Source organism: Carassius auratus, chromosome 50 (genome assembly GCF_003368295.1).
Source record: "Carassius auratus strain Wakin chromosome 50, ASM336829v1, whole genome shotgun sequence".
Lineage (NCBI taxonomy): Eukaryota > Metazoa > Chordata > Actinopteri > Cypriniformes > Cyprinidae > Carassius > Carassius auratus.
Genome location: NC_039292.1, coordinates 6,065,805 through 6,137,893, shown reverse-complemented (window position 1 = coordinate 6,137,893; position 72,089 = coordinate 6,065,805). Strand labels below are relative to the sequence as shown.

Genomic DNA, 72,089 nt, shown 5'->3' with positions numbered 1-72,089 from the left:
TTTTGTGCACAGTTGTATATCTACAAATTGGTGTTTTGCATTTGTGAAACGTATTTTATAAATATATAATTTTATTTTGCGCATGTGAATTGCTCTTTGTGAATATTTTTTTTTATTCACGCACGTGAATTGTTTTTGTGTGCACGTGAATTAAGTTTCATTTGTTTTTTGCGTGAATTATATTTGAGACTAGTCTGCTTCCATAATTAAGTGCATTTAAGTGCCATTCAGTTGTGGTTTTAAATAAAGCATTTTCTGAGATTCACATTAAACATTAAACACATAAAACATTAATTGAATTTATCTTTTAATTATTGAAAATTAACTTAACTTTTTGGTAAACAAAGGGGATTTACTATTAAAAATAAAACATGGAAGAAATGTTGTGTGATTTTTTTTTTTTTTTTTTTTGGAATAGGCTATGTACATTCTGCTGAACAATAGTCTTTGACCGGACTTTTATTTTGACGTGTTGACGTACCTTTACAGTTCTGTGTATGTGATGTGACCCTAGTTTTACTCAAATGCAAATTTCTATGGTTAACTGACTGGTCAGAGAACACGTTCTATCTGTACGCATTTGAGGTTGTTTTTACATAAATTTCGATAAGTATCGAACCTGTAATTATGTCCAGATAATGACACTGTAAATAAGTAAAGGCACATACGTATTGGACAGTTTTAAATTACGTCTAATGACGCCGCCCTGCTTCTTTACTCCTCAACTTGGTAGAAGAACACATTGTAAAATGTATTGTGGAAAAAAAACGATGAGAACAAAAGATGGGAATAGTAAATAAAATTTTATTGGACATAAAGAATGAATGAAACGTTAACAGTTGTGGTGTGCGTAACTAGGCAACCACGTTCTCGTTCACGTTGCATGTCGTCATCGAAGTATGTCCTAGAACATGCATACTCTTTTGCTACACACTCAAAAGTATGTACTTTTTCCTCACAAAAAAAGTACATACTTTTAGGTCGTAGTATAAGTAGGGCGAATTGGGACTCAGCGTGTGTGTACGTGCGCGCGTGTGTGTGTGTTCACTGCTGTGTGTGTGCACTTTGCATGGGTTAAATTCAGAGCAAGAATTCTGAGTATGGGTCACTTCACATCATTTATTTTTTTGTAATATCATATTCCAGGATCACTGGATTTTTTCAAATTCATTCATTTGTTGTATATTTTTATTATTTATTTTATATATTTTAGAGTGAAATAAAGTCAATGAATATGAAAAAAATCTAGTACAACACTGTTTTTGAGGTTTTTAAATGTTTATTTTATTACGCCTTAGTACATTAGCAAAACATTAACATAAAACCGTGTCTATGTATAAAACCAAAAACACTCAAACCAACAACACTGCTACTTCAGGAAACAGAACAGTATTTGGAAGTTCCTTCTTTTTTTTGTAGCACATCATGTCGCATATAACTTTATCTTCTGGTTGACTATTATATTGCACCACATGCGCAGTATGTCTCGTGTATTTGTTCTCCACTTTTCGATTAGAGTGATAATATTGACCGTTGAAACTTTAAATTGTGGTTATTACAAACAATACTTCATGTTGGTAATCATTTCTGAGAGTACAGACAGACACTTTCAGCTCTTCTGTCCACATTCACACATCTTAGTGTTAGATGGTTTCACATAGAGCAGCTGTTACTACACAGAGCCATTGTTAACTGAGAAGATGTGCCAAAAAAGGCTGTAAATGAAGTGGATTTGCGCATCTTCTCTATTAACAACGGCTCTGTGTAGTAACAGCTGCTCTATGTGAAATCACGCACCTGATGGAATTAACCGCTGATTAGAGAACCGGCTTTACTGACGAGATACGCATAACGATCGGCCGATCGTGATCGGAGCACCCCTAGTTTAAACCCATTTGTTGGCTATTGATAATTTGTCCAATAGATGGTGTTATACAAAATGGCACGATCGTCATTATTAATCACAATAGTCATTTTTTGATATGGATGGATATAAAAATAATTACAATAATATTATAGGATGTTCCTTTAGTTCCTCTGAGTTTTGAAAGTTCCTCAACTATTTTCTGAACCAGGACCATATTTGAAAACAGAACTCAAAAACTAGTTTAGATTCACGTCCTTTCTGGTTCTTTTATCTCGGATAAATGAGGAACAAAAACGCATTTAGAAAGGAAATTATTCTGGACAATAAACATTATTATTTTGGATACAACTGTTGCATTTTCACTGATAAAGCTCAAGTTTCTCTATTTCTCTGAGCAATGTGTACTTTCACACTAAATTTGCCTCTAGATATTGAAACCCTGAGGTAAAAATTTTATTTAATGTTTGGTTGAATTTCTGTGACAAAATATTTAAACATGTTGCTCACATTTAACATTGTTTTACACTAAATATGAGGGATTTCTCTGCAGAACAACTCTATTCTTGTGTTAAATTGTTCAGTAAATAATTTAGACTACAAGAGAACCTACTTTGAGTTTCAGAAGTGATCAGCAGGACCAGTCCAAACACCAGAACACAAGATGTTCTCATGGGTTCTGATCTGAAGTTGATCTGCAGGATTTGATAAATTTTTGGAAAAATCTGAATGAATTAGAAGCTGCTTCATGCTTTACATATTTTCAAAGTGTGATGTAACAGAAACTCAGATCTGAGGTTTGATAAGCACTGAGATGTTTCCTGGACCCACAACCACACACTGATCTTCTAGTATGTTGTTTTAATAAAATATATACATCAGTATATTATCTTAGGAATAGAATGGCATCTTTGTAATGATTTTGTGTGTGTGTGTGTGGCAACAAAGAGTACCTATATTCCTTATGCAATCAGAAACTATATCGTTTTCAGGTTTGCATTTATTTATTTTTATTTTTTTGGGGGAGGGGGGGTTGTACGTTAATTTCTGATTGTTTTATGTTATTTTTGTCCTTTTTTATTTCTGCCTAACTGTACATTATTAAACATAAAATGTTATCCTGATAAGAATTATACTATTGTTTCTATTTATGCTAATTTAATAGACCCACATGAATATGCACACATTCAAATGAGTCTGACACCAGGTAATCTCATCACATTTTAATATTTATTTGCAAAGATTAAGTGCTAAATGAAAAGGTAACACTTTACAAAGATGTTTCATAAATGTTGAAATTGACATTTATTAAGATTAATAAATGCTGTAGAGGTATTGTTCATTCTTAGTTCATGTTAACTAAAGTAGTTAACTAATGTTAACTAATGAACTTTATTGTAAATTTCAGCAAAAATGCATTTCTTAAGAAAGGACAGTTGTATAAAGCAATAACAGTATTATTTTGTGTTTTTATTTCTTAAGTAGGATGCTTCTCCATAATACACTTTATCCAAGCCTTTATCCATTCCTCTGCTGGATCCACACAAAATTTGGTTCTATGTGTCGTAACCCTGCGGGGAAATTTCACATTTTCATACATAACGCAAAATCCATTTTATCATTTGTCTACAATTTAAAAGGAGCGTTTACTAGTTTTTCTTAATTATATATTTTAGAGTTAAATACTTACACAATGCCAGGGACAGGGCAATGTGTACTTGTCTTCTCAGCACTCACAATGTTTGCGATTGGAATTTGAAAGTCGATAAAATTGAAGCAACACTCCTCAGGAATTGGAGCAGCACCCTGAACTGTTGGTGAGATAACATATATTGTCTAGTTTTAGGAGAGAACCATGAAATTAATCATATCCAACCAATTATTATTTTGATATTATTCATCCTTCACAATAAAGGTCCTTTCTAGAACTTTAGGTTCTGTGAAGGACCATATCTGGCTGGTTAATCAGCATCAGCAGTTTGTTTCTGGGTTCTTACAAGCTCTGTATGTTTTTAGCTCGCTGGAAAAATCACATTTCAATGAAAAACATACAAAGGTTCCACTATTAATTCTTTAGTTTCTAATTTGATACATTTTAATCACTTAATCTTTATGTACAACTTCATGTCTTAAATAATAAATAATAATTTAGAGAGAAGAAAAACTGTACTTCAGGAGAACTTACGACAAGCCTCAGAAGTCCAGGCCATCATCAGGACCAGCCCGAACACCAGAAACATAGAAGATGCCCTCATGGTTTCTGATCTGAAGCTGATCTTAAAGGTTTGATAACAAGCTGCTGCAGATGTCTGAGACAGTCCAAATCTGCACCACATCTTTTATCTTTTTTTCTTCCAGATGAGATGCTAATTAGAAACTCAGATCTGTGGTTTGATAAGGAAATATACTTCACCCCCCCTCCTCTTCTTCAAAGCCCACACAGAGAATCACATTTGCTATACTGGGTTTGCATGCTTTTTGCAAGCAGAGATTGTGAGAAGATAAAATACAGGAGTCATCACTGGAAACATTTCTTTTTTTTCATTTAACCAATTCAATAGAATTAGGATAATGATTCACATCTAGATTTTTTAACTTGATAAAATGAAAAATAAATAACTTGCACTAAATAATATTTTCTATGTCTATGAAAACTAGTTTATAAAACCTGGCAAAGTAAATTTTTCTTGTTGTAGAAATTCAGTTGATTTAAATTCTATTTTTGATCCAAACTAAAAATATATTTTAATAAAAACAAAACTTCTCATTTAAGAAATGTATTTTTATCGTTTTTTTTAGACAGAAAATATTGTTTAGGGAAAGTGATTTATTTTTCATTTGCTTAAATTATTTTGTGGGATAATTGATCTTTCTAGTAACTCTTCCCTCTCAGTCACAAACCTGACTGAAAGGCTCATTATGCAGCTCATTATGAGAATGAAACAATGTTGTTGTTCACATCAAGCATGTACATACATTTAAATTACTTTATGCACTAAAATGTGCTCTTATGTCACCTCACTGCAGAACTCCAGATCAGCTGTACTGTATGTCATGTGGGTTAACTGAGACCTGTTCTGAGGAGGATCACTTTAATGACTGGCACACTGCACTAAATGTAAACCCTTAAGTCAGATGCCCTTATAAAGACTGTAACTTTAATGTTTGCTCTTCGCTTAAAAGTTGTCAACGATAAGCCTGACATCACCCAAAGACCAGCTCTTTTACAGTAAGGCAGGCATGTATAAGTGCATTCATCGCATGGTGTATTTGCAATAATTATAAGATTCTAACTTGGAAAAAGAGTTAATGTCCTTGTAGAACTCATAATTACCATCTGTAATCTGGGTATTTTCTGTGATCTTCTACTTGTATCACGTGACTGTAGCTGACCACTGCAGATTCATTTAGGCGTCTATAGTGTTTCCATAGAAACACACCAAGAACATAAACAGCTCTAAGAAGACGACTGTGTGAACAACATATGACTGCAGTAAGGATCCTCAGTGTTGATCAAGCAAGTCCACATGTAAACTATCTAGAGTGGGAATCATCTTTGAAGAAAACTGTTGTAATAGATGAACCGACCGATCTCATGTCCATTTTTTCAGACTGATGCAGTACTGCCAATATTATGGAATAAAACCTTATAGTTTTAATGCTGTTTGTTGGGATTCTGAGATAAACTGTTTTATGTTAGTTTGTTGAACTAGTTTTTTCATGTTTTGGGGAAATTTTTTCAGATAAAAAAGACTGTTTTGTTGTTTTTAATTTAACATTTGAATTGAATTAAAATAAAACAGAAAATTGCATCAATGTTCCTTTATTTGTTTGCTTTTTTCTTAATTTTTTAGTTTAACAAACTGGAAAAATAAAACAACTGATATAGATTTAATTGGAAATTACACTGAAAATGTTTTCTTAATATTAATATTCACCGTTTATTAGGAACAATCAAAGCTGACTTTCAAAGCTGAATTTTTAGCATCATTGCTCCAGTCACACACTGATTTTCTACAAAAAAACAAAAAACATTTATTGTTATTAGTATCATCATCATTATTATTAATAATAATAATAATAATAATAATGTGGAAAAGAGCTGATAATATTTTTTTCAGTTTTTTTTTATAAATTCAAAGAACAGCATTGTTTGTTACATTTGTTTCATTTACATTTATTTGTTACATTAATATAATTTACATCAAGCTTTTTGTCCAGTTGTTACAAATATACAGTTAAAAGAGAAGACAGCTGTAATAATTAACTTTATTGTAGATGTTTTGATTATAGTGGGCTCTCCTTCACTCTATTAGCCTGCTTCTGTCTCATCTTCAATAGAGGTAGGGAGAGTGGGGTAAGTTGAGCCAATGGATAAGTTGACCCACCACTGCATCTTGGCATCTATACACTTTTACTGTCATGTGACCATGTATTTTGGAGCCACACATCCTTTCTGCCAGACTGTGAAAACAAGAAACACATTTAGGGAATGGAAGGCACCATTCACAAATCACATTGCAACATTCCTTTAGCTTAGGGGTTTTAATTAAATCAGTTGTTTATTATTCATTCAGCAATACATAGGCCTATTACTGTTATAGTTTTCATTAATAACCATTGCTATATGGATTATAATTTTGTCTAGTGCCCTTTACAATATGAAATAGCATGCAACATACTTGTTTTACAGATCTCTGCACTAGATCACTAGATAAAGTTTCTGGAAGATAATATCATGTTTTTTTTTTTTTTTTTTTTTTTGGGGGGGGGGGGGGTTGCTTTTGCGTTTGCCTTACCGTTTGTGGTATGTCAGCAATAACATGTCTGTGGGCTCTTTTGATTACTATCAGTGTAAGTTCTGGCAGTGTTGCCAGGTATTGCTATAAAAACAAATAAAAATAAATAAATAAAAATATATTTCCACCTATAATATAATAATAATAATAATAATAACCTTTATTTTCTATAGCGCCTTTAAATGTACATCTCAAAGCCCTGTACAGAAACAATTAAAACAACAAAGAAGAAAAAAAATTCAGCACACAAAAAGACGTAATACACTGTAAAATAAACATAAAAGACAATAGATCAATTAAAAGCAAACTTTTAAGCTGTGATTTGAAAATACTAAAAGATTTAGCTTGCCTAATCTCAATCGGTAGAGAATTCCAAAGTTTTGGAGCTAATGAAGAAAAAGCCCTGTCTCCCATTGATTTTAAACGAGTTGAAGGAACAGTTAAAAGACCAGATTCCGAAGAAGAAAGGTCACGTTTTGGAGTATATGGAGTTAAAAGCTCGGTCAAGTATTGAGGTGCTAAACCATGCAGTGCTTTGTAAGTAAGCATCAGAATTTTGAAGTCCACCCTAAACCTAATGGGAAGCCAGTGCAAAGTCTCCAAAATGGGAGTAATATGATCATGTATATTAGTAAGGATTCTGGCAGCTGAATTTTGTAAGACCTGCATTCTGTTTAAGGTAGCTTTTGACACGCAAGATAACAAGGCATTACAGTAATCAATACGGGAAAACACAAAAGTGTTTATCAATCTCTCAGCAACAGTAAACGATAGCATTGGACGCAATCTGACAATATTTCTAAGATGGAAGAATGAAATTTTAACAGTATTCAGAACATGTGGCTCAAACGTTAGGTTGGCATCGAAAATTACTCCTAGATTCCTCAATTTTGTTTGAAACTCCACATTTTTGCCATCAAGAGTTAGAACAACCAGCTCTGATTTGCGTAGATAGTAGGGTGAACCAACAAGCATAATCTCAGTCTTTTCACTGTTAAGACAAAGAAAATTATCCGTCATCCATTCCTTCATCTTAGAAATACACTCAGAAAGAAAATTAACAGGCACGATTTCATTAGGTCTAAAATGAATATAGATCTGGGTATCACCTGCATAGAAGTGGAATTTTAGACCAAGAGATCTCAAAAGCTGGCCAAGAGGATAAACATAAATATTAAAAAGAAGAGGGCCCAAAATTTACCCCTGTGGAACACCAGACTGCACAACATTAACCTCAGATCTAAATCCACCCATGGCAACGAACTGCTTCCGATCAAAAAGGTAGGACTTAAACCAATTAAGAGCAGTATTTGAAACCCCAAAAACAGTTTCAAGACGAGTAATTAAAATTGAGTGATCAACAGTGTCAAAAGCGGCACTGAGATCAAGTAGGATCAAAACTGAAAGACAGCCAGAATCTGAGGCGATTAGCAGGTCATTGGTGACCCTAACCAGAGCTGTTTCTATACTATGTAATTTACGAAAACCTGATTGCAGAGGCTCAAAGAGATTGTTCTGAGTTAAATGAGAAATCTACTGAGAAGCAACCACTCGTTCCAAAAGTTTAGCAAAAAAGGGAGATTAGATATGGGACGGAAATTAGTGAAGATCTCATAGTCAATATTTGACTTTTTAGGCACTGGGGTAATTGCAGCGGTTTTAAACGTTGTTGGTACAACCCCAGTACACAGAGAGTCATTTATAATGCTCAAAACAAAGGGACACAAAGAAGCAAAACATGATTTAAACAGATCAAATGGTATGGGATCTAGTAAAGAATTTGCTGCTTTCATTTTTAAAACCTCTGCTAAAAGAGAATATGAGTCTATTGCACAGAATTTAGTACCAGAATAAGAAGGAATATGAACAGCAGTAGAAGACAGTAAAGTAGAATTACAAAAATCTCTACGAACATTTTCAACTTTGGTGACCAAAAAATCCAGAAACTTATTACAGAGATGATCAGAAGCAGTAACATGAGAAACAGTTTTATGATTCAACAATTTGTTAATTGAATTAAAAAGTTGTCTAGAATTACCCTGATTGTCATCAATCATTTTAGAAAAATAGTCAGATCTGGCAGACACAATTCCAGCCTTATATGCTTGTAAGCAATCTTTCCACATTTGATAATGGACGGTCAGACCTGAGATACGCCACCTACGCTCCACTCTGCGACAAGATGTTTTCATCATACGCAAGTCCTCATTATACCAAGGAGCGGGACGTACGAATGAAACAGAGCGTGACTTCTGAGGAGCAAATAAATCCAGGCCAGATAGGAGAGCTGAATTTAACATAGAAACCCTTTTCTCCACAGGGTCAGATGGAGTAAAACAACTTAATGAAAAGTCAATAAAAACAGAGAAATCAGAAGGATCAACTGATCTCCACTTCCGATAAGTCAAGATACGTGAGGAGGCAGTGTTAGCAACAGGTATATGCATATCAAAAAAGATTGCCAGATGATCAGACAATCCTAAATCAGTAGCAGACATCCCAGACACAAAAGACCCATTTGATATCACTAGATCTAAAATATGACCTTTGTTATGTGTATATTAAAATCCCCCAAAAAAAGAGTTCTCTCAAATTTAAGGCACAGATGCGACAACAGATCCGCAAACTCAGATAGAAAGTCTCTGTTTGCTTTAGGAGGCCGGTAGACTGTAGTTCTGGCAGTTGAATAAATTAAAACAAGACATTCAAATGAAGAGAACAGTGGAACAGCAACGGGTCTTAAATTGAATTTCTGATTGTACAGAACAATAATGCCACCACCTCTGCCAGTTGATCGCGGGAGATCTAATAACCCATAACCAGCAGGAGTGAGTTCATTAAAAAGAAGATCGTCCGAATATTTGTGCCATGTTTCGACTATACCTAAAAAGTCAAGATTTTCTTCCAGAATGATGTCGGATAAAGCCACCACTTTATTGTTGACAGAGCGAGCATTAAAAATAGCAGATTTCAACAGGCACTGGGACTCCGAAACCTGCTCTTTGTATTAATGCTCTTTGTATGTTAGCACAGTCAAGTTGTTATTGTTAATCCCAACAGGTTTATACACCGACCTTTGATGTTTACGAAGAAATGTAGGATAGGAAACAGCATCAAATGAGGAACATATAACACTGCGCCGTGAAGAGCGTTGTAAGTAGCGTTGTAAGTTTGTTCCAGCAACAGACGTTTAAAATTAGGAACAATAGGCCAACAGGTGAAACTAAAACGCACATCGTGGTTCAGCAGTTCAAAAGGTTATACAGTCTTCAAACTTCTTCAAACTTCAAGTGCTCAAAAGCTCCAAAACCTTTGTCTAATATTTAGAAACAGACAATTAAACAAAACGGGAGAGAGAGGAGCGGCAGCCAAAACGCGCTAGCGTTCCCTCAGTCCTTCCTCGGTAGTCACTAATGGCCAACAAACTTTCTGTTTAGTCTGTTTTTGGAGTTCAACATATTGTTTCAGAGATGCAAACAATTACATACTGAAATTTAAACTTCATGAGGTTGGTTTAATGTTGTTAAATTTAACTTTAAGAAAATAAATAAAAATTTGTTTTTAAATTATTATTTCACATGGGTTTGAATCAGATTCCGTCAGATGGTCATTTTACACCCAAATGGTGCATCTTACCCACCGATTCGACTCAGGTCAACATACCCCAAACCTGGGGCAAAATGAGCCATGTGAACACTTTTTAATAAGGAGACATATTTTTAGAACCCCTTTGTCATAGATAGATTCTGATCATTTAAAATGATAGGAATACTTTCGTTTGAATAAGATAGACACTTTCATTTAACTTTTGTGTCATTTTCCCTTATCTTAAAGGTGGGGTGAAATGCTATTTCATGCATACTGAGTTTTTTACACTGTTAAAGAGTTGGATTCCCATGCTAAACATGGACAAAGTTTCAAAAATTAAGTTGTACATTTGAAGGAGTATTTCTGTTCCAAAAATACTCCTTCCGGTTTGTCACAAGTTTCGGAAAGTTTTTTTCGAGTATGGCTCTGTGTGACGTTAAATGGAGCGGAATTTCCTTATATGGGTCCTGAGGGCACGTCTGCCGGTAGAGCGCGTGCTCCCATATAGCAGAGCAGAGAGAGGCTGTGCACAGACAATCACTGATCAGAGCGAGAGCATCGCGAAATGTCACAAAAGGAGTGTGTTTTTGCTCGTTTTCACTCAATATCATGTTAATCTTGAGTACCTATAGAGTAGTACTGCATCCTTCATAACTCCAAAAAGTATTTAGTTTTATTATATTCATAAGAGAAAGATAGTCTGTACCGATTTTTCCCGGAAAAACACGAGCGCCTGGAGGCGTGACGTGTAGGCGGAGCTAAAGAATCACGAGCGCCAGTTGCGTTGAGAGTGTTTAGAAGCTGTGACAGCTGTGAAGGCTGAAACTGAACGAGAGCAGCAGCAGCAAGGACTCGCTCCGAGCGGGGCTCGAACCCGGGTCTCCGATGGGAGGCGGACGCACTAACAAGGAGGCAGAGATATTTTAAGCAGTTTTACTCACCGCCTGTGGTTCCAACACACAATCGTGACCCTTTTTCGTTGGGATTGCATCATCCTTAAGAAATAAACGATACGCAAATCCGTCATCAAACTGGGCTTTGTTTGTAAAACAAGCATTTTAGAAATGCAGGGAACAAACACAAACACTTGCACAACTCCGTTGATGCTCTGTAAAAATAAACTCCATCCACTGGTCCCTTAATGCTGTTTTTTCTTTGGTAATCTGTGCAGGGTTGTCTTGCCCTGGCAACCAAAAACACACTCCTTTTGTGACATTTCGCGACATTTTTAGCAGAACTTCACTTGCGTTAGCATTCCCATTGACTCCCATTAATTTTGGCGTCACTTTGACAGCGAATAACTTTACATCTGAGGCGTTTAAAGACTCCGTTTGTCCATTATTTATTTCTAAAGATACACGACAATGTATAAAGGGCTCCATTACCTTCTATGTTACATTATGGCCCCGTAGAAACAGTTTTTGTAAAAAATAGGCTAACGATTGCATCATAACCACTCATCTCTCTGTCGCATTACCGTACAGACAGGAGGAGAAGCTCGCAGGCAATTAACTTAATATGGCGTACTGGCGTTACATTTTAAAATACTATACAAAATAATTAATCAGAATACTTACTCCTGCTCACTCACGACAAAGAACTCCCCGCTCAAGCTCGCCGTCTCTGCAAGATTAACGATGGCAGTTTGCACGCACAGCTACTAGAAGATTTACATCTGTCAGACTGGTTGCTGACGTCGTCAAGCTTCGTTTGAGTCTGCGCGTCAGAAACGGAAGTGCTAAAAAATGCTAAAAATGGGCTTCACTTGTCTCAGTTGAGTTCCAATGGGGTCGCTGTGTCCATTTCTTTTACTGTCTATGGTGCACAGCCTCTCTCTGCTCTGCTATACGGGAGCGTGCACTCTTCCGGCAAACGTGCCCTCCAGACCCATATAAGGAAATTCCGCTCTATCTAACGTCACACAGAGCCATTAAAAAAACTTTCCGAAACTTGTGACAAACCGGAAAGAGTATTTTTGGAACAGAAATACTCCTTCAAACGTACAACTTAATTTTTGAAACTTTGTCGATGTTTAGCATGGGAATCCAACTCTTTAACAGTGTAAAAAACTCAGTATGCATGAAATAGCATTTCACCCCCCCTTTAAGTAAAAGCCAGAAGATTCTCTTATCATCTGATCGATGTTTTAAGCGGAATAATTGACTCCGTGCTGTTGAATTGTTAGAAAAATAATGCACACCGGAGGTGGTCATGCGGTCACGACGTGAAGCCTTGTCAATTATTCCTTACATAAACAATTAATTTAAAACATACAATCAGTGCCGCTGCTAGCCATTTTGGTGCCCTAAACATAATTCCTTTATGATGCCCCCCACCCCGACCCCGAGAAAGAAAAAAAAAACGTTTGTTTTTGCCAGTTTAACTTTTTATTACCAAACATAACTCAATACCAATAACACACAATAGCAGCATCACAGTATAAAAGTTAAGAACACTAAAAAGAGAAAGTAAAATCTTCACTGTTTTGCTGACTTTGTAAACAGTCAACAGAATAGCAAAATAAAAAAAAATATCAAAATAATCCACTTTTTTTTTTTTTTTTTTGCAAATTCAATGTCACTTTGAATAAATTAAATTAAATAATCATCAATAATTACTAGGGCTGTCACTTTTGTAAAAATAAATTTTTTATTTTTAAGACATAAGTGTTCATTGAATCGATTGTAAAATCGATTTTCCATGTCTAAAAAAAAGACTTTTCCTTTTTCAACGTCAAATAACAGAAGAACGTAAAGAGAGAGCTGGAAACAGCAATATGCATGAAGTTTCGTGCTGAATAACAAAAATATATATGCAGAGGGGACGGCAGCCATAACAAAAGAAAAACATCACTGCAGGCTTCAACCCGGCTGCATTTATAATTTAGGCAGTTCAAACATCTCCAAGATTATTTTAAATAGGCCTCATGATTTAATCCATTTCAAACAACGGTAAAAAAAAAAAAAAAGAAACTTCAAATGGACTTGAGAACAGGCCATGTGTGTGTGTTTTTTCTTTTTTTATTGAACATATTGACACTTAGGCTAGGCGGCACTAGGCAGGCATAATGAAATGCGCAAAAAACTAAGGCCATTACAAATTTATTGGACAGAAAAACAAGTCGATCAAAATTTTCGGGGTCCAGAGAAGATCGTTTTTTGTTCACTATATGTCCAGCTGTTGATTCAGAAGTTCACACTTACATATAATTAGCTGAAGTATTATAATGCATATTTGGCACGCTGTCCGGGGAAGGGTCTCTGAGCTCGGGAATGGCCTGAACCTAGAGTACCCCCAAAAAAGCAATAGCGGAAAGGACAGCCGCCAGAAGGATCCCCCCACAATAGCGTTGAGATCTGGCGGGGGCTGATATTTAGAATGTCAGCTGGTTGGCAGGTCGGAAGAGCCTATGTACTCCAGTGGGAGCAACTTTACCTATTTGGAGAGATAGGCCCTACCAGCTTCTTGTATCGAACTACGTTAGTTAGTTAGATCTGTAACTTAGTTAGTGAGGCTTGTTTAAAATATTGCGCATACCAGATTACTTGTTAAAGTGCAATGAAATACCTTGTATCTGCAGACGATGTACGGGAGCAGACACTGACACTGCTGCGGCAGTGAGGAGATACAGAAAAGGCTCCTGCGGGAGCAGACACTGCTGTGGTAGATACAGAAAAGGCTCCTGCAGGAGCAGACACTGCTGCGGCAGTGAGGAGATACAGAAAAGGCTCCTGCAGGAGCAGACACTGCTGTGGTAGATACAGAAAAGGCTCCTGCAGGAGCAGACACTGCTGTGGTAGATACAGAAAAGGCTCCTGCAGGAGCAGACATGCTGTGGTAGATACAGAAAAGGCTCCTGCAGGAGCAGACATGCTGTGGTAGATACAGAAAAGGCTCCTGCAGGAGCAGACATGCTGTGGCAATGAGGAGATACAGAAAAGGCTCCTGCAGGAGCAGACACTGCTGTGGTAGATACAGAAAAGGCTCCTGCAGGAGCAGACACTGCTGTGGTAGATACAGAAAAGGCTCCTGCAGGAGCAGACATGCTGTGGCAATGAGGAGATACAGAAAAGGCTCCTGCAGGAGCAGACACTGCTGTGGTAGATACAGAAAAGACTCCTGCAGGAGCAGACACTGCTGTGGTAGATACAGAAAAGGCTCCTGCAGGAGCAGACATGCTGTGGTAGATACAGAAAAGGCTCCTGCAGGAGCAGACATGCTGTGGCAATGAGGAGATACAGAAAAGGCTCCTGCAGGAGCAGACACTGCTGTGGTAGATACAGAAAAGACTCCTGCAGGAGCAGACACTGCTGTGGTAGATACAGAAAAGGCTCCTGCAGGAGCAGACATGCTGTGGCAATGAGGAGATACAGAAAAGGCTCCTGCAGGAGCAGACACTGCTGCGGCAGTGAGGAGATACGGAAAACAGATAAGTGAAGGGGAGCATGAGAAGAAGAGGAGAGATAGCTGCTTTGGCCGCCTGCGGAGCTTGCTTCAACTGCTGTAGTTGCTGAAAGTGAAAAAAAAGTGAAAGTGACATGACATTCAGCCAAGTATGGTGACCCACACTCATAACTCGTGCTCTGCATTTACCCCATCCAAAGTGTACACATACAGCAGTGGACACACACACACCATGAACACACCCCCGGAGCAGTGGGCAACCATTTATGCTAGGAGCGTCTCGCTGCAGCTTGCGGTGGACATCCAACCCCGCCCACATCCAAGTGTGACGTCAGACGCCACGCCTATGCCATACATAAAAATACGTCATCGGGTGATGCCAGGTGACCACCCATGTGTTGTGTGCATGTGCAAAAATGGCGGAAGTATGTTTTTTTTTTAATTAACATTTTGTCAAAGTACAATTTTAAGACGTAAACAAAATTGAATCAATATGCCGGAAGTATATTGTTTCGGGGATCAAATTAAATAATGTTAATCTTTCGTTTTACTAATACAGGTTAAATAACTTGTATTAAATAAATGTAAATAGTACAAATTAAACCTAGGTCACATCTCTAATGTATGGAAGTAAATTCATCCAAAAAACTGGTAAAACGCCTGCATTGGTTGATTATACTTAGGCAAATTAATAAAATATTTATACCTTTCGCTGTTCGATTATGTAATGACAAATTTATATATTTTATGATCGATTGTAACATACCTTAGACAATATCAAAGTTAAGTAGACAATTTTGTTTAAGGCATTTTTATTTATCTAATTCTCTAAAAATATGTTTCACTTATAAGGTGGGAACGTTAGTGATCATATCACTATTTTAAGGATTAATATGGGTGTTATGCAATAACTGGGATCCTCCCCTCTTCATTTATTTATTTTTTTAAATGTGTTTATTTTTCATATTTCTTTCATTTTAAATAAAAAAAAATGTTCCTGACTTTGGCAAATTTATATACTTATATAATTTTGTTTTAAGTATTTTTATTTTACTTTTAATTATATACAAGAACAATTATGATCTACACACTAATATTTTTTATATGTGCATGGAAAAAAAAGTTTATCACCTCGCAAAAAAGAGCAACTACATTTGCATGATAGGATTGACGGTTTTATATAGACTAAGCTACACATACATAGGCTTAAGTCATTGGTTGCTTTGATAGATTATGTAAGTAACATGGCATTGACTTTTGGGCCTTTTTCCATCAACACAAATATATATATAAATGTGTCCAAGTCCTACAGATGCATAAAGATCAATAAAAAGACATCCCTTGTTTCACTGGGTATTGTTATATTTATTTCACAAAACAATAATATTCAACAATGTAGAGTAAATAAATTATTATAAATTAAATAACTCCCAGAAACATGGTATTGAATTTCAGCCCCTGTTCATCAACAGATTTTAATAAGAATGTTTCCATATCCTCGCGATTGTCAAAGACAAACACAGGCATCCCTTGCTTTCTCAGTCTCTCCTTTCAGGTAGTCTTTGATTATATTAGACTGTTTTCCTTCGTCAATCTGGAGAAATTCAGGCTCTGTCACCTCTTCATCATGGAACAGCTCACAGTGGCTCTGAACCCAGCACCATGCTACACCAATGTCCCTTATGAACTTCCTCTTCAGTTCCTCTTCGATCTTCTGTTGAAAGTACAAAATAAACTGTGTTTGTGGGGTAAATCTAAAATTACGATAATTATTTTCAGAAAAAAAAAAGTTTTTACCTTATCACTGTCATCTTGACCCATCACAGTTTCCGTACTTGCTGGCTGTTTGGTGATGGTGGACTCTGACAACCTAAACACAGACTCAAAGGTTAGGTTAATGGACCATTTGTAGAGCATCTTTTTAGTATTTCCAACCACTCAAAGCATTCAACACATTTCTAAACATTCAACATTGTGGCCTCTCCAAAGTTTTGTTACTGCTTAACATTCTAGGAGGAAACATTTAGTGTGTCTGGGTAGTTTGAATGCAGAAGAATCCATTTCATTTCATTAACCAATGAGCATCAGCATGAACAGACCACAATCCAGTCCCTCTCTCTGGGGTGGAATATTCTATCAAATATTTAAATATATAATTCGTTTTTTGTTTTATACATAAAACTACAGAACAAGGACTGAAAAAAACTGATGATTGCATTCTTGTACCTTGGTTTTATTGATCTTCCATGGGCCATTCATTTTAAGATGAAGTAACCTGTAGGATTGTAGAAAAAAAATTAACAAAAGTGTAGTGTGTATACAGCAAGTTACAAAACACACATAGATAAATAACAACAATATTCTCATCACTTTAGTGGTTCCCAAGAAACTACAGTTCATCTTGTTGTTCTTTGAGATTCACATACATATTTAGATTAGACAACATACATATACATGCATATATGATTTAAAAACACAAAAAAACAATCAATATCTAAAGACATGCTCTCACTATACCTCCATGCTCCACTGCATGACTTATGTGGTTCTCTAGGTGAAGTGTAAGAGAGAACATTCAAACCCCCCATCACGGCAGAACTGTTCTGGATCAGGTTTGGACTGCAGATGTGTAGGATACTGTAAAAATGATAAATATTATGTGTATTAATATAGAAGGATACAAAGATTTGCCACGAACAGAGACATAGTAAGACATAGTGAATTGTGTGGTTGCTCAAACAAGTTATTGTGCAAGAGTTCTCAGTGTATATCATCAAATATATTCCATGTGTTTTGTGTGGGGCCAGTGGAGTACATGTATGTAAGAGAGGTGAAGTGTGAATGTGTGTGTGTGAGAGAGAGAGAAAGAGAGATCAGTATTATGTGTCAGGGATATAAAAAAAACATGAAGGATGAATCAATGCACATACGTTTTATCAGGATACAGTTAGGAGCATTATAGATATTATGAAAGTAAACACAGCAGTGTTGGTAGCCTTATAACGTGCCTGTGTGAGATCAGCATCGTCTTTGTAACTTTACTAAGGCTCATAACAAAACAGTTATCGTTGTGCTATCGTTTCACTTCATGTCTAACAAAATATTAATTGATAATTTAATGTGTACTTTTTACCATTTTAACTATTAACGTTAAGCAGAGACATACAGTGAGTGTGACTAACACTTTTGGGCTAAGAACTGAATTTTAAATTACTTACAGCCATGGCAGATAACTTCTTCCTCTTCTGGGAAACTGGTAAATACAGAAAACAACAACTTCTTCTTCTTTCTGGCGATCGCAAAACAATATTTCCTTCTTTTACCGATTAAAAACAACACAAACTTCTTCACTTCAGTCTCCTTGACACTTCTTCTTGTTTGAAATTTAATGAGAACGTGACGTAGACGGATATAGGCGCGGCTTATGATGGTACATCCGGGTGGGCAGGGTTGGATGTGTGACGTCTTTGGATGTGGGTGTGGTTTCTGACGTCACGCTTGGATGTGGGCGGGGTTGGATGTCAACCGCAGGCTGCAGCGAGCCCTACTTGATTTATGCTGCAGCGCCCGGGGAGCAGTTGGGGGTTTGGTGCCTTTCTCAAGGACACCACAGTCATGGTATTGCCAGCCCGAGATTCAAACCCACAATCCTAGGGTCAGGGGTCAAACTCTCTAACCACTAGGCCCATCTTCCCCCTCCTTGGCTGAGGGAAGAGTAGACAGGTTAGTAACATTTGATGGGGCAACCTAAAAAATTAATGCATTGCCTACTGTGTTGCCAACTTATCGATTGGTTGCCTAATTTGACAATTCCTTAAGCCTTTGTCCACATTAGTACGTTCCTGTTGGAAAAGCATCTTTCCTCTTGTTTTGGACTTCCGGCCTTTTTAAACAGTCTCCAAAACGGATACATTTGAAACACTGGTTTCATATTGTAGTATAGACTGTTTAAACAGAGGCTTCTGAAAACAATGAATATCATTTAGTCTTGTAAAACATACCAATAGACATGATTATGGCAATAACGTAAATTGCAGTTATGTGCTATTCACTTCCAAGCAGTTTCTAAAGATATTTACTTGCATGCTTCTCATATTATAGTCCTAGAAAGACAACAGAATTTTTACTCACACTTGCTGTCCTGCGGCAAAACAAGGGTAGTGGTGTATTAGATAAATTCTAAGCGATCACGGCAGTAAATGGTGAAATATGTTCCTAAATAAATTGGTCCTGACAGAATAATTGCATGAAACTTATGTCTGTGTGAGGTTTAAACATGCACGGTAAGGCAGATAATATCTTTGGACATTTCAGTGTGGATGACGACTCTGTAAAAAATGCCTTGGCTTCGTGGTAAAAAAAAAAAAAAATGGCATCGTCATCCAACAGAACTACGTCATAACCTAATTTAACAAACTTTAAGCCACCTTCCATGGCACACGATATTTGGACACAATTGTCACATTTCTCCCTCTAGGCAGTCGTGCAGACCTTTCAAACTGGTCGTGCAGCAACTGTTACCTTGGCATGTTCGCCATGGTAAAATTAATAATTTTAATGAATATAATGTATGAATACATCACATCCGGTTGGGCGTTCGCATACGGTCTATTTGCAGAAGTTCAAATATTTGAACGCATCCGAGGCTCAAATCGGATCTGAAATTTCCGTATACGTATGTGATCGGAACTCCACGCAGCTCTTCTAGCCACGAATCTGTATTTAGCGTCTTCACCTGAAAATGTATTGATTACGACGCGCGGTCTGCGCCGCTAGAGGAGGCAGCCTCAAACTGCGCCTCGGCTGGAAAAGCCACGGTGACAGGCTGAGCTGCGGTGGGTAAGAACTGAGGTGTGATTCCAGCGCTCGAGGAGAGCCCGGTCTTGATTGGATCAATCGTGGTGTCGAGCGAAGCGAGCTCAGGCTTTGCACGGTCTATTGGCCAAGGAAGAGCAGCTGTCGCGATGACGTTTGATGTTGCTCAGCGGCAGTGTTTAATGATCATGGGTATAAGCAAAAGTAGCAGGTCTGAAAAATGTTATTTTTTATGAAGGTGTTTTTTTTTTGTTTTGTTTTTTTGTGAAGTGTGCCAACATCAGCAATTTTGGTGTTATCTAGACATTCTAATTCTAAGAACATGGATATTTTGTACAAGTTGTTTCCAGCAAACACAGAACGTTCCCCTAACTTTAGTTTTTTGTTCCACTTTGGCCATGTTTTGGGGGAAACCAAATACTATAATGTTAGGGAAAGGTTCTTTTTTGATTCTATATTTTGTAACCATAAAATAAGAACGTTGCTGTCATGATTCTGCCCTCGTGTCATTGATTTTTCCTAGTCTTGAGGCAGGATCATGACAGACCCATGTTTTGTGTACAAGCGCATGGCCTTGTCTTTGGGCCATGTGCTTGTGTTGTCTCGTTCCCTTGCCCCGCCCCCCTTGTTAACCTAGTCGTGTCTTGATTGTCCTATCTGTAACACCTGTCGTGTCTTGATTAGTACCCCTATTTAGATCTCCTAGTGTGCTCTGTCTTGCGTCGGTTCATTGTCATTGAGATTTGTACCTGTGATTGTGATTGTGATTGTGATTGTGATTGTGATTGTGATTGTGATTGTTCCACTCTGTGATTGTTCCTTAAGAAGTGTTTGTATTACCGTGAGTGTTTGTTTATAGTTAGTATTTAGAGTCCTTGTTTATCTTGTCAGTCCAGTCCTGTTTTAGTTATTTAGTCCTTACCTTGCTCCGTGTTTTCCCCCTCGTGGGTTTTGTTTTCCCCTTTTTGTAATAAACCCTTTGTTTGAGAATCCCTGTCTGCACCTGAGTTCCTCCCTTACCAATACCTGACAGAATGAACCGACCACCAAGGAACTCAGCAGACAGGAGGCAATGCTGGATGGCATCAGCCAGCCAGCGAGATTGTTTTGAGGGCTCTCGCCTTGTGGTGTTCCGGGGGACCAGGGGAGGTCGTTCCGGAGTGAGCGGGCGAGAGGAGGAGCCCCAGAGGTCCCCACCTACCCAGCTGCCGGCGATCCCGGAGGGTCGTGTCCTGGCCGTGGCAACCCTGGGGGGGTCAGGCGAGCCCCTCCCAGAGTCCTGAGGTGCCCTCCTCAGCCAGCAGTCTCCCCATGAAACGAGGGAGACGGTTTTCATGGGAGTCGGCTTCAGAGTCTTCGGCGTCCGAGTCTGCCCTGTCCGAGACCAAACTCCCCCAACCCGCCTCTGACCCAGCTGTAGCCTCTGCACCGCGCCCGAGGAGGAAGAGGAAGAAGAAGGGGCCTGCCGGTCCTGTGACCCTGTCTCCTCCCGAGTCAGCAGCGGTGAGCGTGCCCGAGCCAGCAGCGGTGAGCGCTGGCGTGCCCGTGCCAGCAGCGGTGAGCGCTGGCGTGCCCGTGCCAGCAGCGGAGAGAGCTGGCGTGCCCGAGCCAGCAGCGGTGGGCGTGCCCGAGCCAGCAGCGGTGGGCGTGCCCGAGCCAGCAGCGGTGAGCGTGCCCGAGCCAGCAACAGTGAGCGTGCCCGAGCCGGCAAAGAAGAGAGCTGCAGTCGTGAGAGCGGAGGAGAGAGCCGCGGCCGACTCTGCAGCAAAGACTCTTGTACAGTCGGTCTCATCCCATAAGGAGCTGCCTATTATCCTAGCTGCTAAAGCTTTTTCTGATTATTTGTCCCGTCTTGTCCAAATTTTAGAAGTCCCCGTCAGTCCTGTTTTGTCCCCTGACCCTGTCCCCAGAAGTCCTAAGTGTCCAGCCGTTGTCTCCCCGTGTCCTGTTGATGTGGCCCCGTGTCCTGTTGATGTGGCCCCGTGTCCCGTTGATGTGCCCCCGTGTCCAGTAGATGTCGTCTCCCCGTGCCCAGTAGATGTCGTCTCCCCGTGCCCAGTAGATGTTGTCTCCCCGTGCCCTGTAGATGTTGTCTCCCCGTGCCCTGTAGATGTAGTCGCCCCTCGTCCTGTTGATGTAGTCGCCCCTCGTCCTGTTGATGTAGTCGCCCCTCGTCCTGTTGATGTTGCCCCGCGTCCCGTAAGTGTTGCCCCGCGTCCTGTGTCTGCTCCTGTCAGTTATCCCGAGAACCCTCCCCGCCCCTCACCACCCAGACCTGCCCGTACCCCCGTCGTCAGCCTTCGTCCTGTCCTTCTAAGATCCCTACCCCTCCCACCCACCCTGGTCTGTCCCCCATGAACTTTGTACTCCTGCCTCCTCCCCTTCCCTGTTTGTTTTTTTTTGATTTGTCACCCTAACCCTGCCGTTGTGTACTCCTGTTTGCCTTTGTTGTTATTTGTCATGTCTTGTTGGTTTGTGTCTGTGTCCCAGTCTGTTATGTCAGTCATGTCCCGTGTTTGATGTTCCCTGAGGAGCGTCTGGAAGCCGCTCCTTAAGGGAGGGGTTCTGTCATGATTCTGCCCTCGTGTCATTGATTTTTCCTAGTCTTGAGGCAGGATCATGACAGACCCATGTTTTGTGTACAAGCGCATGGCCTTGTCTTTGGGCCATGTGCTTGTGTTGTCTCGGTCCCTTGCCCCGCCCCCCTTGTTAACCTAGTCGTGTCTTGATTGTCCTATCTGTAACACCTGTCGTGTCTTGATTAGTACCCCTATTTAGATCTCCTAGTGTGCTCTGTCTTGCGTCGGTTCATTGTCATTGAGATTTGTACCTGTGATTGTGATTGTTCCACTCTGTGATTGTTCCTTAAGAAGTGTTTGTATTACCGTGAGTGTTTGTTTATAGTTAGTATTTAGAGTCCTTGTTTATCTTGTCAGTCCAGTCCTGTTTTAGTTATTTAGTCCTTACCTTGCTCCGTGTTTTCCCCCTCGTGGGTTTTGTTTTCCCCTTTTTGTAATAAACCCTTTGTTTGAGAATCCCTGTCTGCACCTGAGTTCCTCCCTTACCAATACCTGACAGTTGCATGGTGGTAAAAATAACATATAAAGAACGTTTTGCTAATGATTGTTCTCAGTTTATTTTTATAACCCTATAAAACTATCTTACCAATGAAAATGTCACAGATTTTAATGTGTAATGACCTAGAGAGCCCTGAAATTCGTTTAATGCAGCATTTAATAAAATAAAATGAGTCATGCGCTTGAAAAGATTTATTATGTGGCAGCATTATTTTAAGTTTCTTAAGGGCCAAGATCTGCATCTCCTGCGCTCCATCCACTCCCATAATAGCTGTCATCACTCAAATTAATGCACATAATTATTTTATGATGAATAAATCTTTCAGTGAGTAAAACTGGCTGTGTCTGTAGCATTAAAGCATTCTTTAAATTCTGATTAGAGTGAGAATATTGAAACTTTATATTGTGGTTATTACAAACTATATTTCATGTTCGTAATTTCTGACAGTATTGACATCTTAGTGTTAAGATGGTATCGTAGGTTCGTATGGGTGTGAAGGAGAATATAAGATGTAATGCTAATAATAATCATGTTGTCTTGTCTTATCGGTATTTGTTATGAAATCATGTCGAGACAGCAGATAATCGCTGCATTTTAATATTTTCAGTTCAATTTCTGCAAAATGAGGAGTTTTAATATTTTGAGATTTTCTGTATTGAAGAGGGAGATAAAATATAAGCCTCATCAAGTGCGATATAATTATCATTATAATAATTGGGGAAGTTGTGGCCTAATGGTTAGAGATTTCGACTCATAATTTAAAGGTTGTGGTTTGAGTCTGGTAGTGGCAGGAATTGTGTGTGTGTGTGTGTGTGTGGGGGGGGGGGGGGGGTCGGGCGGGGGGGGAGTGAATGTACAGCCCTCTCACTGGTTTAGTATCTTCAATACACCGACTGAGGAACACTACTTCCCGGGCGCCGCAGCATAAATGGCTGCCCACTGCTCCGGGTGTGTGTTCACTGCTGTGTGTGTCTTCACTGCTATGTGTATGTGTGTGTGTGTGTGTGTGTGTGTGTGTGTGTGTGTGTGTTCAGTCCTGTGTGAGTGCACTTTGGATGGGTTAAATGCAGAGCAAGAATTCTGAGTATGGGTCACTTCACTTCATTTATTTTTTTGTAATATCATATTCCAGTATCACTGGATTTTTTTCAAATTCATTCATTTATTTTCTATTTTTGTTATTTATTTTATATATTTTAAGAGTTAAATAAAGTCAATGAATATGAAAAAATCTAGTACAACACTGCTTTTGAGGTTTTTAAATGATTATTTTATCACGTCTTAGTACATTAGCTAAACATTAACATATCTTCTGGTTGACTATTATATTGCACCACATGCGCAGTATGTCTCGTGTATATGTTCTCGACCTTTCGATTAGAGTGATAATATTGACCGTTGAAACTTTAAATTGTGGTTATTACAAACAATACTTCATGTTGGTAATCATTTCTGACAGTACAGACAGACACTTTCAGCTCTTCAGTCCACATTCACACATCTTAGTGTTAGATCTAGTGTCTGGTGGTATGTTCGTATGGGTGTGATGGAGAATCAGACAGAAGCAAGTGCTTCATGAGTTCATACAGAGCTAAGCATGTGTGTGTTGAAAGCAAAGCTATGGATAAATGGTTTTTGGTTTCTGATGATGTGTGTGAGACATGATGTTGTGTTTCTTGACCGGTTTTAACATTATTGTAAAGCTAACTTATGACAGTAACAGTTTTCCATGGGTTTAAAACCCATTTGTTGGTTGTGTATATGGATAATTTGTCCAATAGATGGTGTTATACAAAATGCCACAATCGTCATTATTAATAACAATAGTCTTTTTTTTATATGGATATAAAAATAATTACAATAATATTATAGGATGTTGCTTCAGTTCCTCTGAGTTTTGAAAGTTCCTTAACTATTTTCTGAACCAAGACCATATTTGAAAACAGAACTCAAAAACTAGATTCATGTCATTTCTGGTTCTTTTATCTCAGGTAAATGAGGAACAAAAACGCATTCAGGAAGAAAATTATTCTGAACAATAAATAATAATAAAATAATTCAGACTACAAGAGAACCTATTTTGAGTTTCAAAAGTGATGAGCAGGACCAGTCCAACACCAGAACACAAGATGTTCTCATGGTTTCTGATCTAAAGTTGATCTGCAGGATTTGATGAGTTTTTTTGAGGATTTTCTGAGTTTTTGGAAAAAATATGAATGAATTAAGCTACCGAAGGCATTCAGAATATGTGTGTTACCTAAATAAAATTGACAAACAGTAAGTCTTTGAGAAGGGGTTTATCAAGCTAGGTGGTGCATTAGAAAAGAAGCTCATCTCCTGTTTCCAAAATGCATCACAAACTGCTTGATAAAGCTGTAAACTAACTCCACATTGCACAAGGTGCAAACTACATTACGCCTGTTTCACAGCAATGTTTAAGTTTTTTTCAAGTGTGTGGGTGTCAAGGTACAGAAACCAAATAATTAAATGTAAAATAGCACTGGATAGTCTTCAATGTAAAAATTATACAATTAAAAAAAAAATTATACATTCAAACCTACATTTACCTTTAACATTTCTCACATTATTACAGTTTTGCTATATATATCAAAAATTATATCTGGTGTCTGAATAATTTTTGGTTTGACTGTTAAAACTACAAAGTAATTCAGTGAAAAGAGCAGTGAGTGATTTTCATTTTCTTGGATTAACATTACAGCAGCCAGTCGCTAAATTAGGCGCGGTCACTTTAAGAGAAGACGAACGCATCCAATATAAAACACATCCCATTTTTTCCCTCAACTGTTTACTTTCACTTAAGAAATAACTGACGGTTTTTTCGAGCATAATTTCCAAGGTAGATATTTTGACATATTTTCAGGGCCGACCCGAGGCATAAGCGAACTAAGCGGCTGCTGGCCCACCAATCATTTTATATATATATATATATATATATATATATATATATATATATATATAATTAAATAACTTAAACAAGTGATATGAATGAATGCATGAATGCATGAATAATGAACGAATAAATTAATAATTCAAGACAAGAAAATTATTATTTACCGCCAACTGCTGCTGTGTCTGCTAGCGTTTGAGTAATGCGCAATTGCGCATAGACACCTCGCGTGCATTGACAATTCGCGCCGGCGCGCAAGTGCGCCTCACTGTAATAAATGATAAGCTATGTCACAAAAAGGATGTATCCCTCTGGTGCCGAAAAGAGAAAGAAGAAAATGCCATAAAGTTGGCTTGTTGTTGGACGTTAGAGAGTCTCAAATTCAGGGACCGTCTCGAAAGTTACATGCGATATTGTTATACACTTTTCTAACGTCAGTAGCTTTTGAGGAGAATGACTTACAGTCATAAAAACAACTGTAATTGTCAGTTCATCTAGGTGTCAGCTATACTGCACAATTGAATACAAAGTTGAATAATTATTAAAATAAACTGTAAATCATATGTAAATTATGCTACTTTTTCGCATGGGCTCAAAGGCAAATTCGAAGCTCAATAGCATTTGAGGAGAAAGACTTGCAGTCACCTTATACATTTATATATATATATATATATATATATATATATATATATATATATAATTTAGGTAAAAACGAGGCCAGTTTATCACTTTCAGGCACATTCCTGTGAAAGGTTTTTTTTTTTTGGTTCGCTTATGAAAATTACCCATGGTTTTAACAATAACACCACAAATTATTGTTCTTGTAGCCATGTTAACTGCAAATTAACCATGATTCTGTTACTTCAAATAATAATTTACAAAGAAGTATTAATATACTGTAATCTTTTTTGTTGTTGTTGCTATAAAAACAGACCTAAGTCATCAATAGCCTTTAAAATGACTTTATATAAATTATTGCATTATATAAAAAAAACTATGAGGCAATAATGATTGGTTAATAATAACACTGTTAAAATACATAATGTTGTAAGGACGCGGAGGCGGCGTTAGAATCCATGTGCAGTTGAATAACTTCCACAGCAGACAAATCCAAACAGTAGGCAGAGAATCATACACAGATAGGCAGTCCAATCCAAACAACAAGACAGTGGGCAAATCCAAAGACAGAGACAGGGAAACCAGGCAGAGATCATACACAAGAAGGCAAACTATGGCAATGTTTAAAACGCTCGGTAAGGCAGACAGGCTGGCAATACTTCGCAACGTGACAGTGGTGGCGGCCATGCTTATATATAGTACAAACAGGAAGTATAAGTGAAGCAGAGGGAGCGGAAGACAGTCAGTACTCGGGAGAGGGCTCCCTCTGCTGGCGTGGCGTTACAAATGTAGGCACATACAAAATAAACAATTTATCTACATGCTATTACACAGGGAGCCAAATGCCATGTAATTGCTGCTGTTACATTTTTGCTATAGATGACACAGGCTTTATAATTTCTTCAACAAAAAAAAAACGTGCCTATCACAACCCTAACAAAAATAAACCATGGTTTTATCATAGTAAAACTGCTTAATTTCCTTTTGCATGATTTCTCAATGCTTAAGACTATAAAATAAGTTAGTCATAATAAAGTTATAGCCATAGGTATATGTTGACAATTATATGGTACAATTGTAATTAGTAAATAATACAATTTATTCTTTTACTTTTTTATTTGATTAAAGTTCTATTTACACCCCTATAGTAGGTGTTTATTTTCCATCATCATATTTGAGGAAGGGGGGGGGGGGATACAGCAATACAGTCCTGCTGTCCTTATGTCATCAGTGACTTTGCCTCCTGAAAAGCTAGGAAGGAACAATTTTGAGGTCATTGTTGTACAATTGTCATTGTTGAATCCTAGCTGTTTGCTTTCATTATTTAAGTTTTTAACTATTTTTTGTAACATTATATTTTTTATTATATTAATGTTTGTCTATTTTAGTTTCATTTAAAACATTGCACATTTGCATTTGGACATTTGCAAATTATTTATTTCATGTTTTGTGACAGTTTGTAGTCAGAAGTTTAAGAGTGAAGTATGTTAAGTATTGATTTTTATGTATTTATTTTGTATTAATGCATAACCTCACTGTATTCATATATAATGTAACATTATAGCGTGACATTTGTGTCAATAATGTTGAAGCACAGGTGACTCCGCGTGGTGGGAGGGGGGGGCCCCAAATCAAATTCTGCTTAGGGCCACCAAGAGGCTCGGGCCGGCACTGCATATTTTGTATGTATTTGTCGGCACAAGAGCAAAAATAAGCAAATTCAGTGTTCAAGTGTTTTGAGACGCCTTTCTCTTTGCAGAAGAGAGCTCGGTTCAGTGTTGCTTTCCGTGATACGCGGCTCTCTCTCTCTCCGCACCGAACACAGCGCGCCGCGAGTAACCAGCTACTCTGTTCAGCTTTTCCGCGTCTTGTGTTTGGATGCTTTAATGTTTATATCGGCAAGCGGTAAGGCGTAAAAACATGTGAAAAAGATAAGCTTTTGTGACGATGCGCAGCAGTGGCCCATCAACTATCCTGAGCATCTTTTTAGGCTCGCCTCAGCCAGTCGGTTATATAAAAAATCAAGGTGAAAGTCATCATAGCTCGCCTAGACCCAGCTCCCAACCCAACTTTGAGAATAGATTAACGGCGATATTTTTTTTTATCTCCCGATAAGAGCCTCGCGTTAACTCAGCACGTTAACGCTGATAACGGCCCACCACTAATATATATATATATATATATATATATATATATATATATATATATATATATATATATATATATATATATATGTATATGTATGTGTGTGTGTGTGTGTGTGTGTGTGTGTGTGTGTGTGTGTGTGTGTGTGTGTGTGTGTATATATACTGTACATTATTTAACATGAAATGTTATCCTGATGAGAATTATACTATTGTTTCTATTTATGCTAATTTAATAGGTCTACACGAATATGCACACATTCAAATGAGTCTGACACCAGGTAATCTCATTGCATTTTAATATTTATTTGCAAAGATTAAGTGCTAAATGAAAAGGTAACACTTAACAAAAATCTTTAAAAAATGTTGAAATTGACATTAATTAAGATTAATACATGCTGTAGAGGTATTGTTCATTCTTAGTTCAAGTTAACTAAAGTAGTCAACTAACTAATGAACTTTATTGTAAAGTGTTACCAATGAAAAGAGTTTAATTCAGAAAAGAGTTTAATTCAGCAAAAATGCATTTCTTAAGAAAGGACAGTTGTATTAAGCAACATCATTATTCTATGTTTTTATTTCTTGAGCTGCTTTCTTCTCTATATCACTCTTTATCCAAGCCTTTATCCAGTCCTCTCCTGGTTTCACACAAAATTTGGTTCTAGGTGTCGTAACCCTGCAGGGAAAGTTCATATTGTCATACATGCACAAAAATTGGTTTTGTCATTTGTCTACAAATTAAAAGGAGCATTTGGCATTTTTAAATATATTTTAGATTTAAATATCAGATTTAAATACTTACACAATGCCAGAGACAGGGCATTTTGTATCTGTCTTCACAGCACTCACAATTTTGTTGCTTGGAATTGGAAAGTCAATAAAATTAAAGCAACAATTCTCAGGAACTGGAGCCTGAGCTGTTGGTGAGATAACATATATTGTATAGTTTTAGAGAACCATGAAATGTATCATATCCAACCATGTATATAATATAATAAATCTAAATATTAATTTGATATTATTCATTATTCATTGATTATCATTCATCCTTTCTAGAACTTTAGTTTCCGTGAAGGACCATATCTGGCTGGTTAATCAGCATCAGTTTGTTTCTGGGTTCTTTCAAGCTCTCTATGTTTTAAACTTACTGGAGAAATCAAAGTTCAGTGACGAACATGTAAGGTTCCACTATTAATTCTTTAGTTTCTAATTTGATCCAATTTAATCACTTAAACTTTACAGCTTCATGTCTTATATAAATAATAATTTAGTCAGAATAAAAAAACTATATTTCAAGAGAACTTACGCTGAGCCTCAGAAGTCCAGGTCATCATCAGGACCAGCCCGAACACCAGACACAAAGAAGATGCCCTCATGGTTTCTGATCTGAAGCTGGTCTTCAAGCTTTGATAACAAGCTGCTGCAGATGTCTGAGACAGTCCAGGTCTGCACCACATCTTTAAATGTTTTTTTTCGGACGTGATGCTAATTAGAAACTCAGATCTGTGGTTTGATAAGGAAATATACTTCATCCCCCCTCCTCTTCTTCAAAGCCCACACAGAGAATCACATTTGCTATACTGGGTTTGCATGCTTTTTGCAAGCAGAGATTGTGAGAAGATAAAATACAGGAGTCATACGTTTACAGCACATCTTCAGAAAGTGCAGTTTTTTTTGCTAATGTACAATGCAAGAAAGAAAATCATATGTTTTTTTATTATTATTAGTTGTGTAACATATTGTGTAAAATAATATCTACATTGCATTCGTTGTGACCAAAGCACAGAAGGACTGTAATTCATCAAATACAAGAGTTAAATTCACAGTGACAAATTCACTTTTCTCACATGGGTGTTCAAAATAAAAATATTAAACTAAAATGGAAATGTTGTATTATATAATGAAAATATATTCAAAAATGAACATGCATCATATTTCATAATTCCATTAAATCCTGAAACAAATATAATTATTTATTATATAAATATTCAATGTATTATTTAATATGTATTATTATTTATTTCAAATTTAATTATTTATAATGAAAAATATTTTACGTATTAAATATTTAAAATTTAAAGTCACAACTTTAATAATACTATATAACTTTTATAATTAAAAACTATTATCAATAATAAGTTTAGATAAATAAAATGTAGAAAATAACCATTTAAATAATTCTACTAATTATTGTCTATAAAGTATTGTATTTAACTTATTTAGATGTGAGTACTGGATTGCCTAAATATTAAATTAATTTTTTATTTATTTATTTATTTATTTATTTTTTATCACAATCCCACACAAGTATTATATGTTTTCATAGTGGTTTAGATAGCGTTTAGAAAAAATAAATAACTTCCTGTTTTCATTATAAACCAACTATTTTGGTCCGTCATTGATTTGGTGATATGGTGCACTTCATGTTTACAGTGTTTAGCATTTCATGTGGTATTTCCAACATTTTTTTTCTTAATCTGTTTGTAATAGATTAATGAAATGCTCTTTACATATTACATAAAGGGTCGTTTTTCTCGAAACAATGGAAAGCCAAGTGAAGATGTAATATAAAGGTGATGCATCTTAGCAAAAATCTACTCAACCTGATAATGATCAAGATCTTAGCGTTCTGCACATTTGCCCTGTGGTTTTTTGTACGATATGTACTCTCATTTTCATGTTCAGTAAATGGCACAAATGCAAATACTCTACTAGAATGTGTAAAGGTGTATGAATATGTATGTATGTTTTATAATTATCTTGCTCACAAACTGTGCATGTTTGTTTGTTTTCAGCAATATTCATGATAAATTTGACAAATACACAAGTAACGATTTGATAATTTAACAGAATAGCATGCAGACCTGCTAAAATATTATTACTAAAGTACAGTGAATGAACCATAAACCAGATTCATTCAGCAGAGCATCAAAACCCCCGAGGAACCAGCAGCAGTGTGTCATTTTAATTTCTTTAGTAATGACATGAGAAACATTGACTCATTTTGATGTGACTCATTTTGATATGAGGTACTTAGTGTTACAGTATGTAGGATATGATCAAATTAGTCAAACTGGCTAATGTGAGATCTGAATCACTCTATTGGACTTTTTCAGGATTTAATTGAATGAAGTGATTTAAAAGTTTCTCGATATAATTGCAGGACAAAGTCATCCACTTAATCTACATTAAACTTGAATTTTTTGTAAACTCCCTTCAAAAAATTAGTTTAAAATGTGTTCTTTCCAGAAGAGCAGAATGGGCCTTTCAGTTCACTGGAAAAGACACATTATTATTCTGAGAAAAACACCCTTCTGAAACTGACACCTACACTTCACAACTTCAGCGGTGGCTATTTAATGCGCTGCAGTTTTAGTCTTAACCACGTCATTCATTATACAGAGGAGCAAAGCTGCATGAAAATGCAATTTTGGGTTTGCATGTATACATATACAAATTTATGTGTGTGTGTGTGTGTGTGTGTGTGCGCGCGCATATAAGCCTATACATATATTATACAAATGTGTGTGTGTGTGTGTGTGTGTGTGTACTTATGAATGTATATACATATTCATTCAGTTTCATTTATCACACAAAAACACACACACACATACATAGCAAAATTTTTGATTCATTAATTATTTTTTAATTAATTGTAATTTATTTGATTTATTTATTTTTAATTACTTAAATTAAAGGAAGTTACTTAAGTTGGAGGAAGGCAGACTCTCTCTGTGCTAGATGAATCAGGCCCCATTATGCCCGACTTAATTTATGAGAGTCATGAGCTGTATATTTGAATTTATCTTTGCCAATTGCAAAATCAATGAATCCACATTTAATCACTATATTATTTATTTATTCTTATTATATTTATGTCTATTGTTATTTAATGTTCAGTATTTTCATCTATTTAAATAATAAATCAATAAATAAATTCAGCCATCACAATAATGCAATATTAAAAATACACGTTTTAATACACTTCATTTATTTATTTATTTTTCAAAAGTAATACTGAAAGTAACTAAAGATGGTAACACTACAGAAAGGTTTTAATTGTTAACATTAGTTAATTACACTGGTTTACATGTAGGCTACTAACAATGAGCAATACTGAAGCATAAATATTAAATAAATACTAATAAATACTGCAGCATTTATTTTATTATGCTTTTATCCAAAGAGACTAACAGTGCAATCAAGCCATAATTTTTTATTATTATTATGAATAATTTTTATATATGTAAATTTTGTCGAATGTTTTGGTAATTAATTCACTGTGAACACGAATAAACAATGAAAAGTTATATTTTTACTAACTAACATTTACAAAGGTTTATAGTTGCTTGAAATAGATATAACTTTAGGCCTATTGCTCATTGTAATTCGTTAGCTAATGCATTTACACATTTTTACAATTTGGACCATATTGCAGAGTGTTACCCTGAGTTAATTATGTAAATATTTGCTATTAGGAATTGTATTCGTTTTATTTCCATTTTATGTTCTAATACATATATTTTGTAGCTGAGCCGCACCAGCAGAAGTCGCTAGTAAATCCAGCTGCGTGTTACTCGCTTTTGTGCTGCGCGCTCAACCTCTGCGCATGCGCCGTGCGTCTCTTCCCTCCCCGCTGGATCAAACTGCTGCTTGTCCGCGCCGCTGAAACGCCGAGAATGGCAAAACTGGTGGGACCTCTCCGCAAAGAGCTCGCCGACTCCCTCTCCTCCTGCCGGGTGCTGGTGGTCGGAGCGGGAGGTATCGGCTGCGAGCTGCTGAAAAACTTGGTGCTCACCGGCTTTAAGAATATTGAAGTGGTAAGTTGGACGAAGGCGGACTCTCTTTGTGCTGCATGAATCAGGCCCCATTATCACATATCCTCATATATAATAATGAAATAAAATGAGAGCCTTGACTTATATACAGCAATACATAACTCGTTACATCACGGATTTTAAGGATGTAATGCCTCTCGTTTCATCGTAAACAAGCCAGCTCTTTACTTTCGCTCTGTGTTCAGTTATACATATCTCCCTGAAAACACTGACAAATGTGACCACTCTTGATATTACATTCGAAAAGATTATATTGAAATGAAAATGTCTTTTAATATTTTAAATGTGGTATCTGACAAAGATTATATTTTGTGTCAACAAACAGCATCTTGTTTGTGATAACTCTTCTACTATGTCTCTCTAAAGTCGCTTCTGTATTCTAGTCGTAGTATAGTGTTTCTAGTATTATAGTTTTAGCTATAGTTCATTTTCTACACATGGTTCGGAAACTGCAAGCTTTTTATTAGCAGGATAATGTAACGCTTGGGTTTCTACGTGTATGCATAATAATTACATAATAATCAGTTGGTTACTGTTCAAAATTATTGTGAAAGGGTTTTGGTAAGATTGTAATCTGACAAATGTAACAAGCATAAAGTGATAGAAAGCGCTCACTTAACTGATATTGAAGAGAGATTATGTTGATGAGGCTTTCAGTGTTTTTATTTTTGTATTATTAAGTGTTACTGTGGCACGCAACCAACTTTTTAGTGCATCTTATTTTGGCTTTAAAATGCATGATGAAAATAAATATCTAAGTAATTGTAAAACTGAAAAATAATATAAAATGATAAAATTTTTTGGAAATGCTAATTTGGCAGATTTATTTTAGTTACTAAATAATGAATACTGCAAATAAACACATTGTTTAATTATGGCATATTATGCCATTTAAGTGGCACACTACCTGGGGACTTTTAGGGACCCTTTAAAATGCATTGTGTTTTCATTCTAGCATGGTTTTGCACTTTATTTAATGATTACTATATTGTAGTATTGTTGTTGTTTTTATATTAACTTCATTGTTTTTTTTATTTATTTAATTATCCTCATTTGCAGATTGACCTGGACACCATTGATGTCAGCAACCTCAACAGACAGTTCCTGTTTCAGAAGAAACATGTTGGCAAGTCTAAAGCTCAGGTAAACTGTATAACTGAATTTAGCATGTGTGATTTAAAAATCTGCATCAGACAAATCAATTATTAGCATGTTTCAGGTTGCCAAGGAGAGTGTGCTTCGGTTTTGCCCATCTGTGAACATCACTGCTTACCATGACAGCATCATGAAGTGAGTCCAGTTCCATTTTACCAAGATAAAGACTTGATAGTTTCTGGACACTTGATAGTGCATTTCAAATCTGATTGATCTGTCTGTGGCTACTATAAAAAAATATATATTTAAAAATCAAAAATGTTGAAGTCCAATGTTTTATTCTTTGCACTTTGCAGCCAAGATTACAACGTGGAATTCTTCAGAAATTTCCAGCTTGTCATGAATGCTTTGGACAACAGAGGTGTGAATAATTTAGCCATCTTTTGTAAAAGTTAAGGAACTCTACATTTCTAAAATGTCTTTTCTTTTGTCCTTGCAGCGGCCAGGAATCACGTCAACAGGATGTGTTTGGCTGCTGACATTCCCCTCATCGAGAGCGGCACGGCTGGATATCTGGGACAAGTCACAGTTATCAAGAAGGCAAGGCTCTTCTATTAAATCAGCAACTTTTGTGGCACATGTTGCTGTATTCATCTCAAAGTCACTCTCTAGGCATTCACCTTTTGTAAATCTGCAAACTGCAGGGTCAAACAGAGTGCTATGAGTGTCAGCCTAAACCCACGCAGAAAACCTTCCCAGGCTGCACCATTCGCAACACTCCCTCAGAACCCATTCACTGCATCGTGTGGGCCAAATATCTCTTCAAGTAAGTTCTCTACACTAATACGTCTCTTTGAAATGTAATTACACTTGACTTTTGTTCAGTGTATTGTTTCAGTTTTAATGCACTTTGCACAAACAACACTGAACAGTGCAGTGATTAAACTGACAGGACTTTCCCTCAAAAAACACATCAAAACCTCAAGTGGTTGACTCTTCACCACGGGGGTAGAAAACTGACACCCTCGCTAGTCTCATCACAGAGGCTAAACTGATGATATTCCCCTCGCAGATTCCTTGTTTTATGATTTAATAGAAATGTATAAAAAATGGTGGAATTTAAATTGAATTCATTATACTTTACCAAAATAAGAGAACAAATAAAAATAAAATGTTTTTGTTTTGCCAAACAATGTGCCGGCCTGCACAACAGAGGTTTCCAGTTTAAATTAAAATCTGGATGAAATATTGTGTGATATACCTTAAAAGATTTTAATAAACTGTATTAATCTTATAGTTCTTATTTCTTTGAGAAGTGCGTTCGGCTTTACAATAGTAAAATATTTCGGTCATGGTTTCTTAAAAGTATTGTTTGTGTGTATCTGATGATAATTTTATTAAGTGAAATGGTGTATGAATATTATTAACTTGTATTTGAAAGCTAATTAAATTATTCTCCTCCACTTACATGTCATTTTGGATTGCCCCCCAGTCAGCTTTTTGGCGAGGAGGATGCGGATCAGGAAGTGTCACCTGACACAGCTGACCCTGAGGCTGCTTGTGAGTAGTTGCACATTTACAACTTTTATGTGCTTGGATTAAAAATACATGTGGGGTTTTATGCATTAAAGGCATAAACTATCTTTTAAGAATGGAAACTTCAAGTGTCAAGTATGTACTGTAAGTTTGAATTGGACCCATTTAATGAAAAGATGTTTCCGGGACGTTTATTGACTACAGGGAACCTCGCAGATGCAGCAGCCCGAGCTACAGCCTCCAATAAGGATGGAGACATCAAGCGGGTGTCCACTAAAGAGTGGGCTCGTTCCACAGGTTATGATCCTGTCAAACTCTTCAACAAGGTGCAAGTTCTGTTACATACTTGACATAACTTCATTAACACGTCTGTCCTTTTAAAAATAGTCTAAAGGTGATATTGTGCATCATTTCAGCTTTTTAAAGATGACATCATGTATCTTTTGACCATGGATAAGTTGTGGAAGAAGAGAAAAGCCCCACTACCTCTAGACTGGACTGAAATCCATCAGCATGGTGTGTGTTTGTTCGGGAATTATCTGTACATGCCAAAAGCTTTGGTTATATTGAAAAATGATAAGAAACTGTGTTTAAAAGACATGTTAATGAGGCTGTGGTGTGTGTGTGTAAGAATCTTTTCAGGAGGAGGCCTGTGGCACAGGTCTGAAGGACCAGCAGGTGTTAGGTGTTCAAGGTTACGCTCGGCTTTTCCACCGCAGTGTAGAAACACTCCGATCTCAACTGACGGAGAAGGGTGAAGGTGCAGAGCTAGTCTGGGACAAGGTGAGGAATATCAGATATACACAAAATACCTTTCTCTCATTTTATTGTGTAACAAGTAAGTCATACATATTTATTATAAAATATATGAATGTTTATAAATGTAATTTATTTGATTAAATTATTATTTGTGCTGCTGTTTTCAGGATGATCCTCCAGCCATGGACTTTGTTACAGCAGCCGCAAACTTGCGCATGAACGTCTTCAGCATGAACATGAAAAGCCGCTTTGATGTCAAATGTAAGGATGTGACTGCCTTGACTTAAATGATTAAAAATGATCTTTTTAGTTGGTGTTTGAAAACATTTTCTATTAAAGTGTCTTTTTAAATTGTTCCATTTTTGGCTTAATAAAGTTTTTATTTATTTATTTTTATGCTTAATTGACTGAGAATTAAACTTCAGATGAATGTTTTATAGCCTTATAACTCATGGCTTTAAAATGAATAAATATTAAATAAAATAATTTCCTTCTCATCTAGCCATGGCAGGGAACATCATTCCAGCAATAGCCACCACTAATGCCATCATCGCTGGGCTCATTGTTCTGGAGGCGCTGAAGACTCTTAACTCAGAGTTCGACCAGTGTCACACGGTAAACTTGCAGTCTTGCTCCTTTCACACCCGACACCCGAATTGCATCATGTCCTGTTATATCTAGTACATTTTTCCATTTCATTTTCTCACTTGGTTTAAGGTAATCACATCTCAGCTGTAGTTTTGGTTATGAAGACCTTTTAACCCCTTCCTGTTTCTGAAAAACTTGTCAAGTGGTATGGGTGGGAGTTACAGCGTTTGTCCAAGTGCTCACACTTGCGGTCTTTGCATTTGTCTGCTTGTGTAATATATTTCCTGTAATTCGCCTACGTGTTCAAGCATGAAGACCACAAGTGTGTGCTGAACTTTTCTCTACCTAATGGAACACACTTACAGTGTTATAAAAATGCAAGTGTTTATGAAGCTTTATTCTGATTTTCAATACATTGCATTTAAAATATCTTACATCTCTGTACTAGTCCCTATAAAAGATTATACAGTTTAGTAATTGTGGTGCTTTTGATTAAGTGATAAAAAGCAGTTGCAAATGTTGTACAAAATACACACTTATCTTTGCACCAATAAAATGTTCAACACTGTTTTTCTGCTAAATTAAGTGTAATATCTAACACATTTTTATAGTGGAGAGGTTTCTGTGATATCTTGGCAAAAACTGTAATGATTAGTAACATGATGAATGATGGGGTGTTATGCTTGGCCTTGATTACCACTTCAGAGAGGTATTTGTGATAGTGTGGGTTTAGTGTGTGTTATGGGGACAGCGCTTTGGTGTTTTTAAGATCTGGGGCAGTCTTGCGCACTTACTACTCGTTGTGTGCATGTGCTCTCAAGTGGCCAAGTCTGCAAGTGTGGGTATTTGGACAGGCCCCTAGTCTTATTCTTATGTTTTTTTTTTTTTTTTTTTTTTTAAGATTTTCCTGAATAAGCAGCCGAACCCCAGAAAAAAGCTTCTCGTACCGTGTGCGCTGGACCCTCCTAATCCCAACTGTTACGTGTGTGCCAGCAAACCTGAGGTCACAGTCAAACTTAATGTGCACAAGACCATTGTGCAAGCTCTTCAGGACAAGGTACCAGTCATTATTTATTTATATATATATATATATATATATATATATATATATATATATATATATATATATATATATATATATATATATATATATATATACTTTTTTTTTGTGATCTCCAAGAGATTCAAGTCTGGAGTGAAAAGTAATCTTTTTCATTCATGGTGTTGCATTTTCAGATACTGAAGGAGAAGTTTGGCATGGTGGCACCAGATGTGCAAATTGAGGATGGAAAAGGAACTATCCTCATCTCTTCAGAGTAAGGAGAGACTGAAGGTATTAAGTTAGCCTCTAGAGGGCATTGTGCTCCACTATAACATACTCTGTATGGGAGGCCAAATTTTTAATGAATATACAAAGAAATGTAAAAAATGTGAAATATGCAAAGAAAAGTAAAACCTAAAATAAATATTTATACTTTTATTTCCTTATGTATATTTTTTTTCCACATTAATTTTTTTCTTCCATTTTATACATTTATTTATTTCCACATATGTATAATGTATTTACGTAATTGTTTCTATATTTATTTCTACATTTCTTTGTCCGTTGGCTAATGAGGATAATTTCAAATTTTGTCAGGTTTGGCGTTATATAAGTTTTTTTTTGTTGTTGTTTTTAAAGGGGACTTATTATGCCCCTTCTTTACAAGATATAATTTTTAGTCAGGTGTCGCCAGAATGTGTCTGTGGCAATTCATCTCAGATTACCCCACAAATCATTTATTATATTATGCCCAAAATTTATGCACAAATATTGTTTTCGTGCATCTCTTTAAAACAGTGGTTCTCAACACGCACGCGTGCGGCCCTTCACAAATTCAAATGCGGCCCACCATGCTGAACACAATTTTTTTTTTTCAGTTTTACTATTCATTTTATTTTTTACCTTAATTAAAAAATGTACTAAAGAAATAGAAGTATATTAATTAATATAATAAATATTTTTTTTTATGTGAAATTTTGTTTTTCATATATTATTTTCAGACATGAGCAGACCTACTCACATAAGGTTACGCACTTAACGAACACATATTGTACCAGCGCGCACTTTGGCAGAACTCAATTCAGATAGTCATCAACAGCCATTAGTTCAGGTAAAATTGAATGAATGGACAAATTTGTTTAGGGAGAAATGTGGAAAATGCCTGCGAAGGCACACATACAAACAAGAATAGTCGCAGTATCAGCAGTGAAGGAGAGTGCTGGATTTTCGGTTTGCACCGCAACTCACTTGAAGTTCAGACAAACGAAAACACCATACACTACGTAGCAATCATCCTTAAAGAAATGTGGCAAAACATCTCTGGAGAGAAACTCATATTATTAAATTCGAAAGTGCTTTCCATATTAGGATCAACATAAGCTACATTTGTGAATGCGCATTTTCTGAAATGTCGCGCGTCAAGTCATGCTCCCGTGCGTGTTTTACAGACTGCATCTTAAGCCTCTGTTATACTTTCCACGTCCGCAAGCCGCTATGGACCGTTAGGTAGGCGTGATGTAAAAATCGCCATGGGAGAGTGTGTGCGGAGGCTCTGAGAGGACGAACGTGCCTCCCATTTTTTATGACTGCGCGGACAAGTATGTGAGGTCAGAAGGCTTCAAAAGCACAATTACACATGTGCAGGCAGTGTGAAGAAGCTCATTGCTATGAGGACCTGTGCAATCCGTCAATAAAAGAATGTAAAGACAGCCAGATGTGCAATAATCCTGGGCAATTGTTTGTTCACATGTTTGTTGCAGAGCGGACCATCAACTTTCGGAAGTATAAATGGAAGAAGCCCGCGCTTGCCGTGTACGTGTCCGGATTGCTCATGCGGAAATATAACACAGGCTTTACAATCACAACCTCATTGTGCTGTTACTCCTTTTGAGCTGAATTTCACAAAATTGGTCCGCTCCCGACAGCATCAGGTGTTTTATTTATGGGGAGTAGAATTATTTCAATGAATGTAATCGATTAGATATCATAATATTTAGACTTTCACTTGGACTATAGTACAGCCTGGTGAAAAAAAAGGTTGAAAACCACTGTTTTAAATGCAAACCAGCTACTGCTCCCCTCCACCCTTTCTGAAAAAGGCTCCGCCTTTTGGACACTCCAGTACTAAAACTGGAGAATGTCAGTCACACAGCGAATAGAATTCTCAAAGATGGATCAATACCAACTGTTTGTGATCCAACTTCATCCATAACACAGATTTGTGTTAGTCCTGTGTTTTAATGACCATAGTTTTCAGAGCAGTCTCAATGATCTGCACAAACATATTCAAATTTAGCTATTTTCTTGGACACATTCCCTTCATGAATAAAATTAATTCACTGCATCCCCAGTGGCTCAGACGCCGGGAGTAGATGGAGACCCTTATGTTAATTATTACAGCTAACAACAGAACAGTTATAAAATTCATGTAGCAGAGACATATCACTAGCTGCTCTAGTGATGATGTAAACACTGCGGGACTGTGTGCGGCTAACTCGGGGTGGGATCTATATGCTAATAGGGCTAATCATCACCAGTTGTGGGCGGGGCTTCCCTATTCTTACGTAAGAGCATAATAAATAAAGGAGTGATTGTTTTTTTTTTTTTACGATTATAGACTGATTGTTTAGACACTGGATACACATCTATGTTCAAACAACTTATTAAAGTGAATTTTGCATAATGGGTCTCCTTTAAAGTTTTTGTCTCTCTGTTTCTCTACAGGAAACAATGACAAATTTTTGTCTGACTTTGGGATTCGGAACGGCAGCCGTCTTCAAGTAGATGACTTCCTACAGGATTACACTCTTCTGGTCAATTTAATTCACAGGTCAATGTGGCTCCATTTAGCTACAAGTATGATACTTTGGGTTTCTTGAATATTAAAGTGTATCTTCCATTTATTTTAGTGAGGAATTGGAAAAGGATGTCGAGTTTGAAGTAGTGGGTGACGCCCCAGATAAGGCGCCTGCACCAAGCGTCCCGGAAGAAGGGAAAAACATTGCAAACGGTAACAAAGATTCTGCCCAGCCATCTACCTCATCTAAAGGTAAGAACAACATGGATTGTCTGCAAAACATCGGCCTTTAAAGGGAATGTTTCAGCTAAATATTGTATATGAACAGCTTGGACATTCAGCTAAACATGATCTTTTGTATTAAGTGGGTGTAAAAGTTTCATTGCTTTTGAATAATGCACTTTTCTCATATTTACAGCAGCTGCAGAGGACGATGACGTCCTTATCGTAGACTCAGACGAAGAACCATCCTCAAGCACCATGGAAGCTTCCTCGGAGTCTAGTAACCGCAAGAGGAAGCATCATGACACTAATACGGATGATACTTCGTCTAAGCGCAAACGCCTCGACCAGCAGCCGGCCGATGATGATGAAGACATCATCGCTCTAGACTAGCAAAACTGACAAGATATCACCTGTCCACCATAGAAGATTTTCCTCCAGTTAATTTTTTTTTGTACGGTTTCTCTTACCAAACATGTAAATATATCTGTACAATATGGTTCAAGCTCAATGGATGTCGTCTTTTTCTTCTGTACTTTGTTTTTTGGGACCAGAAAACAGTTACGAACTGCACTCTGTTAGGGTTTACTCAGATGGATAAAATGCTTTTCAACTTTGCATTTTTTTACAATGCGTGTGTCGTATTTTGCAGTGGTTTAGAAAGGCTGACAAAAGTGCTCACGGTATTTCAAAGCATTTTTTCATCTAGTTTCATATTTATTACAGGTTTTTGTTGCAAAACTCAGTAATATTTCTAATCACCAAATTTTACAGTAATACTGTATGATGGTTTGTATGTCTTTTAACCAAAATGAAAAATATTGTAATTTTTTTTAAGAAAATACACTCCAACTATTTACACCATTCTTTTATTTTTATTTTTTATTTAAGGAGTCCACGGTTCACCTGGTATTTGTCGTCAGAAGGGTTAATCTAAGATGCAACATGACACATTAACCCTTCCTCTAGTTGGCACATCAAGTAAAAGGCAAGTTATTGTCTTAAGTGGCAAATTTATTGGGCAATTGTCAACAGTTCATCTATTTGGTCAAGATACTTGTTTTCTTGTGTGGTATGAGTGAAGACTATGCAAAAAATAATAATAATAATTATATATATATATATATATATATATATATATATATAAAATCTCGTTTACACGACAAGCAAGTAATGCCATCGTATCCATTCGGAGCAATTTTCGTTTCAAAGGATTAAAAACGAAAAAAAAAAAAAAAAATGTGCGCATATTGCATTATCATGGATCGGTTTTGAACTCACTTTTGGACTCACTGACAAGTTGCGTTTTATTAAGACGTGCTTGTTTTTCAACCGAGTGATTTAAATGATTTTAGTATTATTTCTTGTAAATGTAAATTATGTTTAGGCTCTAAATTAGTTTTATTATGCTTTTGTCAAACTAGCAGGACAGATTATTACAAATAATTACAAACGCCATTATTACTATTAATAATAAATAAACTATCGGAAAACGTAAGAAAAAGCATTTATTTATTTATTTACACAATAATGGTTACCATTATTACCCAGTTTTTATGTAATACATGGTGGGTAATAATGTAAATAAATTCCTTCTTGAATGTGACGTCATAGTTGTCTCCGCGTGCCCTCCACTGCACGCCCCTCAGTGGATGAAGCTGATTGGATGGAGGCTGGACACCCGACAGACAGCAAACTGGTTGTGTATCCTCCATTTTATCCCCTTTTACTGGGTAATTTAAACCTGTCGGTCCACATTCGTGTTATTTTCGTCCTGCTTTCTTTACTATAAACAAAGCTGTTTGAGTTTCGTAAGATCCAGACAGCAGGACACATCTAGATCTCAAGTCAGATTTTGGTGTGTGTTGTTAAGCAGCCCTTTTTGTGCCTTCATCCTCGAATCAGTAGGGCACGAGAACAAGTAAGGTGTTGTTGGGACAAGTTCGGAATCGGCACGAGAGCACACGCGAAAGGACAATATTTCACATGCCGTGGCGTGACGCCTACGATTAATCAAGCTTTGAGTTTAATCCGAGCCCAATATAATTCATTTTTAGTGTAAACGGAAATCATGGTGACCCTTGCAGCGATCGTAGCGCCTCTCGGTCGGCAGATCCACAGACATTTGGTGAAACATGTCAGAAGCCAGCGCTGGATACCTGCTCGGGCATGTAACTTGTCTGTTTGCTCCAGCAAATTAGCTCTCAGTCAAGGTTAGTACATTTTTGCTAAACTTTTTATTGTTGTTATTATTTTGATTTGCGTCATGGTAGAAATCCCACCACCTTGTTGTATTTTTTGTTCGACTTTTTGTGCACTGTTTTTACCACTAGGGTTTAAAACAGATGTTGTAATGTCCTTTATAACTTAGTTTATGGTTATGCAGTCACAATGTGTATGTTTATTGTCAGCCAAAACGACTTCAAGAAGGACTTCCGGGTTTTGAGTGAAATGGAATGTTTACATGAAACACGGCAGGAAATTATCAATGCATTGATTGTTTCAGTGCAGCTGCAGTAGTTTATCGTGTTTTGGTGGCAAATTAACCTTATTGTCATCATTGCAGATGTATGGTAACCCCATCCGTTTACTTATGTTTTACATGATTCAAATGTCACTGTTTTTCCACAAGCTCCGCCCATAAGAGATATGGGGCATGCAGAACACTTCACTGAAAACAGCCCTGAAGATGCAACGTGAGTCACATGAGAAGGAATAGGTTTCATTTAAAGTTTTTATTTTTCTCCCTAAGAGCTTTTTAAAATAAATAAACTGAGTTTTATCACTTTTTAGTAGGAGTATGTTATTCATTTATTTGTTATTAGCTACTGATAAGCAAATAAAAAAACTTTAAACAGGGTAAGAAATAGTGCTCTTTTTCATGAATTTTCCATACATTTTCAGGAAATGCTTGAGTAAATGTTCAGTTCCAATCATATATATATATATATATATATATATATATATATATATATATATATATATAATTTATTTTTTTTTATTTTATTTTTTTATGTAGTTTTTGCAAGAATGAGTTGAGAATGAGGAAAAACAAGGTTGTAAACTTAGGCTTAACTGAGGTGTCACTCAGTGGGAGTAATTATTTATAATATATCATACATATAACAATAGTTATTTGTACTATTTTCTGTACGATTAGTAGCACCTTCTAGCAGTCATTTGCATTGTATAGACCTTATCTTATCTAAACCAGATTGGTTTATCAACAATCAAAGCCACTCTTTTCCGGTTATAATGGTTTACATATTTAAAGCCACATACAAGTAAAGACCAGTTGAAGTTAAATAAGTAAAGGTTACACACAATTAGCCTAGTTGTTTAATGGGGTCTGTCAGCTATGGTTTTGGGAAAGAAAATAAGAGAGTTAACAATCCCAATCAAGTTTATTACAAAAGTTCATTTTAATTTAGATTTAATCAAAGACTAAGCTTAAATGACTTTGTCTTTTGATACTTTATAATATAGTTGTAGCTAAAACCCATGCTGTGTTTGCTTTCCATAAAATGGGTCGGCACGGTTGTAATCCGTCTTTGCTGGACCACTTAAATGACTGAGGAATTATAGTAAAGGCCATTTTAATCTCATGAAAGGCAGTTGGTCAAATTCTCCGGCTGCTTTAAATCCTCTCCTTTTATAGAATCTGGAGCATGTGACCACAATCTAAGCAGTTATTGTGTAAGCTTCTCGTTGTATGAAGGAGGTTTTAGATGTTTGCTCAAGGATCGCCTAAAATATTCCCAAGGGGATGTCTATTCATAAAGGTGGCATAAAACTCCGCTGACTGTCTTCCTGTTGAACTCTACAGTCAGTTTTTCCCTGACATTCCTCCACATGTGAGTTTTTTTTTTTTTTTTGAATCATCAACTCGCAGAAGGAAGCATATTTTCTTCTCGACTTTCACTTCTCTAACAAGTTCCAGAAGAACAGATCGTCTGCTTTTTGTCCTGCGTTGGGTTTCTTTTCGCTGCTTTTGGATTTTAAGCATTTAATTTCAGAACAAATGTGTAACGCAACGCACGAGGCTGCACTTTGTGCCATAAAATGTAGGTGTTCTATCTCTCTGTTTGTCTAGTATGTATTCTATATGTTTTAATAAGGCATGTTTGTGTCTTGATGTTTTTAGTAATAACTGGCATACAGTTTCTAAAATGTGTTTCTTTTTAGGCTGTTTAGGATTTTGTCTACGTAGACAGCATTTCGAAGCACCACGCTTGCATTTGCACATTTTCGATGACCAAAATGCTGCCTAGATCACTAGTTGTCCTGACCAGTCCTTCTCTTCCCAGTGCATCCGATGTGGCAGGAGCCGCTCGCCGTTCCCGGAGGAGATCGGCAGTCACCAGTTGACATTGTGGTGCGTGAAAGCATCTTTGATCCGCAGCTCAGACCCCTGAAGGTTCAGTATGACCCGAGAACCTGCCAGCAGATCTGGAATAATGGCTACTCTTTTCTGGTCGAGTATGACGACACCACTGACAAATCCAGTAAGCTATCTTTATTGTCAGAACTACTATGTTGACTTGGAATTGGTAATTACTGTCTTTTAATAAAATATAAAAATGACACAAACTGAATGGAAAGCTTGATCCCATATTAATTTATTCAGATTTTACAATAGTAAAACAATTTCCAGTGTGTTAATTCTGTTAACAAGAACACAGAGAAACATGTTGTTTTAATTGTATTATTGTCTAACAGTTGTGGCTGAAAAGAACAAATGAATGGTTCTGTGGTGTGAGGAAAAACTGTGAACTGAAATGAACCTCTTTTAGCTCTGAAAGGAGGACCACTGGAGGATCAGTTCAGACTATGCCAGTTTCATTTTCACTGGGGGGAGAACAACACCTGGGGCTCGGAACACTCCATAGACCGCCGCCTTTACCCTGCTGAGGTACCTTTATGTACGATTTTATTCTATATTTAACAATGAAAAACACAATCACTCCATTACTTTGTCATCTTTTTGAGCTGTCTGTTATTTTTTTATTATAAGGAAGTATTTCTCTCTTGCGACACAGACAGAGCTTCTCTGAAATAGAGGGTGGAGACTTTACCGTTGGGAATGCATCGCTATTTCTCTTGTGGGATAGTCACATCAATGAATAGCTTGTTTGCACATGACATCACTTCAATGTGTTGCTGTGTTGTGAAATGAAGATGGAGGGCAGGAAGTGATTTTCTACACAGGAACCACTATCACAAACTCAAAAATGCACATGTTTTGCATCATTTCTGATTGCTCAAACCGAGAAACCACAAGGAGCTTTTATCATGTACCAAAAGTTGTTGTTCATAAGACAGTTCTGTCTAATACAGATTAGAAGTCGATGTAATAATCAGATAGAACTGTTAAATAAAGGAATTAAAAGGTATGAAAAGAAATATGTTAACGATTGCTTTTATATTATTAGTAATAGAAAGGCAAACAGAATAATACTTTCTCAGTTTGTTGAGGTTTTTACAGACCCAAAGAATCATCTCCTGAGCCACTGCACAAAGGAACACAATGTAACCAACACAAAAAAATCAGTGCAGATAGTTTTAAAGTTCAAATAGTTTTCAGTCAGTATGTGACTCACTCATTAGGTTTTGTAAAAATGAGCAAGTCTGCATTTGTTAGGAGACCGACAAGCCCTCTCTTCACTGATGATGTCCTGGGCTGTGTTTACACTAGTGCGTTTTCATTTAAAAATGCAATGCTTAGACTGAATCATCATTTCAATTCACTTTCTCCATTCACTTGCTGCGGCCCAATGTGCCCACTTATACTACGCCCTTAAAGTATGTACTTTTTTAGGTGAAGAAAAAGTACACTTATTAAGTGTGTAGTAGAAGAGTAGGCAAGCTTTGGGACATACTATAACGTCATACAGTTGCGTATTTAACGGACTGCTCTGTCGCATAGTTACACGAACCCACCCTGTCACTGTAAAATGAAAGTTTTAGACCCAAAGTCTAAAGCGGCATTAAGATATCTTTAATACTACAGGCGTGCAAACTTTGGAGAGAAAAAAAAAATATTTGAGCCAAGAATTGTTTTTTACTGTGTGTGTGTGTGTGTAACAGCTCAGGTTTCGGTCCTGTAAATGTATCCTCTATTGCATAAAGTGCTTTTATTCCCATCTCCTTGGTTGAATCTTATCGTACCAGAATTAATGGAGTTCTGTCCATTTTCTGCGGATGTTGGTTAAAGCCATTGCGGCACGACAAAAACACAAAACCCAACTTTGTTCAACTGCAGGATTGTGTAACAGGATGAACTACTGTTGTAACCTGAACCAAATGAAAGGCATTATGGGAAATGTGCCCGTTAATTTCATTCACAATGGCATGGGTGTGTATCTGCTCTGTTTCCTCACAGCTCCATCTTGTTCACTGGAACTCTGACAAGTACAGTCTGTTTGAGGAGTCTGTTATTGAGGAGAATGGACTAGCTGTGATCGCAGTCTTTCTGAAGGTACTGATGTAATTATTATCAAACATCTTTAAGCTTAGTAGACTTTAAAACAAATAACATTTTAATTTTAACATTACATTTGCTTTTACATAGGTTGGAAAGAGACACGAGGGTCTGCAGAAACTGGTGGATGCCTTGCCTGCAGTCAGGCACAAGGTAAGATATTAAACATGTTTTGTACACATTGAGCTTTGACAGTTTTGCGCGTTATAAACTGAGACTAAGAACTAAGAGTATTAAGCTTTGGAAACAGTGGGATCCGGGATAAACTTGTTGCATACATTTTGTTTAACAATTGCACAGTGTGTAATATCCTCATCCTTTTCCACCCAGGACAGCGTGGTAGAGTTCACCAAGTTCGATCCTGCTTGTCTCCTCCCAGAAAATATCAATGACTATTGGACATACGCAGGCTCTCTGACCACTCCTCCTCTTACTGAGGCGGTGACATGGATCGTGATGAAACAGCACATTGAAGTCAGTCATGATCAGGTAGGAGGCTGATCTGTTTGGGGAATGTAAGACAGGAAATTACAGGGTATTTGCTCTCATTCTAAATAACTTTATTTTCTTAACATATTCTCTATCATTCTTTTTTTTATCTTTTTTCAGTTAGCTGTGTTTCGAAGCTTGCTGTTCACATCGGCGGAGGAACAGTTGCAGAGAAGTATGGTCAACAACTTCCGTGTCCAGCAGGCTTTGAAAGGACGGACTGTCCGCTCTTCTTTTACCCCCTTCCTCCAAGATGCTCCCCCAGTGATGTAGCAACAAAACTCAGTGACCTAATTCACATCTTAACCTCCAAAACACGCACAACCTCATCAGTCACTTTTTATTACGGAGAGCTGATATCCAATAAGGACTTGGACTGGATTTTGTCAAATGTTTTCACCATTTCCAAACAGGCATTTTGGGATAGATTGGAGATATTCTGTTGAAAGAGATTAACAAAGATATAGTTTAGTTATTAAAGGGCCTGTTTACCCTCTGACAAAAGGTTCATGCAATTCATCGTCATTTCGCTGTGTTTGTAAAGTACTGAAATCAATGCTAGAATTCAGGTACTTCTAATTTCAGTAGAAAACACATTTTCTCTCAATATAGTGGCAAAGGGTATGACAAACTGCTTATTCTTGTGGATAACTGACAGAATGCTAATAGGGGCGTTTGGTGGGTGGGTGGGTTTGAGTGGTATTCGGTAGTTTTAGTTTAGTGGAACACTTACCTTGTTTGCTGCGAGGGAATTTATTGTATGCATGAAACTGCACAATGCCTTTCATTTTTGATTGGTTTTTAAATGTTAAAATTTCACATTATTTCAGTACAGAGACCATTTTAAGGCTACATTTCAATATTGCAGTATAAATAAGACTAGAAATATAGTCTTCATGAAAGGTTCCCTAGATATTTAGAGATGTGAAAGGAAGATTAGATTAATACGCACAAATGTTTAGTGAAGAAGATGCATTACTGTACTTGCTGTGTACATCAGATTGGTATAGAATAAGTCATCATCCCTAGTGCCTTTTCATTGTCTTTTCAATCTGATCAACTACAATCAAGTGGTGGCCATAATTGCCTTCTGGCAAAATGTGTGCCTCCAGTACAAATCTCTCACAGTCTTTCTCGTTCTCATCCATTAAGCTTGTGATTGCAAACGTTCATCTGTGGATATTTAAAGTGTATTTAGTGTTGGTGACTTAAAAAAAAAAAAAAAAAAGAGAAACTTGTTTAGTCTCTATGTCTTGTAAAATGTATTTGGGAGCACCTGGATGTTTCTTTCCATTCTATGTCATAAAATACATTGTTTCTCAACTAGAGGCGTATATGAGACTAGATGCATTGTAGAAATGAGACCTTTTCTAAGACCAATTGATTGTTATAGTTCAATCTTGGTGCATTCCTTTTTCCTTTAAACATGATGTAAATGGCAATAAGAATATAACCGTTAAAATGGGACACTAAGATTGTTTGTAACAACCAGGACCTCTGGTATGCATCTGCAAATGAATTGTGCATTTACATCATGGCGAGGTTTTTGCATTGATGGTAATATTTACAAGAACATCAATGTTCAATTAATGGTCCGAGTAAGTGCGGAAACATCCAGAGGTTCAACATCCGGCTTTATAACTGCCAAGAGGCGCTGGTCTCTTTGTGATGGCTGAATAACAATGTTCTTGTATAAACTGTCCCTGAAGTGCCCTCTCATTTGAATGGGCCACCTTGGTTTTCTCTCTGTTGGGTTCGTGGTTGAAATTCAGAGTGATACTAACTAGACTGAAAAGCTGGATTTGCACTGTACAAACAATAGGTTACAGGGAGACCAGGATCCATTCCCTACACCAGCCCAAGTCTTCAGCTACTGTCAGTGTAGTGAACATTCCTCCACATCTGGAACAACGTTTTCTCATTGAAGCAAAGTTCAGTAGTGTGTGAAAACACCTTTAATTGTTTGAATTTGAATTATGTAGTGCATGAATTATAGTTTGAGGTTTTGTGACATTCTAACTTTTTTGCTGTAATGGGTTGGCATGAGGGACATGGATTTGTATTTTTCCCCCCTCCACACACTTTTGGTATGATTTGGCTCTATTTTGTACTTTTTAAGTAGGTTAAGGCCTTCTACTTTTAAGGGAAAACAATAATCAGTTTAACAAGACTGCATTTGTTTTATAGGCAGTCCCATCCTTCACTTATCATTTTCAGTCATTTTCATAACGGTCTCTTATGCTGCCTAATATAATATATATTTTATGATGCAAATGTATGCAAACCTTTCATATAATTTTTTTGTTGTGTGTAAATTTTGTATGTTCTTCATTTGTTTCGTGGGATATTGTAGGAAACCATTTTTGGTTGATTTAGTTTTGTTTTACTTTGGGGTGGACACAAGCATGTGCCCTTGGGATTTCAGCATTAAGAGGGTGGTGCCAGAGGTTTATGGAGGCCCCATCCCAGCAAGTGTTGTTTCACCAGGTGCTGGTTAGGTCCGGATCAGCTGCAATAAAAAAAGAATGCATGTTTTGGCGGACTTAGCAAAGGGGGAGCCTATAGATCCAGGGGTGAACATCAACAACTGCACAATGTAACTACTCATTCATGCTGTCTGACATATGTATTAACATTTTAATGTGTAAAAAACTTAAATAAAATCTTTGATGGGTTACTGTGAAATTACTCTTTTACTGTATATTTATTGAAGTTAAATGTAACAGTTTTAAGTGCAGAATTGCATTGTGAAGTTAAAGTTTAAAAAATACTTATTTTACATTATTGCAAACATTAACAGTTTAGGGTTGTTGCACCGTTATATTGTCAAAGATGTTTTGAGTACTAATTTTTGATAACGATGGCTATCTATTGCTCGTCTCTTTAGAGTAAATAAGATTCCAGGCAATAAACCTGAAACAGTGAGCCCAAATTCCACATCAGTAGGCCCTAGACGCACCTTAAAATACAAGCAATGGAGAACAAGGCCAGGGTGTGGGTGTTTGGAAAGGCTGGGGAACCTGGATTGAGTTTTGTCTCCAACTTGGTTTAAAAAGATTCCGTTCCATGTTTGTTATTCTTGGCTGCATGAGTTATAAAAATGGGATGAGAAGCTGGGTTTTTGCGTATCCTGAACACACCATGGTTTCCCATCATTGTGTGAGAGCATTTGGGAACATGCTCTTTGAGCTCAACAGGAAAAACAAGCTAGGTGAGCTGATTAAAGTGCAGCAGATCAAGACGTCTTTGAAAAACCCTGGAGATGGTTGCAGTTGTGAATGATCAATACAAAGTCATGCAACTGAGGAGTATCTCGAGAGATGGTGGACGCTGTTGTCTTCTGAGCTCTCTTTTAGCTGCATCTGACTGAGGATAAGGCATCACTTATTGAATAGAAGTCAGATGTAAGCTGCTAATATCAGACTCCTTCCCCTACTATGGTTTTGTTCGTCAGTGTTTTTTCAGGTTGTTTTTAGATAACGGAAATTCCATTAAATCCTATTTGCTTTCTATAAACAGTAACCTATAGCTTAAAGATGTTCCTCAGAACTCCAATCCAGCTGCTTTCCTCTTTAGATCAAATAATTTTGTATTGGTTTAATTGAAAATAAAAGTACATTAAATCTTGTTAGACAAAGTTTAATTTACATAGGAAAGCTGATTGTTACCTACTTTTAATGATGACCAGCCTTTGTGGTGCAAGTGAACTGAGACACCCACAGCCCTCTCTCCTGTTGAGAAAGAAAACTGAACTCTTAAATATTAAGGGCAAAACACAGCAGCAACAACATGACTTATGAAATAAAAACACACCTGCTGTCTCATTATCTTTAAGCTGAGCAAACATATATTTGCAAAGCAATGCAAGTGGCAGCGACAATTTTTTTATTTTTGTAAAACATACCTTGATAATAACATTTAAATGAAACACAACCCTAGATCATGGAGTTTGTAAGTTAGTATAACACACTTCCCCCCTGCAGATGATACTCTCCAGGTCTTCAGAGATTGATACCTTGTAGGCATATGACATGTAAGTCTTCCTCTTTGAAACACAAAAGGTTTTGAATGAAATTTAAGTTGTTGGTTTGTTTAATCTGAGAACCAATATCTTTAAAGCCCACAGGGAATGTGACATTTGTGATGTTTCAAGGGCCTTTACCTGAAAACAGGAAATTAGCAGGGATGACTTTGTTATTTTTAATATGTTTCTTCAGACATTTTGATCAAAGGAATTTGAGTCTAAAGAATTTTCAAGAGCTGAAACGACAAGTTATGGTAATTCACGTCTAGCCAAGGATTATAGTCTGAATATTTAAAACAGAAAATGTAAGACTAATTAGAAAAACTCGTCATCTAGAGGGGTTTCCAAACCATGGTGGAACTGCAGGGGGTTTGTAAGATGGTGCTAAAAAAAAAGCTAATGTCAAATTAAATGAAAAATGTGTATTAAAAATGTGGAAAATTAAATCAAATAAAATATTCCTGTACTTTAGCAAATAATGTAAAATAAAAAACACTATTAAACAAAAAATAATAGATAAACTTATTTAATCCTTTTAGAATATTTTAGTTATGCTTGCTTTCTATAGCAATCAAAGTATAGTTTTTCATACTTTTTAAAATAATTTTATCAACAGAAATAATTTACCATATTGATTCCATGTATGTAGCCCTACACTGTAAAAATCTGTGCAATTTACAGTAAAAATGGCTGCTGTCATTGCCAGAACTTTATCCGAAAAATGGAGGCAGCCTTTTAGCTTTTACGAATGAAACAGTTAATATACACTAACCTTAAGGATTATTAGGAACACATACTGTGTTTGACCCCCTTTCGCCTTCAGAACTGCCTTAATTCTACGTGGCATTGATGCTGAAAGCATTCTTTAGAAATGTTGGCTCATATTGATAGGATAGCATCTTGCAGTTGATGGAGATTTGTGGGATGTACATCCAGGCCACAAAGCTCCCGTTCCACCACATCCCAAAGATGCTCTATATTGAGTTGAGATCTGGTGACTGTGGGGGCCAATTTGAAATGATTCAAGCTTTGTGACATGGTGCATTATCCTGCTGGAAGTAGCCATGAGAGGATGGGTACATGGTGATCATAAAGGGATGGACATACTCAGAAACAATGCTCAGGTAGGCCGTGGCATTTAAACGATGCCCAACTGGCACTAAGGGGCCTAAAGTGTGCCAAGAAAACATCCCCCACACCATTACACCACCACCACCAGCCAGCCCAGTGGTAACAATGCATGATGGATCCATGTTCTCATTCGGTTTACGCCTAAAATCTGAATGTCTCAACAGAAATCGAGACTCATCAGACCAGGCAACATTTTTCCAGTCTTCAACTGTCCAATTTTGGTGAGCTCGTGCAAATTGTAGCCTCTTTTTCCTATTTGTAGTGGAGATGAGTGGTACCCGGTGGGGTCTTCTGCTGTTGTAGTCCATCCACCTCAAGGTTGTGCGTGTTGTGGCTTCACAAAAGCTTTGCTGCATACCTCGGTTGTTAAAATAGTGGTTATTTCTTATCTCTTAATATCGGTTTATTTTGGAAATTATTTGCCCCAAATGCACAACAATTCATTTAGACATTTGCAACAGTTTATTTTTATTTTTATGAGAACAGACTGGTTTTATGCAGTTGATCAATTTTGCAGTACTTTAAACTGTAGTTTTCGCTTGCAAATCACCGTTCACAGGCTTGACCGTATTTTAGCGAAAACAAAGTGCCAAAAGTGGAAGAGCAGAAAAATGGAAGTCAGAAGAATGCAGATCATATGTGTTTTGCTTTAGCATGAAGCTGCAGTTTCACAATACTTGAATTACACTTATGAGTAACTGTAAAGTGCTGACAACTTTTTTCTTATGCTTGAAACGCGATTGCACCTTTACCTTACGAATGCAAATTTAATTTACGCTTAGTTTTATGTACACTTTCACAACTCTTACCCTGCGTAAGCAAATCTATTGTTTTGCATTAAATTACCTTCATAGGAAAAGTACTGATCCAACGTAGGCTACACAACTTGCTCAACTTGCTGGACCGCTCAGTAATTTCTTTCAGGAGGAGAGACTCTAGATGGCGATATAAACCTCAAATATAAACACATAATGACGCGGAGGAGGCAGTCCGAGTCAGGAGATGCTTTGTGTGGCTCAAAACGTTGACACACTTCAGAAACCACGTTTCTGTGAGTCAGAACCGACTCTACGGTACCACCTTGCATCAGCCAACCCCAGTCTGAGGGAGCTGAACGGGTCATTTTTACAAACAGATCAAAACAAAGCGTCTGGCTTTGTTTGAGAAAAGGAAGCAATGTCAGCGTTGAAGAAACGGAGTTCAAATGCATCTGCGGACCGGGATGAAGACGAGAAGCAGGTGACGGAGAAGATGCTCTCCAGCAGAGGTGGAAATGGTAACATGAGCCGACCGGGAGACGGCACGCCTGAAAGCCCGAGCGCAGATATTACCTCAGCGGCGGATGGAGAAGGGACAGTCGAGCTGAAAAGAACTATTACTCTTGTGAACGGCGTGGCCATTATTGTAGGCACCATTATTGGTTCTGGCATCTTCGTAACTCCGACAGGAGTGGTGAAAGAAGCCGGTTCAGTCGGGCTGTCGCTGGTCGTGTGGGCTGTATGTGGCGTCTTCTCCACTATAGGCGCACTGTGCTACGCCGAACTGGGGACCACCATCTCCAAATCGGGGGGTGACTACGCTTACATCCTTGAGGTTTACGGCTCCCTGCCTGCGTTTCTGAAACTCTGGATCGAGCTACTCATCATCAGGCCGTCCTCACAGTATATTGTCGCCTATGTTTTCGCTACATACCTCCTGAAGCCCATCTTTCCCATCTGCCCTGTCCCCGAGACGGGGGCTAAACTGGTAGCCTGCCTGTGTATCTGTGAGTAACCTGTTACCTACATCGTTAAATCACATAAAAGTTAGTTTTACACATTTATATCACAAATAAACTATACGACTGATGGCTTAAGTCACTATTTTAGCAAATCTTCTCAGTTGAACGGTTCTGACGTTAGAATGTACATCGACTGTAAATTCGCATGCCTTTCTTGCGCTTCATCTTCTCAGCGTCTCAAGTCTCCTCATATACAACATTTCGCTCATAATTCGGCCAGGTTATACATATAACGATTTTAACTACATATGTGACAGAAATGTGTAATTACAGAAAAGCAGCCATGTGTTGACATTTATACCGCGTGTGTAGCCCATAAGGAGGAAGTCGAAACTGAGAAGGCTGTTGAAAAGGTGCGGAACATTTCATCATCTTGTTAGTGTAGGGAGGAGGAGGCGCGCGCTGCTACATCACACTGGTGGCGGGCTTTATGCAAATTAATCGCATTGTCATATTAATTATGCACTAGTTTAGCGACGCGTTTATATTATTTTCATTATAAATAAAAATTTAGAAAATTCTAATACGTTTTTTCCCCCAGCATGTAAATTAAAAAACAGCGTAATTATGAAGTTCATGTTAGAAAAGCTAACCAATGCTAGTAACATAAATCATATTACATGAACTTAATAATTTATTATATTTCTTCAGAAACTCCATTTAAATACGTCTTTATACAATAACATACATGTCTAAACCAAGATTATTCATTGTCAATGATCAGCCTACTACGGCTCTCTATTTTATAGATTGACATAAATTGTGTGTTTTTTTACAGTATAATTCCCAAAATGAGGACCAATAGGATTTAATGAATGCAGTCATGAAGTGCTACAGTTCTTTGACATGCATGTTCATGGCAGTATGTCAAGGTTGTGATTTACCATAGCACCCATGCAAGCAATGCAGCCCTCCTGCAGGTTTAAACCAGTCGGGATTATCAGAATTAACTCAAGCCCTAATTACCAATTGGCCAATAAATTAAAACCCATATTTCACTTTCTTTCCTTGTCTTTTTCTCTGTCTCGTCTTTCTTTCTCTCCTCCTATTTTCTCATTTATACCAATTGAAAGCTTGATTGGGGTACATGAATGCATATTCTATGTGACTGTGAGAGAGTGAATGAACACAGCACCCACTATCCGTTATAATCCCGCCCTGTTAGTGGCTTGTCTAATCCTTCCATAAGAACTCACATGATGAGACAGAAAGGGAGGTAAAGATGACTATGGCCTTAAGTTTAAGCTGAGCATCGACAGGTTACAGGATTTACAACACTAATACCAACATTTACATTGGTACAAACATTCAAATTTCAGCCCAATTAATCAATTTTACGGTTTGGTACCTCATAGACAGTATTTGTGTCTGTTGGCATAGCAGCTGGCCACTATTCCCCTGACCTATTTTCTCATGTGTTTTAAGGTCATGATTGAAAAGGGACTTCATGATTGGTTCGTTGTATGAAACTATGCTGCGTATCCATGGGAGAGGCCCCCCTGAGCGGGACCATGCTCCGGCTGTAAGGGAGCTTGGGGAGGAACCTCTGTCTCATGATGCGTGGTCTGTTAAGAATGAGAACTGCAATTCCCGACAGAGTGTAACACTGTGTGGATGTGTTCTTGCGTGAGGGGACCCAGGCCCTACTGTCCTACCCGACACAGACCCCCTTTTGTACTTTATGGGCACACAAAAGCCATCAGTCTTTCCTCTCTGTTTGGTGCCCAGACTGATTTACAGCGAATGCTGCTTTGAAGTATTTGTTAGTTAATCACATATAATAGGGAGCTTGGAGGCAGGGGCTGGAGGCTGAGGTGGTAGGAGCTCAAGCATGATTTTTATTATTTCCTCAAAATCTTTTTACCAGTATTTGGTCAGTGAACTTTCAAGTTTTTTGCAGGCTGTGGCATCTATACCTGCTTATTTTGTATTCATCCATCCATCCTTTTTCCAAACCACGTTTGTTTGTCCATTGTCTTGTAGACAGGGAAACATCCCCATACCTAGTGACAATTTTTAATAAAACTGTACGCTTTGGATTATGGGGGAAACCCACATCAATACATGAATAACATGTAAATCCCACAAAGCTGAAGAAAAAATGTATAGCAGACATAGAGCTATAAATACATTTTACTCACAATTTATTCACAAAAAAATGTCCCACAAGGCTGTCCACCCCGACAAGGCCAATCAGTCTTACTCAGTATATTTATGTGACATAGCCATTCAGTCAATAGGATTTCTGTTAATCGCATTGAAACAGAATTAAACAGACAAAGAATCGCAAAGTAACTGGATTGAATAAGTAAAGCAAGACATCTGCATATGAGTCAGGTAATAATTATCTGTAGATCCACCCAGTAATACAATCAAACCCAATTAGGCAGATTATTGTGTCCTGTAGTCTATAATTATCCTATTTATTTGAACCTACATACATATGGTGCTGACATTTTCAAGATCACACAGATCACACTATCAGACAGTTATTACACCAAAGTTTATTTGATGTGTGTTTTTTCATTCAACCCCAAGTTTTTCAGCCATGCTGTTTCTTTTAAAAAAAGTAGCATGCCAGATCATCCTGCCACGTGTATAGCTGAAATGTAAACAGTGCTTTGTGGTTGACGCCTCCCGAGTTAAAGAGATGGATGACAAAATCTAGCCTAATTAGTTTACTAAGTATTTAGATTAAGTTCCTCTGAGCCTCTGTTGTGAAAGACTTAAAATAAATGCCTGTCGTTCTTTTTCTCCATCCATCTCTCCCCATAGTGTTGTTGACTGCTATCAACTGCTACAGTGTGAAGGCCGCCACAAGGGTTCAAGATGCCTTTGCTGCTGCTAAGTTACTCGCCCTGGGCCTCATCATCATTATTGGCTTTGTGGAGATCGGCAAAGGTGGGTAACACTCAAATACTTCCAATGTGTACACTAAGAATCAGTCAGATAACTAAACAAGTGCTGAAAAATGAAGGGAAGGCGGATGGTGTTTTATTATATATTATAAAAACGTGGACTGTGTAACACAGCAACCACATGAACCCATACGAATAGTATATGTAAGCATATAGGGACTGTATTCATGTTTTCTGGTATGAATAAAGATTCGTATGGTCCTAGGTGGTCCTTTACTTTTGCTATGGATACAATGTACCGTTCCAACAATTTTGTGAGCTCTTAGCTGGATGAAAAGGGTCTGCAAGCTACACAGCGTTTGAGACCATGTTCAGTTAACATCAGCCTCATGCAAAAAATAACTACTGTTTTATAAATAGGTAACAAACTGGCATCACATTACTTTATTAAAGCAATGGAAGGCACAGTTAATAGATAAACTATTAGTTAACATAAAATTAGTTAGCTTTAAAAACTTCAAATATCCTACCTCGATGGTTGTGAATTTATTGACTATATTCAACTATTAAAATGACACATTATTCAGTAAATTTTTATTATACATTTCATGCAAAATAACATAATTTTGAAGATTTTGTTATATTTCTGAGCCATTCAGTTAAACATCATACTTAGAAAAAATTATGGTATAAATATTGAATAATATTTATATAAAAATGTTCTTTTATTTATATTAAATATGTATTTATCATTTACTACCAACCAACAACTAATCCCAAACTACTGTAGCTAGTTTTTTCCACAAACTTTTTTGATTTTTATTTAATTTATTTAATTTCTTTTAATTAGATTTTTATATTCAATGTACTGTTTAGTTCTAGAAAACAATGAAATCGCACTGTACTATAATATATAAAAAAATATATATCAGCAGTCATGACTCATGCTATTTTGATATGTTAGTACTTTATCTCTTTTTTGACCCAGGTTCAGGCCTTATATTGGCAACATCTAGTTGTAGTTGTATATTTGTGGACCGGTCAGTTCGGCAGAGAATTATAGACCTCCTGAGTGTGCAGACAGAACAGCAGCTCTGATTGTTTGTTACTAAGACAATAAAGCACTGAACGCAATAGTCTAGAGAAAGAGTGAGCAAACAGAAAGAGAGCAATTCAAAGATTTGTAGAATAAACGGGCAGATCTTTCCTACAGACTTGACATGAACTACAGTAGTTTGTTTAAATAGTCAAAATCACTAACTTGAATTATCTTCAGTGGTTTCACAGAGAAGAACAATTACATTTATGCAAGCTTACTGGTTTAACCTCACAAATTCAGAAAGGAAAAAGAGGATTTCACAGTCTGAGGTGAAAATTAACAAAGGCCCATTCACTTACTGCACAAACAAAGGCCTGAATTTGGTATCACTTACATAGTTGTGAGTCAGTGAAACTGACTGTTTAATGAGAATGGATAATTAGCTTTTTTCTCCAAACCACCCACTCTCAATGCCCACAGCAGTGGATGTGTAGTGACAGACAGCAAGATGGTTTCTGAAAGAAAGGAAAATGGGAAGGAGACGCCTTGCTGCCTGTTGATTATTGAATATGGGAGCCAGAACTGTAGGGCACGACTCTTTTAAGTGGCCTGCCTCTCTCAAATTTTGCCAAGACTTTGCCAGATTTCGGTCTTGCCTTTTGGTGTGGATTTCTTTGTGTGTTTAAGTCTCAGAACTTGACCTTTAGCTGATTAACCCTCACGGTAGAAAGGTGCTTCATCAGGATACTTCTAAAGCAGCATTGTTTAAAAATTCATTTGAACTATACCATTAAAAATTGTGTGGTCGGTAAAGTTTTTTCATGTTTTTGCAGTCACTTGCTCTTAAAATACGCCATCATTTTGGTCATAAAAATAAGAGTAATACATCTTTCAAATTTGTAAACGCCTCTACGTTTATTTGTTGGCACTCACTATAACAACAAAACATTGTGCTTTTGTAAAATAATGAAAGCAAACAGGGCACGCTTTCTGCCATCTCTGCCTCTGTGAACTTGAGCACGAAACTCTGTGTATACTATCATAACAGACATGAAAAATGTATCTATACAGAGTCAAATCGATTCTCCCCTTGCGAGAAGGACTACTATATATAGAGTCATTGTTTCAAATCAGTCATTTATGACTTTCCATTTTAGTTTGAATGCTTCGGTTGTTGTCTGTGTTGACTAAAGACCCCAAGGCAGCTGGCTATCTGTCGGGTGTTTTTGTGTGCAAGCTAGATAAACAATGCAGTGTGACTTTGTGAAAATTAGGCTAGATAATGATGACTGTAAATTTGAACATCAGATGGACACACCCTCCCTGCCCTGAGAGATGTCTGTGGAAATGTCCTCAGATATGTATATGGGTAAACAAGGTTTTGAAAATGCTGTTTAATTCACAGCACCTTCCTCTGTGACATTTCCTTTCTCTGCATCATACTTTGTGCACAAAATAGATTCTGTTTGACTGCATAATAGACTTATCTCACGTAGAAAAGGTCTCAGTGTGTATCTTAGTGCTTGTGTTTGTATGGAGAAAGCCACTTGTGCATAATTCTGTTAGATTCTGCCGATGCTAAAACGTAGCTTGTAACAGGACACCTTGTGGTTTATTAATCATCTTGAACTCTTCTGGGATTGGAGTTCTCTAATCATTTTCTTTTTTTGACTCCACCCACTTATTAGAATTATCATTGGTAGGAAGTTTTCATTGGTCTTTTTGTCACTGGGTTGATAATTATATTTGAGAGCTAACAAGAAATTAAAATAAAAAAAAAAAACCCGAGGGGAACAGAAAAAAGAAAAGATTTGAGCCCAATAACACAATAAACAGGCACATATATATTTTTTTTTTGGAAGAGTAAATGTTTGATGCAAATATAGGTCATAATGGAAACACAACACAACACTGGTGTGACAACAGCATTACTTTGGAGGTTGTGTAACACTTCCTTCATTTTGATTTAATGATAGCTTTTTTTTTGTCTGTTTTATTTGTTTTAAAGGAATTGTTTATTTACATTTATTTATTTACTACTATGAGTTATCTTTTTTTGTGAAAACTGCAAACATTTTTTATTTTATTTTTGATGAACAAGAATTTCAAAGGAACTGCATTTATTTGAAATATAAATATTTTTTGAAACACAAATGTGTTTTCTGTCACTTTTGATCAACTTATAATAAATAAATAATAGATGATTAAATAATAAATTAAAAATATTATTGACCAAAGCCAATAAAAACGTAATTTATACTTTGTATTTTACAACAAAATGTTCATACAAAATAAAGTATTCCAAAGCATAATTTTAAAGGAGGCATATTATGTTGCTAAAAAGAACATTATGTTGTGTATTTGGTGTAATGCGATGTCTTTATGCAGTTTAAAACACATTATTTTCCACACACTGTATATTATTGTTTCTACTCTATGCCCTGCCTTTCTGAAACGCATTGATGTTTACAAAGGTCATTGGTCTGAAAAGCACGGTGTACGCTGATTGACCAGCTATCCAGTGTGTTGTGATTGGCCGAATTAATCAGGAGTGTGACAGAAATGTTAAGCCCCTTAACATACTGTAATTGCATCTCCCAGCACGACCAGACAAAAATAATAAAGCCCATTACAAACAAGGCATTTGTTGCATCCAGTGGGGACATAATTACTGATTATAATGACATATCCTGTGTTTTTATGCTTTGCGTTGCATTTTGCACCGCATAAAAATAAAACCATGTCGACATGGCGTTGGAGGCAACAGCAATACTACAACAAGAATAAAAGTTGCGTCTCCTTTCAGGCATGAACATTTGGGCAGTGTTGTGCAAATCTTCCCACACACTGACGTAGACATGTGGGGGCTCGTTTAAACGAGGCATTTTAGGAGGGAGTGGACAAATCAAATGGATTTAAGACTTTAGTCTTTGCAACTTTACAGATCTTCTTCATGCACCAAGAGCTTGTAACACTCCAAAGAAAGAGGAAAAACTGAAAGTGCATCATACGACCTCTTTAAAATTATTTTGTTTGATACTAGAATATGACAACACATTTCTGCAGTGTGTCAGTGTAAATCTCTATTTGACCAGATGCCCTTGTTTTCCTCTCATTAAGTTGTTCAGATTGAGGTGACAACGGTTACACCTGATGCTGTATGGGACACTCAGCTCACTGAACTTACTTTCACACTCTGCATTGCTGTCTATTGTGTTTTTAAGATTGCGTGTTGTTTTTAAGAACTCTTCAGATTAAATCTAGGCTAAGCTGAGATCTGCTGTCGAAGTGTTTTCAGTTCTGTGAGGCTCAAGTCTGAGCCTGTAATACTCAAGTTTATACAGAGAGTTTTTACAGGCTTTCAGTCTTGTTCTGCGCCTGACTGCCTCAGGAATACAGTCACACACACACACACACACACAGTTAGCTTGCCTGCTGTGTCATGTAACCAGGCGGCGTTGGCCTCCATTGATCACACTGATTCACATGAGCTTGCCTTGGGCTACATTCATTCTTACACACTGGACATGTTCCCAAATCCCCTATGTAGAGTTCATGGAGGTAGAGTCCAACTCAACTCAAGCCTAAATTACTTTAGCCTCAGTTCGTTGCCACAGGACAATTCATTTTATAATACTTAAATATTAACATCAGGTAATGCAATAGCTAACATGAAAAAACAATAAGCAATACTTTAAGCAATTATTAATTAATTTGTTTATTTTTATAAAGAATACAGAAAAACAGTAACACTGAAATATTATTATAATTTAAAATGGCTTTTTTTGTATTTTAATATATTTTAAAATGTAATGTATTCCTGTGATGCAAAGCTAAATTTTCAGCAGCCATTACTTTAGCTATCAGTATCATATGAACCTTCAGAAATCATTCTATTATGATGATTTTGTCACGGTTTGCCATTACACCTCCTTACCATTACAGATGTCTTATTATTACAGTAACCATTTTTGTGTGACGTTTTAAAATTTCTGTTGTTTTTCATAAATTTAATGTATATATGAATAGAAATATAATTGTTTAGAAAAAAAAGCTTTCTGACCACGAACAGAAGTGTATGTATATTTGATGAATGGCAACACATTTAAATGTATCATATAATTCCCCGTTGCCATAGTTACCCATTACTCTACTATGGGGAAAGCATAGAGGAATGTTCTATTAAATGTGCGTTTTTAGATTTTAGTGAAGTGACGTGACATACAGCCGAGTATGGCGACCCATACTCAGAATTGGTGCTCTGCATTTAACCCATCCAAAGTGCACACACACATAGCAGTAAACACACACACACACCATGAACACACACCCGGAGCAGTGGGTAAGAAAGTTGTGCTTATCATGTGCTTTACTTTCTGATCGTTAAAGTCATTAACCACTATGCCAAGATTTTCCCTAATATTCTTCTTTTCTGCATATAATTTCCTTCAAACCTGTTAAACTAGTTTTTTTCTCTACACCTGCACGTTTGTTGCTAAACTACAATGGTTGTTGGATTGCTTGGCCATTCCTTTAAAGTGGCAGTTTCCTAACCATAAATTGAACGAAGTCACATCATCTTCTGTTAGGAAAGTCCTTTTCTCTTTGTAGCCCGCAGGCTTTGGAGAGATGGATGTACGTAGAGTTTTGATCGCCCCCGGCTTTCTCACGGGAGAGATTGAGAACGTGCCCCAGTCTAAAACAACACTATGTTCATCTGTTAATCCAGTGGAAAATTCAAAAGCTTCGGGTTCAAGAATGTGCAAACCCTACATTTTCTCTTTAGTTCGTGTGTTCCCATCACTCTTGCTTTTCAGATGTGACTTCTGTGGCCTTGTCCCTCATGCACCGACCTACTACCCACAACCAGCCTTGAAAATATCAGCAGAATGATTTTGAAAACTCAGTTTTATTATTATGACATCATTATTATTATCGTATTATGAAACAGTCGTCCACTTCGAAACTTTTCCATGCAAGCTTGTTTGTTCCTCTCATGGGATAATGTTGTGGGAATTACAGAGTGCTCCCTGGATATTATGACTTGTACGGGTTGATTTTATTACGTAATGTTCCTGATAGTTTGCAGCAGCATTGTAATCTCATGTTTCACGATAATTGTTTCTGTTTCAGGTGATACCACCGAGCTTCTGCCCGCAAATTCATTCAAAGGAAGCAATACAGATTTTGGCAACATCGGATTGGCTCTTTACAGTGGGCTGTTTGCTTATGGAGGATGGTAAGACCACAGAACAAGTTTTGGGTGGAACTCGGTGAAAACAGGAATAATTAGACTTTTAGCTTTAGGAAATCATAAATAAAATGCAATTATACACCATGTGAACCAAGATATCTTATGTTGTGAATCCTTTCAATTTAATTTTTTTATTATTATTATCTTAAACAGCCATGACTACACAACATACAAGATATTTTGATCGTTTTGCTTTTTTTGTGAAATGTCATTGGTCCAAAATCGCATTCCATGTAACAACACAGTTGTTATGATAACACATTTACAATTGCACACATATTCCCTTATTAGAATTCAAACTATTCATCGGCCATTCTGTAAATCACTTGTTTTAATTTCTCTGAATTTTCATAAATGTTATTATAGTTTCTTCACTCATTTTCACTCATTTTTGGTCTTCAGCAGTTGAACATGTAGAACAGGATGTGCTTCAATTTTTTATTTTATTTTTTAACAGGAATTATTTGAATTTTGTCACAGAGGAGATGATTGACCCATACAAGTAAGTCAGACTTATTTTATCTTTCTTATTTAATATATATATATATATATATAAACATATTCAAGATATATATTTTTCATTTATGAAATATATTTTTATGAACTTCCTCACAAATTTAAAAAATAACAGAGCACAATAATAACCTCATATATTAAATTTTTATAAATGGAAAAGCACAGTGGAGTTTTGTATTATGTAATAGTGTATGTGCCGATGTGTTACAGAAATCTGCCTCTGGCCATCATCATCTCGCTCCCCATTGTCACCATTGTCTATGTGCTGACCAACCTGGCCTACTTCACCACACTCAGTCCGCAGCAAATGCTCGATTCTGAGGCTGTTGCTGTGGTGAGTGTCGCCTCAAAGATACATTCTATTCCATATTTAGCTCCATAACTTTTCTGTTCTCTTTTTATTAATGTTTATTAAAGTTGCATAATAATTAAGCTGTTTTTTAGGACTTTGGAAACTACCACCTAGGACCAATGGCTTGGATAATCCCTGTGTTTGTGGGCCTGTCATGCTTTGGCTCTGTGAATGGCTCTCTGTTTACTTCTTCTAGGTAATGCACACAAACACTAACACACACTTGGAAGAGGTTGCATTAATCAGATCAGTTTACATTAAGATGTTTATTTGATGAATGTGTCTGGTTAGTGTTGTTCTAAAGCCACCCTGCAGGCTTTTCCACTGTAAACACGGGTCAGGTTATTTCGAAATCAGGCCTAATAGACAAAACGGTCTCTTGTGTTTGCTCTTTCAGGCTGTTCTTCGTGGGCTCCCGAGAAGGTCATCTTCCCAGTTTGTTGTCGATGATCCACCCTGACCTGATGACCCCTCTGCCTTCACTTATATTTACTGTAGGTGTTCAAAACAAATCTCATTCCTCACTGTAACTTAACTGTATGAGTTGGTTCTTTTAAATGAATCGTTTTAGCCAGTTCTAATTTGTAGGTGAATCTTTTTTTTTTTTTGAGCCAGTTCTGTTCAGTGAATCAGTTTAACAGGTTCTAATTTATGAGCAAATCATTCTTTTGATAGATTTATTTTTTTCAATTAATCAGTTTAACCCGTTCTAATTATTATTTATTTTTTATTAAATAATTATTTTATCTCAGATCCTTGTCAATGAATCAGTTCATCCAGTTTTTATCTGTGAATGAATCATTCTTTTGAGTGGGTTCTTTTAAGTGAATCTTTATAAATAGTTCTCATTTTTAACCAAATTCTTCTCGAAGTCCGTTTTGTTCAATTAATCCATTTAACTAGTTCTAATTTTTGAGCAAGTCATTGTTTTTTTTTTTTTTAAATGAATCTATTTATCAGGTCCAATTTTTGAGTCTTTTGAGTCAGTTCTTTTTAATGAATCAGTCAAACTGATCCACAAGTCTGAATTATTCATTAGCTAATTATTTTTCAAATGTTTTCAAAATCCTTAATCAGTGATCACAGATGTCTGAAAAAGTTTTGTAAATTCATTAGAAAGCGTGTGGATCTATAATAATGTTTTTGAGTTAAAGCTGCGGTAGGGAACTTTTGACGGTCTAGTGGTTAATAAACAGAACTGCTTGCGTCTTGCGGAAGAACATTGTAGCCGGAACTACTTCTCTCTGTTTATATCTATGAAGAATCACAAAGGTACTGGGTTACTCCGCCGCGGTTTCCCCGAAGCAATCTAAAATAGTCTGAATATAAACACTTATTATAGGTGCACCCTAGTGATTCAGGACAAGCCAAAAATACGGTTTGGAAAATGGATTCATGGTGTACTCGCTTATTATATACATTTTTCTACATTTTGAACACAAACAAAGTTACGGACCACAGCTCTGATTGGTTATTTTTTACCGGGAGCGATGGAGTTTCTGCAAATGACAATAGGATCACTGGGAGGAGCCAGAGGAGCTTGATTTTTTTCACAGATTATTTGTCTAACATTCTACTGTCAGGACATAATGACAGGTTTAATAAATATGTAAAAGATATTTTTTTTACAAAAGTTCCCTACAGCACCTTTAATCACACTTTTGAATGGTTTCTTTTCAGTGAACTGGTTCACAGATCATGATGATTCGGCTAAACCTTTTCTTTTCTTTTCCCCCACAGTGCATCATGACTCTCCTCTACGCTTTCTCCAACGACATTTTCTCTGTCATCAACTTCTTCAGCTTCTTTAATTGGCTCTGCATCGCCATGGCGATCATTGGTATGATGTGGTTACGCTACAAGAAACCCGAGTTGGAACGACCAATTAAGGTGAGCCGGGGGGCGGAGCTAATGAGTCAGCACAGATGCATTATTTGAGGGTGAACAAGATCATACTTTCAAATGCATGAGAAGTGACCTGCCTTAATATATGTGTTCAGACATAGCCAGCAACAGAACACACAGGCCCTTTTGTGCACTTCTCTCACATTCATTCACATTCAGTCTCTCACTGCACTCAGTGGCCTCCACTCATCTGCCGGATACTGAAGTATGTTCATCAAACGTGGTTTGGAGGCACTGGAGTGAAAGAGGCCATTTGCTTATTGCTCATAATCTTTCTCTCCTTCCAGATCTCATTAGTGACAGTCTGTTGTTTGTTTCACTGTGCTTAGTACTGCACGTAATGTTGGCTTTCTCTACCTTTAGACATTTATTGATTTTACATTAGTTTAACTTTTGAACATCTAGATGAATATTTATAATACATAAAAAACATAAAACATAGAATTCATAGTAAACAGTGTTTTTTTATGCACTACTATTCAATAGTTTTATTTGGAATAAATGCATTAAATTGCTGAAAAGTGACAGAGAAATCATAATTATTAATCATAATGTAGAAGTGAAAATCATTATGTGGAAATTAGTAAAAGCTTGAGGAGAGTTTCAGGCCATCTGTTAGCAAGCACAAGTAAATGAAACCATTCTGTAAAACCAGATCAGTCTGGTTATCACTAAGAAAAAGAAGCTACCCGGGAAACTGTGATGAAGTTGTAAGGACTTCAGAAAGAAAAAAGACAGGAGAAGGGAATGCAAAGAATAGCTTTGAACCATTCTTAAAGCTCGGTCCGTTGTATTCCAATAGAGAAAACCCAACCCAAACATCAAAGATCAGGACGTCCGACCAAAATGAGCAGCTGGAGAATAAGACTGAGCTCAGCACTACTGCAGTGTGTCTTTCATAAGTGAAATGATAATAGACAAAAGTAGACTTTAAACAGACGATCTTAAAGCTGTCCAACCTCTCTGTCCACTAGGTCAACATTCTGCTGCCTATTTCCTTCGTGTTGGCCTGCCTGTTCCTCATCGTGGTGTCCATCTGGAAGACCCCTGTGGAGTGTGCGATAGGATTTGGAATCATCGCCACAGGAGTTCCTGTGTACTTCTTCGGCGTTTGGTGGCAGAACAAGCCGAAATGGGTCCTGCAGATCATCTGTGAGTGTCTCTCTTCTTGTTTTTTCAACTTGTTTGCAAGTTCAAATGTTCCTGAGGTTTGGATGTCTCAGTTTTTAAAATCAAAGTTTATGAGTGTTTATTCAACAGCAATGCTTTTTAAGACAACGTGAGATATTTGGTATGTTTTTAACCTCCAAAATTTGACAGATTTAAAGAGATGTATTACATTTGGTGGAAAATAACTTTGTTTTTATCCAATGAGATTTAATTTGAATTGTAATATATATATATATATAACATATTATATATATATATATATATATATATATATATATATATATATATATATATATATATATATATATATATATATATATATATATATATATATATATATATATATATATATATATTAATTAAGTCTCACATGGTATTTAACTAATTTTTTTAAACAAGACTCTTATAGAATATAATATATATTATTGTTTATTTTTCCTGTCTAGTCTCTGTCACAGCAACATTCCAGAAGATGATGGAAGTGGTACCTCAGGAGTCCTGAAGACCAAACAGAGCGACGCACAAGGTCTCCTCGTACCCACCTCAGACCCCCTTTACTGTATTCCCCAGCTGTCTCATTTCTCCCTACGTGAGCCAGAAAAATGTCTTATCCTGCTGAAACAGGCAAAATCTATATGAATTATCACGTAAGAAACCAGACAACATCAGGTCACAGAAGCATTTTCAGTCCTTCCTCGATCAGATGTATCAAACGGTATACGTTTCAGTCTTTATGTCTGACTTTTAAGTTTTCAATCAGGACTTTTGATTTATTATATATATATATATATATTTAAAACAACAGGAGATATGTGTCATATAACTTGCTCATCCCTTTATTTAGGGCTTTGTTTGTGTGATTTATAGCTTCCTGTATCATGTTTTCAGCTTTTATTACAGAATGTACGTGAAGAAAAGTGAGTACTTGTGTAGAGGCACCATTGTCTCTTTCAGCAAACACAACCATGATTCCCATTTGACAAGATAAATTTTCTTGGATTGCAGAATGTCCCATTTCTACATTTTTCTACAGCAGATATGACCAGTTTGCTGTGCCTTGTCTGTCAGTGCAGAATGGTATTATCTTTCGAGATCGACTTGATATGACTTTATACTTTGACAGATTTATTTTTGATAGCTTAATGCAGTTTTTTTTAATTGTTTCTAAGAATTTAAAGGGATGTCCTTTTTCTTGGTCATGGTCCTCAAATCAGATGTATCCCTTTTTTTATATTACAGAAGGCATAGAAGTACAGTATTCTTAAATTAATCAGAATGCCTATAGCCTTGCTGCTTACCTCAGTAAACATACAGTACATTACATTCACAGACCTGGCTGTCTATGTTTATGTCTAATTCAGATTTAATGAAGCACATAAGATGAGGCGCTGTTTCTTTTAAGTACATTTTTTATGTTTAGCACCTCTTTTCTGTGTCTTGTCATTCAAATACATGTGAAGTACTTAGCGCTGGACCATCTTATTTCGTTTCGCTTGTATTTGGCGATTATTTATACGAAGCAAAGTTGCTTTTTAAAAAACTTTTAAAAGAAAGTTATGTCAGTTGTTAAAAATTGTCATCGCCATTTAAACAGATTGTTGCTGTTGAACTATGTATGGCCTGTTGGTTACTACGTTTTTGTATTGAATTGTCAAGATATCGTAAAAAAGTGATTTTAGTGCCTCATCAGTTCGAGAACTAAAAAAATCAGAATGAATTTGCTGTAACATGAGACATCATTCCGTTTTAGTTTTAGGTGGCTGCACTTGGGCACAGTGTTTTTTGGGTCGTCCTAGTTTCGGTTGAATATACTGGACCAAAATCAGCTCTATGTGTGTGCAGTAATGCACATTTTCCATTAAAATGTGGTGAGAGAAATACTAGATGTGTTTTGGGTGATGGAGGGGATTATTTTAAAACAAAATGGAGGTTATTATGATTACAGAAGCATTTCCAAGGCTTAGAAGGCCTCTTTAGATCCGAGATTTTATTCAGTCATGGTCATAGAGGGTGTTTAGATAATGAAGATTTGTATTATTTTGGGAATTACAGCATTAGACTAACACTCCAGTCAACAAGATCATTTGATCTAATTTAAATAGTTATGTAGAAATTGACATATGTATTTATTTATTATTTGTAGAGTCATTCAGTTAGTGTTCTAATATTTTTGAAGGGCATTTTTTTCCCAAAAAATGCTGAAAATAAATTGTAACTGATATTTTTCCTTCTTTCCTCGTAATATGATTCTTTTTATACGTTTTTTATTGTTAGATTTGTTTGTTATTTTATTTTATTTGTTTTATTTTTATTATTATTTTTTGTATTGCTGTGTTATGTAACTGATGGATTGTCTTAGTCTCTATTAATATAAAAACAACTGCAGATGAGTTGAGTCTGCCTGCACTGACATCTGCCTCGTGAAAACCGATGACATCACAATGACATCACAGTGGTGCACAATTTGTTGCTACATTTTACTACTTTTTTGACATACAGTATGATGAAATATATTTGTATCACCACAGATCTGTTTGTATTTCATTTTTATTAAATTAAAAAAGATCTTAAAGATATGACTGACTCCTCTTCAAACTTTAAACTGTTTCTTTAAACACCATATTTTTTTGCATTTACAAACTGGCATGGATAATTAAACTTTATACCCAACAACCATTTTTCTGTCACACATGCAAACACTTTTACCCGAGGGCAGACTCAGTCTTTCATCAGTTCATTTTGAAGCTCATTTGAGAATGTTTTCTTGTGTGATCTGGAGATGCCTGATCTCTGATCATCTCCTAGGGCTTTGTGAACAGTTATAAGTATTCTGTTGTGAACCATCTGTCTTGTTTTCTCTGTGACGTACAGTTAAATACAACTAGGAAGAGATCCTATTGTGCAGTTTCTTGTAATGGTTACACCTTCTAAACAAAAACTACGTCTACTGTCTTTTTCTTAGAAATTAAACAATTCATGCTCTGATGTGATTTCTACTTTGCTGCAGGACATTGAGTGTTCAGAGAAATAAAACATAAATACATTAAAAACTTGAGTGCTTGTGTGTTTTTACAGCACTGATATAGCAGCATGAAAATTAAGATATTTAATAATTAATAAATTGCTTAGTTAATACATTTCTTGGGTTAATAATAAGTTAACGAGTGCAATTGAAACCCAATATTTAAAATCATAATTTATAATGTATTTTATAGCAAAATTATAATTAATTAGTTTTAACATGAAATTGGAAATCATTAAATATTATTTTATATCATTATGCAAGGAAAATTCCACAGACATGAGGATCTTTAATTGAGCCTCAATGGCAGGGTTCCCTTAAGTAAAGTTTCTCTGTTGCTCGTGACTGAAGACTGACCCTAAAGCCATTTTTCTCTAGGATATCTATAAGATCTCCGGTCACGCATCGGCTGCTGTGGCCTAAGGAAAGCTCTCATGACATGTGGGTTGTAAGGAAATGATTGGCCATTGTCATTTGACTTCCTCTTTTATTTGCTACATTAACAAAATGAGTGTTATTTGGTTAAAAAACAGACGATAACGTGTGAAGAGCACTTATTCTGCTATTTAAAGACACAATAAGACATTTCTGCAGCATTACTGGCACTATAGTGGCATTGAAAGGATATTGAAAAACGATAAACATACTAAAACCACAAATACGAACAAATCCTGCAGTGAAATTTGAGCAATCAATAAATACATGCATAATCCAGACTGGCTGCATAGATGCATAGCTGGCAAGATTTAGTATTAATGTGGATAGAATGCTTGTTCATAACTTTGAGAAAACCCTTGCCAGAATCCCATTAATTGTGCAAATTGTATGAAATTATTAGTCAGTGAGTATCTAGTACTCTAGTGGAAATGTAGAGGTCATGTGATTTCAGCATAATGTTAAATGCACTTTTTATAGAATAAATTATGAGTTTAATTTAAAGTTTTTCAGAGGTTCAATTCTTTTTTTTCTTTTT

General features: G+C 36.7%; 3 protein-coding genes and 1 pseudogene across 4 annotated transcripts; 3 read left to right on the top strand and 1 right to left on the bottom strand.

The window, feature by feature from the left end:
• Window positions 1-28,502: 28,502 nt before the first annotated feature.
• Window positions 28,503-29,688, bottom strand: LOC113066781 (C-C motif chemokine 4 homolog). The gene is made up of 3 exons (XM_026238803.1): window positions 29,525-29,688; window positions 29,021-29,135; window positions 28,503-28,894 (listed from the first exon to the last, which is right to left on the bottom strand). The coding sequence occupies exons 1-3, from the start codon at window positions 29,673-29,675 to the stop codon at window positions 28,786-28,788; spliced, it is 375 nt and encodes a 124-aa protein (XP_026094588.1). The 5' UTR covers window positions 29,676-29,688; the 3' UTR covers window positions 28,503-28,785.
• Window positions 29,689-32,830: 3,142 nt separating this feature from the next.
• Window positions 32,831-41,959, top strand: LOC113066777 (SUMO-activating enzyme subunit 2-like; annotated as a pseudogene).
• Window positions 41,960-42,756: 797 nt separating this feature from the next.
• Window positions 42,757-50,750, top strand: LOC113066780 (carbonic anhydrase 5B, mitochondrial-like). Of its 2 annotated transcripts, none has more exons than XM_026238801.1 (7): window positions 42,757-43,308; window positions 45,403-45,600; window positions 45,889-46,007; window positions 47,478-47,573; window positions 47,667-47,729; window positions 47,907-48,065; window positions 48,186-50,750. In XM_026238801.1, the coding sequence occupies exons 1-7, from the start codon at window positions 43,167-43,169 to the stop codon at window positions 48,336-48,338; spliced, it is 930 nt and encodes a 309-aa protein (XP_026094586.1). In that variant the 5' UTR covers window positions 42,757-43,166; the 3' UTR covers window positions 48,339-50,750. The 2 variants fall into 2 exon arrangements, with proteins under 2 accessions (XP_026094586.1, XP_026094587.1); XM_026238802.1 differs by lacking the exon at window positions 42,757-43,308 and adding an exon at window positions 44,162-45,159.
• Window positions 50,751-54,186: 3,436 nt separating this feature from the next.
• LOC113066778 (large neutral amino acids transporter small subunit 1-like) lies at window positions 54,187-71,149 on the top strand. The gene is made up of 10 exons (XM_026238794.1): window positions 54,187-54,985; window positions 57,776-57,901; window positions 64,031-64,136; window positions 64,609-64,653; window positions 64,878-65,001; window positions 65,112-65,215; window positions 65,417-65,513; window positions 66,760-66,909; window positions 67,899-68,076; window positions 68,541-71,149. Exons 1-10 carry the CDS (start codon window positions 54,397-54,399, stop codon window positions 68,594-68,596), a joined length of 1,575 nt encoding a protein of 524 aa, XP_026094579.1. The 5' UTR covers window positions 54,187-54,396; the 3' UTR covers window positions 68,597-71,149.
• The last annotated feature ends 940 nt before the right edge of the window (window positions 71,150-72,089 follow it).

Coding starts and splice junctions, on each gene's coding strand:
- LOC113066781 (XM_026238803.1), bottom strand. CDS start 29,675: ATGTGGTGCAGACCTGGACTGTCTCAGACATCTGCAGCAGCTTGTTAT. Junction 29,136..29,524: donor CTGGACTTCTGAGGCTCAGC/GTAAGTTCTCTT, acceptor TCTCACCAACAG/CTCAGGCTCCAGTTCCTGAG. Junction 28,895..29,020: donor TGCCCTGTCTCTGGCATTGT/GTAAGTATTTAA, acceptor CTTTCCCTGCAG/GGTTACGACACCTAGAACCA.
- LOC113066780 (XM_026238801.1), top strand. CDS start 43,167: ATGGTGACCCTTGCAGCGATCGTAGCGCCTCTCGGTCGGCAGATCCAC. Junction 46,008..47,477: donor GCCGCCTTTACCCTGCTGAG/GTACCTTTATGT, acceptor GTTTCCTCACAG/CTCCATCTTGTTCACTGGAA. Junction 47,574..47,666: donor TGATCGCAGTCTTTCTGAAG/GTACTGATGTAA, acceptor GCTTTTACATAG/GTTGGAAAGAGACACGAGGG.
- LOC113066778 (XM_026238794.1), top strand. CDS start 54,397: ATGTCAGCGTTGAAGAAACGGAGTTCAAATGCATCTGCGGACCGGGAT. Junction 64,137..64,608: donor CTGTTTGCTTATGGAGGATG/GTAAGACCACAG, acceptor ATTTTTTAACAG/GAATTATTTGAATTTTGTCA. Junction 65,514..66,759: donor TGCCTTCACTTATATTTACT/GTAGGTGTTCAA, acceptor TTTCCCCCACAG/TGCATCATGACTCTCCTCTA.